Genomic DNA, 60,948 nt, shown 5'->3' with positions numbered 1-60,948 from the left:
TGGGGGATGCTCCTAGTATACATGCACTCATGCACGGTGGCTCGCACGAGCTCGCGTGTGTCGATCGTGATCCACCCATTCACTGTTTCATGGTGTCTACTAGCACGTTGGGATTATCATTAAGTGGAAATGGTCATTTAACAACAGTTTATGCAAAGAAATAAATCCACTGCCAAGGAGGGTCTTGAGACTTGAATGCAGACATCTGCAGACACCCTTTGGTTCGAGGCCACTAAATGAGTGATGAACAAGCGAAAGTGGCAACAATCTTGGGAGTCGGGAGATCGCCAACTTTCGTCAATCGATGCTCGTCAAATATCCAGTGAGCATTGCCAGCAGTTCGCTTTCACGCGGATATAACACCGTAGCGCGAACTAGCTGACGATGTGTAATAATCTTCATGGCGTAACTTCAACCAATTGTTCTCACTAGAATTGCATTACTCAGATCATCAGTATAGGCAGTATAGTGTGCTACGAGCCTATGGGACTGACTCTGTTTCCACTTAGTGGGAACCAGTGTGTAGAAAGTTGGTGGGAGTAACTGAATTGGACTGTGGTATGCTTTTTGCGGTTATGAACTACCAGATCTATTCTAGAGGCCATGCTGCGAGACTGATGTGAATTGTTCTTGCCTGAATTTGTTTGAGTTAATGCTTTTAAAGAAATGCCTACTTGTAATTTGAAATATATTTCCCCCCTCTATGCCCAAAGCAGCATACCACACAGTGTTGCCCAATATTGACTGCAGCAAGGAATTTTTATAGCCATAATAGTAAGTTATTGGACTGCATTGCAATGTCAGAAGGGTCCAATATAAGTGTGAGTGTGCATATTGCTGGGTTTTTTCAAACACAGTCCCAACAATTCACAATTCAAACCAAAGCTTGAACGACTCCAGATTAATTTTGGTTGCCTGGGATTTTTTTAATGTGCACAAGTGGTTTTGCATGTCACTCGTCTTGAAAGGTGGTCGCTGCAGGCAGGAATCGAACCAGTGACCATGTGCTCTGCAGCAGAGTGCTGCAGCCACTAAGCCACCACTGTAATAGCTGCAATGGATACTACAAAATGCAGGAGATAACTATATTTACTGGTGCAGTACATCTATTTTAACGAGCAGCTGTGCACTTTAGGGTCTCCACTTCTTTGTGGTGTCAACATATTTTCCATCAGGTGGTTCATAATTCTCAATTGGAGGAGTAGAAACTATGGCCTTGAACTGAGCAGGAAACAATCCATTGTCAGTCTATAAAGAGAGGGAGACAGAGAAAATTTTGCGCAGATGAATGCATGATCAACACAATGAAAACACTGCTTAACAAACTGCAGTCGCAGATAAATGCACAGCTTCGTCGTACTCACTCAGTTGCGACCACACGTGCTAGGCGACTCAACACAAAAGAGAATGTGTGACTAACACTAATAAAGACAGCTACTATATTTACTTGCATAATGAACGTGCTTGTGTAATGAATGCAGCACCCACTTTTCAAATCAAGAAGTGCGTTTTTTCTTTTTCTCGCATAGTGATCGCACCCTGAACTTGCTGCTGTGAAGTAGGAGACGCACGGTATGATTCCGCGTCTGATATGGCGTCCGGCGGGTGTTCGTGTCGGACACCGAATCGTACCACGTCTTCCTACATTCATTGCGATAGCATTTATATGGACGCTCCGGGTGCATTTTTGCCGTCATCGTCGGTCATCACCGCTGCGCGTCACACGTAGGTGTGAGTGAAAGTGCCCGAGGGGCGCCGACGATCGCAGCTCAATCTCCCACGTACAAGGAAGGAAAGCGGGAAGGAAACGCGCCGTCTTCTGTCACGCACACGTTGGCGGGGGCGCGGCGTTTTAATCCAATAGCAACTGTGCATTGTGCAACCGCGGCGCGCCCTATCTTCAATGCAATCCATTGGCGATCTGCGTCAGGGCCTGAGTCTATAGCGGCTCATACATTTGTGCATGGTGCGTTCTCGCCACTCAGTTTACGTTCAGTGAATGTTTGCAAGTTTATACGGCTGATAAAACTACTACCCTTTTTTCGTGTAGCTGTCTACACATTTGCTATCGCAATCAATGGTTCGCATTTAGAGTGAAACTGAATTTGTTAGAGGTGGCCCCGGAAAAAAAAAAATTGCTCATAATTTTACCCCACATAATGAATGCATTCCCCAACTTTGCCCATACCTTTCGGGAAAAAAAGTGCATTCATTATGCAAGCAAACAATGTACATCGCTTTTGTTGTTAAAAAGGTATAGCACATGGTAGATTATACAATAGCCATTGGCAGGTAGGGTCACGGCTCCCAGTTTGCTGGAATGCTAATAAAGCATTCCCTTTCGTACTGAGCTGTGCTGTGTGAATCTCACAGAGGTCAACTTTACTAAAAACAGCTCCAACATGCTCGGAGCTCGGAGTTTACTTTAAAAAAAGCAAATATGAAGACAATGTTTAGAATCCTGAATCTTGAAACAGCAACAACATGCAACATATTTCTAATGTACTTTTGATGTAGCATAAATGGACATGCCTATGCGGGCAATGCTACACCAAAAATGCACCAGAAATGTGTTCTTTGTCTTCATGTAACTTCTTGAATAGTGTTTGAAACCACGTGCTTACACGTTCATACACGTTCTGCATGTAAAGCAAAACTAGTTAATAAATACTGCACATGATCTCCGGAGGTAGAAATAAACAACTGTCCAACACATTTGCAGAGCGTGGAACATGTCAACACACCATACATAAGTGCATAGTGGATGCACTAAAAAAAAAAAAAAAAAACCGTACCAAGGTCGAGTAGTTCAATTTAATGTATGTTCATTGCAGTGGGGAAATGCTGAGCGAAGAATTTTGCTTGAATTTATTCCCCGTGTAATGAGAATAACCCGAAATGTGGCACCGATCTTTTTTGGCAGTACAAAGTGGATCTATTATGTGAGTAAATAGTATACATGGCGCAGGCTATGCTACAGAGGCCAGTGTTAGAATAAGAAAAGCGAATGAAGGGCCCACACTTGTACGTCACAGAAACAAAGTAACCGATTACAATTACAATAGCTTTATTAAAAAATGTAACTGATTACAATGACCAGTTAATGCCCTATGAATAATTGAGACATTACTAAAATGTAATCAATTACCTTTAGTACTTTCCTCGAATGCTTTATCAACATTGCACATATCCCCGTAATACAGTGCTTTCCTGGCTCTTTCAATGCATCCTCTGCAGCTCTTCACACATTATCTTTACTAATACAGTGAAACCTCGTTATAACGAACAGTTAAAAAGTCGGAAATTAGTTCGCTATATCCATAATTCGTAATATAAAAATTCGTAAAAAATACATGCAAGAGGAGCAAAATTCAATCAGAGAAGGCACAGCAACTCGAACGATGCTTACTTGGGTCACGTTCATTTATTTACGCACAAAGAACTGCGTTACCGCGGCTTGCTTCTTGGTGTTGATCGCATTCCGTATCACGCCCTGTTCCACAGTTTGCAAACACTCAACAAGGGCAAACCCACTGCCCTCAATAGCACGCAATAGCACGCAGGGGGCCGAAGACGCTGTGCACTTGTCCGCATGGTCTCGTGTGCTTGCGCCTTGATGACAGCTTTGTTCTTCACAATGGTACTCAAAGTGCTCCTTGGGATGCCAAATAAGTCCGCAAGAATGCACTTCTTTTCGCCGTTCTCGACACGTTCAATTATCTCGAGCTTGGTCTTTAACGTCAGTGTCACCCTTTTTATCACATTCATCGCCATCACAGCACTACGCACACCCGCGCACCGCACTCGACACGACCATCGAAAGAGCCTCCGCACAACGCTACGACGGCCACGCCACTGCTTGTAGTGCAACACATTTGTAGTGCAACGAAGCCTGCCGCCTGCTATTAAAGTGAGGTAGGGCTTGGCGTCGCGAAGTTCGTTATATCCGTTTTATGCCAAACCGCGTTCGCTATAGGAAGTTAAAAATATATGTGTTTGACAAAAATATTTCGGAAGAGTTCGATATATTCAATAATTCGTTATATGCGTGTTCGTTATATCGAGGTTTGACTGTAATCCTTTTGAAAATTTGCATCGGTCGGATTCCCAACAATGACACTGAAAATTTTCTTTACGTGTGTGCTGGGAGGTGGTGGGGTGTTACAAGGTACGAATTGCAAGTAGTTAATTACATGTGGTTTGTTACGTGCAGATCTGGAAAGGACACAACCTGACAGAGGCACACACTGTTCTTATTTGATCATGAATTGTCAACTTGCCCAAGCTTCAGCCTTGGGCAGCATCTGCACCAGCGACTGACACAAGTTCTATGAGAAACTGGCAGCCAAAGAGCAGCTCAAATGATGTTAAAACCGGTAATCATGACTTGCATGCACCACAGCGAAATGACTTGTAATTGGTGCCGTTCACATCTGCTTGCATCACCATCTTCATGTAAATTAAGCATCAGCATATACCAACATCCTGTTCCTGTGCCACTGGTTCATTCAGCAGCTTTGCAACCTAAGTGGCAAAGCTGAAAAATGAAACAGTGAGCCACTGATCCAAAACAGTTGCCTTTCAATCAAAGCGACCAACTTGATCATGTGACCTTTGCATCGCAACAGTGTGAATGATGCCTTAATGAGACAGGTGGCTCACCTGCACAGCCGCATTGTACAACTCTTCAGAGGCTTCCTTCAGCATCTCCAAAGCCTTCTCCTGTGTGGCCACGATGCGTTCCAGCATGGCAGATTCGTTCTGATGCTTCCGCATGCAGTATATGCTCCAGGCCCGCTGCATCGCCTCTCGCAGCTGACATGTCTCATGCTCCAGGACAGGTGGCGCCCTGTGCCTTAATCTGCAGCGTCGGCATAGAAATGTGCTACTGTCATAGATACTAGAATACAGTCATTACTGTGTCTGTTACTGGCACCATCATGTTTCAGCACTTAGAGAAGCTGTCTGGAAAGAAAGCTATGTGTCCTCACCCACAATTCAAGCTCCAGCTTGCAGTGTGTGAAGTCTCATGCAGTCCTCGCACTCCGTTCGGAGTTGTCATTGTAGGGCCAGCTGCCACCATTTCGGGTGGCACTTAACACTTTTTTGAACACAGTTAAAATGTTTGCACTTTTGTAGACAAAGCTGCCATAAACATGCAAGCCAAACATTGCTGCACTGTATGCACAGCAGGGAGTTAAGTTTCCTGTGAAATAACCCTCTCTCTCTCACAGTTTTCGAGCACCATCTGTTATGCTGTGTCTATGACAGCCCATGACACCAGCTGCTGAGCCATTGTCTATGACCAGGAGTTACTCCCGAGTGAAAGCAGGAAATTGAATGACAAGTGAGAACTGGTGAACACTGAAACTCAAAACACGGAGGAACAGATATATGCAGCAGTGCACAATGGATTAAACAGCAATCGAACTGTGGCGACAGTGATCACATTCCACAGGCCTGAGTGCATCATTAAAAAAGACAAGGCAGTAGTGTGGAGTGGAGCAAACAATATTTGAGAAATGCTGTAGCGAAATTAAAATTTTAAAATTAAGTAAGATCAATAAAGCTGTACATAAAAGCTTTTGCACACATTTGGCAAATATGCAATTAGCTTGTTCTTGACTCTTTAGCTCTAATTCATGGGTCATATTTAGTTTCCAGAGGTTTGTGTTTCTCCTCCCATTTGTTACCTCCAATATCTGTAACAGTTCACTACCACCACAGCACCTACATTAACTGCAACTTCGCAGAATCTGCCGCGAGTCGCAGAAAAGTTATCACCAAGGTGTTCAGACAGTCACTGACATAAACATCGCTTACGAAGGTTGAACGCCAAGAGGAACTGGATGAAGGCACAAGGGTTTGCCCCACACACATTCATGGACAACCTTTGATACCTTGCACAGTTACTTCAATATTGCAAGTGTACAGGGATGTACAAGGTATACAAGACTGCATGGAAATTGAAGAATAGTTGTGTATTTAAAAAGAGCTTGTTATTATCAAATATTTGACTCAAGTGCCAGATGAAAATTACCAGTTTCATTTTATATGATGAATGGCTACAACAGCTTCAAAAGAAGTGCATGACAATTTAGCTAACCATCAGGCAGTAATAACAATCTTTACTGAGTAGGTTTTTGGCTTCCTATCCAACTTCGAATAAGGTTTTGTGTGAGAGTAGCTTTTTGTATCATCAGCAGTCCTGTAACAAGCGTTGTCGAATGATAAATTTAGCCGGATCATACGTTCATTTTCTATAGTCCTCTAAAAAAACATGTCAGTGGGGTTCTACAGTGGGTTGGATACTTTAGGAATTGACGTGATCGGTGCATTTACCATCATAGCGGGCACGTCAAATAAGCTGCACGTTACATGGTCTCTATGTTGCCCATATAATTCCTAGAACTTTGCAGCACTACAGTATAGACGTTTTATAGATAGACAGATCCCTGCAGTTATATTTACTCGGAAAGCTACAAGGCTCGTCACATGAGGAACCTGTCGACATCACTACTCCGTTTCTTCAGTTACCCGCCTGCCGCCAAAATGCCGATGCAGTCAACCATTCAACACTCACCCTAGCTCTTTTTGCAGTTTTGGGGCGACCTCCGACTCTTCGATTGGCTTGTACTTCTTGGCATGCCTCTTGAGTTGGCGGATACCCCTTTCGATCCTTCGCTTCTTGCGTTCTTCCCTCATACGAAGAATGGCCGGGTCAAGTCGTTTCTTCTTCTTAAGCGGTTCCGCACTGCGACAATACGTTTCCGACAATACTGGCATTAAGCACTGCAACTTCGCGCAAAGCAACATCGCGGCTTACTTAAGCTGGGCCGTAGTGTGCAGATCCCTAAACGCAACGGCAGTTGACGGCAGTAATCGCTGTGGGGCCGCCGCTAACCTGCAAAAGGAGGAAAAGAAAGAAAAAAAAGAGAGAGAATCTAGACAAGAAGCCTTGAAATTCGCTTCGGGATCACGACGAATTTTTCTTCAACTACAAGCCTTTCTTTTCGAATAATCCGTGGATGCCAATTCTTCCCTTTTATGCAAGAAGCCTTCGACGATGTCGACGAGCTCCACGTCCAGTCCGCACTGCTCTCTCACCTTAAACTGGACAGCCTTGCAGTCAACGCGAAAAGTTGCATCCTCGCTCAGATGCAGAAGAGGCGCCTCTACAAATATACTTGTCTGTGTTAGCTCAGTCTTTTACGTTCGTGAACTTTATAGACTAGCCGTGCTCGTCGCTGCTCGCACGACCCGCAACATGTGCGCCATGTCTGCTTCCGAGAGGGCGATTACCCCTTTCCCAAAGCAAGGCGGAATTTTGGAAATGCTCCTCATTCGTGTATTCATTTGCGCTTGTATTTGTTATTTTATTTATATCGTACAGTTAATATAACGAAAGAGCTCCCCATAACGTCCATGCGTTGAAATCGGATATGATGATGATGATCACCTACATGGTCTTTCCCACGGGCACCGTGTGTAGCGTCATTACCATAGCATCATCTCATCGTGCCGTCACACGAATCAGCTATCGGTTTCGGTATCTCGTTTGTCGTTATTTAAGATTATTGATGAAATATGATGATATATTGATGAATTTGTGCATGTAAATGTAACCATAAAACAGTGTATTACTGCGCACAAGCTTTCGATTTTGTTTTCTTCTTTTTTGTAATTGTATTACGACAGCGATATCCGGTCAACCCCTTTCCCGTGGCATTCGGGGATTCTTCTTCATTCTAAAATGGCGTCCGCAGGCGATGGAAGTGCGACCGTGAAGAGGAAAATTAGCGAACTCAAAGTTGTCCAGCTAAGAGCCGAACTTGAAGGACGCGAGTTGGACAAAAGCGGCAGTAAAACTGCACTGATTGAGCGTCTTTCAAAGGTAACCACTTACGAGCTTCCTCTAAACGCTGCTACTTCCGAGTAGGCACTAGGCCTACTTCGCTTGGCGTCCTGTGCTGCCGTCCTAACTTGTGCCATGCTTGTGCATGTTTTGCTGCTGTATGTATACGTACAGTACGTAACATTCACGTCCTTGAGCTTTATTCAGAAGGTAGTCTTTGTTCGGGGAGAGGATTATTTAACGGTAGCCTATATTGACTTAAATATGTAATTGCTGCCGAGCTAGATTTTTTTCTTTCTCTCTCTCTTTCTCTCTCGTTTGAGTGGCTGCAGCTGGATTGCTTTCCACGCGAGCATTTCGTCACTTTTGCTTTCGTTAGATTAAAGCGCGCGCTCACGAACACACCGGCATATGAGAAAGAAAATGCCACGTCTTGGGTTTCGTTAGCGCCTACTCGGAATGCATGCGCAGAACGGAGTTCTTCGGCAAGTGTGACGATCTGGCTTTACTAGCGCATCATCGGGGATTTCGGTTTAAGAGCATATATTTATTTGAACGCGACTTGCAGATATTGCAAGAGTTGTTTGCCCAGATTTATATGGTGACGATAATTTTGAAGCAGAGCTGCAGTAATTACATGCAATTTGCGGATTTTATTACGATTTGTCATATCTTTTGTATATGGATTGTTGGTAAGTGTGGGTGAACGATGGTGAATGAGTACCGCCGTGGCAGTTCTGAGGAAACAAACTCTTGTAATTTTCTGTTGTCTGCGTAAGGAGCAGACACCTCGAAGAAAAATCGGTTACAAATTCACAAACTGCGATAATGAAAACTTAGTAAAAATATCAATTAAAAAATTATGCCCGAGCATCCTCTCGGGCAGTTACAACAAAACAGCTTAAATTCAAGAGTTCTGCACCTGTACCTTTTGGTGACTGTACTGCTATCATGATTTCTTAGGTTATTTCTCACATTGCTGATCTTAAGGCTTGCAGCCGTTCTTGTGTGTGATTGAATCGGGAGACTCGCAGGCCAACAGTGCAAAAAATATTTGTATATATAAGTGGCGACACTTTGATTTCTCCCGTAACTTACATAAAACTTCTTTAGTATGGATGGAACACAAGTAGGTACTATGAAGCACTATTCACTAGTTTAATGAGTCCTTTTGCAACACTAATTCAACATGCGTGCTAGTATTGGGAGGACAAGAAGGTGTAATTCCCCTCCTTTCTTAACATATGTTGCGACAGAATTTGCATACTTTGTGCATTTAAGTTCTGGAGATTTGTAAATCAGGCACAGGGAAAGACTGTGTGCCTTATTTTTAAACTTTCATGTTCCATTGTAGAAGGTTAAGTTGCCAAACGCCTACTGTATGTAGAGCTCAGTGCTGTGTACGAGCGAGTGTGTGGCATACCTATCTCTTTCTGCTGCACACATAAAGTCGCAGGAGTTAAATTTCCTTCTAAGGGAAGGGGCACTTGGGAGACATTTTAAGATGGCTGCCAATGAAAAGTGACCCTGACAACAATCAATATGCAAACCGTCTCTAGTGAAGCTAGTTTAGCAGGACTCTGAGGAACTATCAGGCATTGTTTGGGATATCATTGGCTTTAGTGAGGTTAGAAGAACTGGTGAGGCTTATGTCCATGTAATAAAGGCCATGTCCTTTGCTGTAGAGGACTCCCAGATAAGCAATATGGAGTAGGTTTCCTAATCCATAAGAACATAGTGGGAAAGTGACGAATTCTACAGCATTAATGAGAGGGTAGCAGTAGTCGTAATGAAACTTGATAACAGGTTTTGAATAAAGGTAGTACAAGCCTACGCTCCAACCTCCAGTCATGAAGATGATGTAGATCAGCTTTATGAAAACGTAGAATTGGCGATGACAAAAGGCTACAGTATACTGTAGTCATGAGTGACTTCAATGCAAAAGTGGGAAAAATGCAGGCTGGTGAACAAGCAATTGGCAACCACAGCATCCATTCTAGGAACACTAGAGGAGCGATGTTGGTAGAATTCGCAGAAAGGAATAAGCCGTGTATAATGAATATTTTCTTCAGGAAGCATGGCAACAGAAAGTGGACTTGAAAAAAGCCCTAATGGTGAAACAAGAAATGAAATAAACTTCATACTTTCTGCCAATCCCAGCATAGTGCAGGATGTGGAAGTGTTAGGTAGGATAAAGCGCAGTGATCATAGGTTAGTGAGGTCTATGGTTCACCTCAATGTTAGGAGAGAAAGGGTAAAATTTGTCAAGAAGAAACAGGCCAACCTAGAGACAGTATGGGTAAAAGCAGACCAATTCAGGCTGGCACTTGCAAACAAATATGCAGCCTTACAACAGAGCGATGATGATGACATAGTGGTACTGAATCGTAACTAGCCAGCATCAAAAGCAGCAATTGAAGTGGGAGGTAAGGCACCAAGGTAGCCAGTACGTAAGCTCACGCAAGTAATGAAGGACCTAATAAATGACAAAAAATGAAAGTGTTCAACTCAAAAGATCAGATAGAATTTGCAGAACTGTCAAAACTGATCAACAAGTAAGAAAGTAAGGGATATTCAAAATTGTAACTTGAGAAAGACTGAGGAAACAGTAAAAATGGATGCAGCATGAAATCAATGAGAGAAATTGGCATAGGACAAACGAAGATGTATGTACTGAAAGTGGGGTGCTATCATCAGCAATTTCGAAGGTTTAGTAAAACCAGCAGGAGAATTCTATACTGACCTGTACAATATCTAGAGCAGCCACAGTACCTCCATTCGAAGTAGTAATGAACAGGTTACAGAAGCCGCGTTTACATGAATGCGACAACATCGCATCGCATTTATAGCGCATCACATTCATGTAAACAGCAGTAATGCGCTAGGAAGGCGCATCGCATTAGTGCGCCAGGCGAGGGTAGATTTACGGGCGCGAGTCGACTCTCGCGGAGCATGTAAACGCAGGATCGTCGCATTAGGAATGATGGGAAGGAATTGGCCACCAACATGGCGGCGGTCCCGGCTGCCCGCTTCGAATTGAATTTGGTGTTGCTTTTGTAAAATGCACTTCGTTCGCAGCAAATGATTGGCTTTCGCTTAGTCTCAGGCTGCTTCGACGACAGAGTATTATGGCTAACCTTGTAGTGTTTTCGAGATCGCTGCTCGTTTCGAACGGGTCGAAGCCTAACGAAAGAAACATTCGAGATGTCAGCGCTACCTATCTCTAGAGTCGGGAAATAGCCACAACGACGGCATATGGCCTCTGAGATCCGAAGATCTCGCTGGTCAACTAAAACTGTAAAAAACGTGCACTGCTTAGCGTACGCTACACTATAGTGTATAGTGTACACTATAGCGTATAGTGTACGCTATAAGTTGCGTACGCTAAACCAAAGCTGTCTATTTCTCGGCACTCAGCCACCAACGTGCACTCCGCCCACTACCGGACACCAGTTAGACCGGAAGTCGGCTGCACTTCCCTTATGCGACACCTTGTGGCTTCGCGTTCTCGCGAGAGTTAGGGCGCTACATGTAAACGGCGTCGCATCGCCTTTCCCAAATGCGCTGGGAAATGCGATGCGCCACTGCCGCATTCATGTAAACGGGGCTAGAGGCTCCTTCTTTAACTAGCGATGAGGTTAGCAGGGCTTTGCAAGAGATGAAACAGGAAAAAAGCGGCAGGAAAAGTTCGAATAAAAGTCGATTCAATCAAAGATGGAATAGATACCATGCTTGAAAAGCTTGCGGCCCTTTATTCAAAATGGCGCACAACTTCACTTCAAGGGTCCCAGAGAACTGGAAGAATGCCAACATTATACTGATTTACAAAAGGGAGACATTAAAAATGGAAAAATAGGCCCATTAGCACACTTCCAGTATTATGTAAAATATCCACCAAGATAATTTCCAATGGAATAAGGGCTACACTGGACTTCAGTCATCCCAAGAGAACAGGCTGGCTTCTGTAAGGGACGCTCTACAGTGGGTCATATCCATCTCGTCATCAGGTAATAGAGAAATCTGCGGAAATTAGCCTCTTGTCGTATATGGAAGAAGAGAGGTCGCGTTTGGACAATAAAGAAAGGAACATGATGTACATGCAGTGATTGTATCGTTCTTCTTTCTTCTCCTAAATACAATATATTGGTGACAAGTCAACGACGATGACTGTAGCTCACAGGGCAGCAAAAAATAATTTGTGATGTCAAGGGACGCAAGCATAGCATTTACGCGTCAGCCTGTATGGAAGATCAGGCTGGTTTCTGGTTGATATGGGATCGTCTGTCACTATTTTAGCAGAACTCATTGCTATTTTTTTCCAAGTACTTGCCCTTTGAAGACTACCTCAACACAGCTTTTCGACTACTTCAAGCCTAAATTGGAGCTCAGGGATGCTTTTTGCATCAGCTATGTTTCGCGACATAAGTGCTTGCATTCTTCTGTAGTGCCTGAGGGCACCACTGTTTTGGGCCTAGATGCCATTGCGGCACTACCAATAAAGATTGAAGGTACATTGCTTCAGTGCGTTGACCCGTAGCACTCCTGTATTTGCCATCTGAGCTACATTGAGAGTAAAACATTGGTTTGACAAACAGCTTGGATTTGCCAATGGATTCAAACATAGAGTTAAGGTTCACGAGCCCGTTTCACCCGTTTCCAGCAAGCTCCGAAGCTTGCCCTTTACTGTTCGCGAGCAGGTGAATTACAGAAACTTGAAGCACAAGGCATTATTGAGCTTGTCGATACCTCTCGGTGGGTATCTCGTATAGTGGTGGTTCGGAAAAAGGATGGATCAATAAGAATGTGCCTTGATCCGCGAGAACCCAATAAAGCTATAATTGTTGATAGTTTTCCACTTCCACATATAGGAGAGCTGCTTGCTGCATAGCTTAGCTGGCGCCCAGCGATTTTCGAAGCTGGATTTAGTGTCTGCATGCCACCAAGTGGAACTCGACCCTGAGAGTCGTGATGTGACAACGTTTATTACGAATGATGGGCTCTTTCGCTTTTAGAGTGTGTGCTTTGGCTTGACTTCAGCTCCATCAGCATTTGAGAATATGCATTGATGCATATCAGCATATTGGCAGCCTTTGCAATTACTAATGCCAATCTTTGCTATTTTTCTTTTTTTGTGTGTGTGTGTGTGAAGCTTGTGAAGGACTGTTTGATGGAAGTGTTCTCTTGCTGTCTTCTTTTTAGGCTTTAGAAGAGGAAGGACTCGATCCAGAGACTCACGAGTTTGAAATTTCTGTTGATTCGTCTTCAGCGAAGAAAATGAGTAAGATATATTTGTGCCCATTATGGGGTTAAGGGTGGATGTGTGGGTGGGTGTTGTAGTTGATGTAAAGTGACCATGGTCAACATACTACAGCTTATTTTAACAGAACTGGGATGTGCCCATCCTTCACACCGAGCGTATTTTGTGGCAATTTCGGGCATAATTTAGCAGCACAGTGTAGCAGAAAGTGTCAATGCTTGAGGGAACACTGTTTTAAATTTGTCAACTTGGAAGCCTGGGTAGAATGACCCTCTACGCATAGCAAGCTGCTCAAGATGTAAAAATAAGGTATAAACGGCAGCTGATATTGGTTAGGACTATAAATCTGTTGGGCTTCTTTTGTTACGGTGGCGTAATGAAAATTAACATGTTCCCTTCATTCACATTTTATCTGTTCAACACCAGCACTGGTTATCAGCATGTATGTTGCCCATAATTGTCACATCTGTGAAAATCTACTTTCAGTACCAAATACAAAAAAAAAAGAAAGAAATAACTTTTTTTTTTTTTAATAGACTAGGCACATTCATGTGTAAATATGTGGAGTAATTTATCGTACTTGCTCTGGTACGTGAAAACTTAGTCTGGAGGTAGTTTCATTGCGAGGAAGCTTGATTCCAGCAGTATGAATGAAACGCAGATTTGTTACAAAAATTTTCATATTTTTGATATTTCTTTAGGTTTTGATAGGACTACAGGTCCTGAGGCTTCAGATGTATCTTATGAATACATATGGTAGCAATTTATGCATTTTGCAGATTGAGATGCATTAGATTAAGTTGTAATGAACACATGTATTTCACACACACGCACACTTTTCGTTTGTTTCCGGTAACGAGGATACTGATTTAGATAATGTGCTCCGTTTCATTTTTGTTTTACCAATGAACACAGTTAGCAAACATACACAAACATATCTTTGTTTTGTTCATTTCATGTAACGAGGTTACAAACTTAGGTAGGGTGCTCAGTTTCATTTTTGATTGTTTTCCCAATGAACACAGTTAGCAAACATACACGAACATCTTTTTTTGTTTGCTTCAGGTAACGAGGATACAAACTTAGGTGGGGTGCTCAGTTTCATTTTTGATTGTTTTAGTAATGAATACAGCAAATATACACGAACACATTATCTGTCTTTGCTTTTTTTGTTTGTTTTTCAGGTAACGAGGATACTGACATAGGTGGGGCGCCCAGCTTGATTTTTGATTGTTTTACTAATGAACACAGTTAGCAAATATACACGAACACATCCTTTTTTGTTTGTTTCAGGTAACGAGGATACTGACATAGGTGGGGTGTCTCATTCTGTTTTTTAGTTTCTTTCAGTGCATATAAATGTCTGTGTGCTCTTGTGTTGCAATGCAGTACAGTGAAACCTCGTTAAACCATAGTTGGCCGGAGCTCGGAAAAAGTACGTACTAAACGGTAGTACTGTTTAACTGAAATAGCGTGAGATCGCCCACTTACCTGTCGAAAACGGAACTCAGAGAAAGTGCGATGAAAGGGGAAAAAACATGAAATATTTATTCACTTCGCGTGACAAAAGTGTCGTTTTCGTTTGATGCCGCCGCAGCCTAGCACGACGACAGTGGCCTCAAACTTACTGAAGCTGCGTGCCAGCTTCTCAGCCAGCCCCCTCCTCTCGGCAAACACTCGCATGGCAGATTCCTCGTTGGCGTTACGTATTCTCCGTGCACGCGCACAGTAGTGCTGCAGAAGTCCCGGGGCGCCTTTTCATTGCCGAGTGCTGGAGTTCGGAATACTGTATGTTTGGAATAGTTACGTTATCGCGCCCCTGTTTTCGTCGCGACGATTGCATTCTTGAGGCTGACGTAACGCGCAGCTTCTGCCACTGTCGGGCCTGAATCGCCCGTGCTGTCGCTTTTCGTGTCGTCCTCATCACTGTCGCTAGTCGACACTTTGGCAACAACAGAGGCAACGATGGCGAAAAGTCGAACCTCGTGGCCGACATCTCTTCGCAATCGCAGCGGCGCTGCCGAGCAATCCAAATCTTCGCATTCCAAATGCCACACACTGTAGTCAACAGCAGATCCATGTCGCCGGCCAGCGCAGACTTCTTCGTGTCACGTTCGACAGCACGGACAATGTCTAATTTTTCTTCTATGCTGAGCACCCGGCGTCTTTTTTTATCCGCGCTTCGGCATGACGCGAGTCTTTGCTTTCATGACGCCACAACGCTCTCTGGCACTGTGTCAAAATGATGTTGATGTTGGTATGGCTTCACGTGCAAACGCACAAGGCGCTTGGAGGCCGTTGTACCGATCTCTGAGGCTTGTTGTTCTGCCGGGCCGCCCGATGGAGACGACGCACCGCCGTGTCACGACGAAAAGTGGAAATGCTACGTTTTAACCGATGTGTACGCAGTAAGCTGGTACGGTTTATGCGAATACAAAATACATTATGTTCAATGGCCACTGAGTCCGGGAATTGACTTTATTACTTTTAGACCGAAACTACTGTTTAAGTGGGTACGGTTTAACGAGGTTTTACTGTACCAATAAGTTGTCAAGGGGCTTGGGGAGGGCTTGCTGTTCATTTTTATCTGTCCCTCTCAGTAATGTGTGCACAGCGTGCATCTGGAGCAATGACCTGCGCCTTTCGTATGTTTTGTGGTGGTATAGGTTGTGCATAATTTCAGTGGCAACATGGTCAATTATGCAAATGCACATTTTACAGCAGATAATATCTATGGTCAGAAAATATATTTTTTTTTCAACATTTCTTTTGCTCTAGGCTATTTCTACACCACTGTCTGTTATCACTCCGTGAAAATTTGTTTTATTAGGAAATTTGTGTTAGCTTTCACTTATAGAGCACTGCTTTTAGAAATTGATTGATAGACTGTATCACAGTCGAGAAACTACCAAAGCGGAAAAATTGTCAAGTGACGTAATCTAAACTGCTGATAGTACACTGGTAATTACTGAATGTTCAAGGCTGTAATTCGCCTACTTGTGTGCTTTTAGGCATCTATATTTTGACAATTGGGCAAAGGCTGCTTCATTATTAGGTCTGAACATCAAGTTGCATTTTAAGGGGGGATGAGGGTCTTGAAAACTTTTTTTTTATTTCGTAACATATCTTCCTGAAAATTGGCATGCAGATATATCTTTTAATGCTGATCCCAAATATATATTCAGATTTTATATATCTCATCTATAAATGAAGATATTGCAAAATAATTCATCCCACATAGGTCTTTTCTTACGGGCCATTATGATAATTTCTTAATTAAAAAAACTAGTTTCAAAGAATGGCTGTCATTTCCAAGGGCCCACTGCACATCCTAAAGCTAAAGAAATTTTTAAAAAGTGATCATATAGGTCATGAATGAATAACAAAGTAGGAAGAAAAAAACAATGTGGGAGTAATTAGCTTACATCTGACCTAATTGCTAGTCTAATGGGTTTAATGAAAAATGGAAAGCTTTAGGATGTAGTTGAGCTTTTACTGAAAAAAATGATACCTAATTCAATAAAATCAGTTGATGCAAACATTATGAAAAGTTCTGTAAGGCAAAGGCATTTGATCGAAAAAGCAAAGCTGAGAAAATTGCATTCAAAGTTTTGCTTACTCTGCCACTTTTGTTTACCTATCACATGGAAAAATTTAATGCTTTAGCATGCAGCCCAGTCATTACTGAACACAATAACACCAAACTCAAAGAAATCTGTTCATGTAAAGATTGTGAAAACCTCTGTATTGCATTGGTACTTGCCAAAAAAAAAGAAAAAAAAGCTCAGAAAGTCGTCTTTACTTGCTGCGCCGACGTTCATTAGCTCGAACTTGCGGGAAGTCGCGGACTTCTTCGCCAATGAAGTTTTAATGTTGTCTGCGTACTTTTCACGCCCCGCGCACTCCGCGCAAAACACCGCGTCGAAGCGTTGAGCACGCGAGCTCGGTTCAGCCGCGTCCGTCGGCACCGAAGCGGCGTACGGAAACGCCGAAGTCGACGTTAGGCTTAGGTCAGCCGGCTCGGCCGCTTCCGACGACACGGAATCCGAAGCGACTTGCAGCGTTTCAAAAGTTAGCATTTTCGACGGGCTTAGTCCAGGCGCATCCACCGGCACTGCAGAGACTTGCGGTAACACCGAAGTTGACACCGATCGGGACTGTCCAGCCGCGTCCACCGGCGAAGCTGTTGTTGGCGAGCTCACTCCAGCCGCATCCACCAAGGCCACAGCCATATCTATATGCCACAGCAGCTTGCGGCATCACCGAAGCTGTAGTTCTCGACGATGTAGCGCTCTTATTCCATGCGCGCCTCTTTTTGCTGACTGCTTTTCGCGTGCTTGCTTTCAAGCGCGCGTCTCGCGCCATCGTGACACGCGGAACAAAGACACCAGGCACGCAAAAGCAAGAAATTCGTGGTTAAAAGAGGCGACTCAATAGCCAAAATATCTACAAGAACGATAAAGAAAAAGGCAGAACGAAAAATACAAGAGGAATGCGAAAAATGACGTGCGCGCCGGCGAAAGCAGACGACGCGAAGGAGTCGAACAACGCGGCCGCGGGGCCGCGGCAGGCGAAGCATGCGTCACGGCCAATCAGAGGGCTGCGCCTCGTGGAGGCGCCCGCTTCACCCAATCAGCGGCTGTCTCGCGACGATTTCGCTCTTGAGAACGGGTGCTTGGGGTGCCGATCGCTCCGCTGCACGAAGGTCTACAGCGTGCCCAGGGGCGCCAGAATGGAGAGCGGGAAACCAGCTTTCAAACGAGACCAAGATGGCGCCGATCGGTTCGCGTCGCGCGGAGCTACGGCAGCTTGAAAATGAGGCAAATCTTCGCGCTTGGCGTTCAATTTCGGCTCACCGACGTTTCTAAATTGCCGTTTTTTTTATACTTCGAGTAGGAATTGAGCCATAATATTTTGTAGAGGCATAGTTGGGACATTAAAGACTTCAAAAACGCAATTTTTGAAAATTGCCATTTTTGACCATTTTTCGCGATTTCAAGACCCGCGTCCCCCCTTAAGTAGGTGCTTAAATTTTTTTGTGCAGCTTAGTTGGTTTGTTTATAGACAGAGCCACATTGTGCACAACTGTGTATGCACCTTTCCTCCAAAATTTATACAAGTGAACTATTGCATAAAATTAGTGTATTTAAACCTTTACAATGCATAGATAGTAAGAATATTCATGGATTTTGTAAAGTGACCAAATAGGGTATAGTTCCACATACGTATGAAGTATAACTGTGAGCAAAAATATGCAGGCCAGGGTTGTGCGATAAAGCGGATTTTTTTTCCCTCTGCCTGTGTATGCAACTTGAAATAGAGGACTGCAGTCCAAACTTGGCATTGTGAACTTTCCATTGTACTTGTAAATTTCAGTTTATGCATGTTAATTACAAAGAAATTTTGTTTTTTTTGCTGACCCTGTAGTTCGTATACTTTTGCTCATGGTTGTACATATAAGTTAAAAGGACTTCATGGCACTCCCGAGAAAGCTTGTTGGCCATCCTGATATAGCGATTTCATGCAACAGATGTGCTGATGTGGGGCACCGTGACCATTAGTTTAAAATGTAATGTGCAATTTATGTTTGCATGATATTGCAAGTGCTGTGAAAGAAAAAAATACAGAATTAGTTTACAGCCATTTTAACTGCCACCTAGTTATCACGCAGCCACGAGCAAAATATTGCAACCATGGCAATGAGTACCGTATTTACTCGCGTAATGAACCCACCCCCCACTTTTGTCGTCGAAAATTGAATTTTTTTTTTTTACGTCGCGTAAATAACGCGCACCCGCCCGCAGGGTCGGTGTTCAGCATGTTCGCGTTATCTCGGCTCAATTGGCCGGCGCTGTCGACTCGACGATCATAAAATTGTCTGATCGCGCAGTGATAAAATAAACATCATTTGAAGCCAACGATGCTGAACACCGGCGACGCGAACGCGGGTGACGCGGGCGTCGACTGCACGCTTTCGTTGATCGTTCATTGACCTTGCATGATTCGTTGGTGGATGCGCAAAGGGCTTTACTGGGGCGTCCTCTTTGAAATGGGGTGACGGCAGTTTCCACCACGCTCGGCTATTTTCTTTGTATTTCTCGAACCAATTTGTCAAACTTCTCTAGATTCTTTTTTTTTTACAATGATGATGATGATGATGCAGGTTGCCGAGTGCCATCTATTAAATGCAAAGCAAACCTCTGCTTATAGCGCCATGCATGCGCGGCGGCGGCAGAACGAAGTAAAGACAACGCACTTGGACAGCGTCGGTCGCCATTTTGCCAGTCCTATTTTGTTGCTGTTTAAGTGCTTCGCTACGACCTTTGCATTATTTCGTGCGTGCTGTGCATTTTCTGCGCGTTGTGCGATGGGGCGTAACGCTAGCTACACGGCCGGTTTTAAGCTCAAAGTCGTGGAGCATGCTTTGGAGCATGGCAATCGCGTGGCTGGACGGCATTTTAGTGTAGACCCCGTGCGTGTGCGCTACTGGAGGAATCAACAAGAGGAACTCAGAGCGACGAAGAAAGATCGCCGGGCCTTTCGCGGGCCGAAGCAGGGCAAGTTTCCTCGCGTCGAGGAAGAAGTTCTGAGCTATGTGAAGAGGCTCCGCAACGAAGGATGTGCCGTATCCCACGAGCTGATACAGAATCACGCGCGGGCCACTGCAAGAAGTCACGGCATTGCCGCGAGTGAATTTAAGGCGAGCAGTGGTTGGACGACTCGTTTCATGCGCCGGAACGTGTTGTGCCTCAGAAGGCGTACTACGTTATGCCAGCGGCTGCCGGCAGACTGTGGGGACAAAGTGCGTGATTTCCACCGCTTTGTCATTCGGATCCGTGAGGACAAAAAGTTCCTGCTGTCGCAAATCGGGAACGCGGGCCAGACGCCTATAAACTTTGACATGCCAAGAAACAGCACTGTCGATATGAAAGGTGCGAAAAGTGTGCAGGTTAAGACGACGGGCGCCGAGAAGCAGCGGTGCACCGTGATGTTAGCTGTAACAGCGGACGGCAGGAAGCTGCCGCCGTTCGTCGTCTTCAAAAGAAAGACTCTGCCAAAGGGAACTCTTCCTGCCGGTATCCACATTCGCGCCCAGGAGAAAGGGTGGATGTCGGCCGAGCTGGTGTCCGACTGGCTGAAAACAGTCTGGGGACGGCGGCCCGGGGCTCTTCTCCTGCCATCGCTGCTTGTTATGGACAGCTTCCGCGGCCATCTGGAAAAAAATGTCCGCTGCCGAATGAGCGAGTTACGCACGGACCTCGCTATCATCCCAGGTGGCTTGACATCAGTGCTGCAGCCCCTTGATGTTTCCATTAATAAGCCCTTTAAGGACAACGTGCGCCGGCTCTATACAGAGTGGATGGCCGCGGGAAACCACGACCTGACTCCCGCAGGTAAGATTAGAAGGCCCACCATCGACATGCTCTGTCGATGGATTCTAGAAGCATGGAGTGTGATTCCCAGCGAGATGGTCGTCCGCAGCTTCAAAAAGACTGGCATCTCCAACAGCCTCGACGGCAGTGAAGACGACGCGCTGTGGGAAGACGACGACGCCGACGAAGTCGCAAGCGATATGAGTGGAAGCGTGGATTCAGATAGCGAGCCCGAGTGAGACAGACCATAAGCAGCCAGCAGCATGAAAATAAAAATGAATTTTTAATTCACATTCATCGCGTACATGTTTTTACTATAAAGGTAAGGTTGGGATTGCGATTTTCCTATCTTCATTGTGACATGAAATTTCGACCTAAAAAATATCTAAATTTTTTTTCCCCGCGTAATGAACCCTCCCCCCAAATTTATGTCAACTTATCTGGAAAAAAGGTGGGTTCATTACGCGAGTAAATACGGTAAATGGCGCATCAATGTTGCAAGCACATGGCACACCTACAGCTGTTTTGTAGAAGCGGAAGCCTTTGTATATATAGAAGTGATGTCATAGCCATGAGGCTTGGCAACCACGGTGACGAACTTTCTTTACGTAGTGTAGACACTATGTGGTTATCGGGTGCTGCTGCTGATGATGATAGCCATGCGAAAGATATTGCGACCATGGCAGTCAGGCAATGACGCGTCAATGTTGCAAACACATGGTGCGCCTATGGCAGTTTTCTAGAAGCGGAAGCTGTTGTATATATAGAAGTGATGTCATAGCCCCGTAGCCATCAGGCTTGACAACCATGGCGACCAACTTTCTTTACATAGTGTAGACGCTCTTTGGCTATCCGGCGCTGCTGCTGATGATGAATACCTTCATTTTGCTTGGTATTTTGAGGTTTCTGCAACTGGTAACTTGGTTGTGTCAGTATCACAGTTCCCTTTGTTCTTTGATATGCTAATCAAAGGTAGAGCAAAAAAATGGGCCTGAAGTGTTGCAGAGGCCTCTTCAAATTGGCCACTCATTTCACAAATGCTGAGGCCCCGTCATGCATTGCATGAAGATGTGTAGATGAGCTAATATTCAGTTCTAATTGACACTCTTGTTTCACACACGCATACCATATTCTTTCTTTCTTGCAGGTAATGAGAAAACAGATGTAGGTAGGGTGTCATTTCTTTCTCTTTATTACACTTTGAAGGCACAGCTTTAACCCTTCAAGTGCCGTGCGCGAATCTTCTTTTCTTTTCTTTCTTTCTTTTTTTTTGAATTAGTGCCAAGAATGAGTCTGTCTCGTCCATATGTTTGGGTGCTCCGAGGGTCAGTAGTGGGCTGGTCCGCTGCCTTTTGATGTTCTGGCGAGTTTCCTCTTGGGAACTAGGGAGCATACGGACTTGGTTTGCCCAGTAGAGATTTTATTTAAATGGTGGCTGCGAGTCATATGTTGCCGCACCCATCGCGTAAGCGCAGCTTTCATTTGATTGTGTCAAGCTCCATAGATGGTTTGCTTCTGCATGAAAGCATTGACAGTGATCGCAATGTTTTCTGTGTTACAAACACACAGTGAATATGATTTCGTCGTCAACTATGGTGTGCATTAAGAAAATTAATATCTGAACGCGTTAGGCAGTTTTTTTTCCGGCACTTAAAGGGTTAATAAAGTTAGCTGTTATAGGTGTACCAAAGGTTTGCCCATATCAGATGTTGGTAGAGTGCTAATATCCGCTGCAGCAATGGTTTTAGTAGATAGCGAGGAATTTTACATGAATTCCTCAGCTTGCTATTTTATGTGCATCCTGCTTGCATGACTAAAGCATGTCCATTAATTTTATGTGCTCTTTTGAATGCTTCAGACATGCAGAGCCTACCTTGCCTGCTTTTTGCATTGATTGTAGATGTCAGTGGCACACTGTTCATAGAATAATCCAGAAATAAATTTCAGCAAGATGTAGTTAATTATTAATGACGCCTGCGAGTACAGTGTTGCAGGTTGAGGCACATCTAGCATGTAAAGCAGGGAAGCTGTGGGGAAGCAGGGAAGCCACTGCTGTTTTAGTGATAATGAACTGTAGTTTTGCTCTTAAAGGTAAAAACACACTGCATTGAGTGGCATGTTGAAAGCTTTTCGGTAATGACCAGCAAAGTATAATTTGTGTATGTGAAGTCTATGCATACACAGTGCCTCGGAAGTAAAAAAAAATATTTGCATTTAATAAGCTGCGTTTGGACTGCCTAATGTTTTCTAATGTTTGTGTTCTTCCAAATAATAGTTGACTTTTTGATCAGAACTGTTGATAAAAAGATAGATCCAGTGGGGTTAGAAAAGTTGTCATCAGTAATGCTTGCAAAAGAACTGCACACAGTATGTGCATGCGAAGTGTGGCTGTGTGCATTTGCTCAAACATGTTCACTTTGTTCACACAGAAAAGGCACCTGAAGTTGAATCTGAGCCTCAGACAGTTGATGAAGCAGAAGAAGCAGAAGGTGAAAAGGTATGTGTAACCATGCTGTGGACGTTATTAGTAGTTGGTTCTACTGCATGAGAATATTAGTTTTAAGGCTACTTAATGGTTGTGGTAGTTCGCTGCCTGCTACCATGTAGAGTTGCATAATGACGCGTGTTGCCAATTTGAAATGCATGAATATGTACTTTATGCAGGAGTTACAACTGCATGCCGATGATTTTTTGTACGAGATTGATATTTGTTTGCTACATTATGAAACACGCCACTGCCAAATAATTTCATTTTTCATGTCTGTTACTAGTATCATGATATATCATCAGATTTCTCTACTACTTTTCCCCGTTAAATGAAGACTAAAGCCCTCTAAGCCCTAGTGAAAATATTAGCAAATTTCAGAGCACTCAAAGTTTACTGGCCGTTCATAAATTTTGTTGTTAGCCTTTAACACAATGGCAGTAGAGTAAGGATACCTGAATTTCGCGAGGCGCTTGCACTTGTCACCAAGCATTTGGGTGCTGATAGGCCCTTTGATGGGAAAGTTTAGCAGTGCCAAAAAATATTCAGTAATGTAAAATGTCTGTGTGTGATTAGGTGGCAAAACAAATAGATTGGAAATTATTTCTTGGTTTTGCTGCTAACTTCAGAATCAACATTGTGAATGAATGTCTTGTGACAAATTGGATGCTGCTTGTGTTTCTTACGCCTACTATAAATGAGTTAACTTGAAGTAGATATACATTGTGCATCATAGCCATTGAAATATGTTCTGTTTAAAATATCTTAAGGTTAGGTTCGTTGAAGTTTTGTTTTCTTATTTTAGGAGGGCAGTTCCGAGGCAATGGACGCTGATGCTCTGCAGCTGTCCATTGAAGATGAAGAGAAGCTGCTAAATGAAGAGGTGTGTGCTATGGATTACATGTTTCTTTGCATGTGTCTAGTTATTGTTGCCAAGTCCCCTTTAAGGTGATAAGATAGCATATACAGTTTGATTTGTGAATTTTTTAATGACAAATTTTGGTTTGTTTCAGGACGAGAACTTTGACAAATCAAAAGGTAAGGCATCATCCTTCATAGGGGTATGCTTGTTTTCTCTTTTGTTTTGAAGCATTGTCCAAAATGCCAAGTCACTCGCCAGCCAAGCCCATTCTACCAGCCAGCAGCACCAACCTTCATCAGACCTGGGTGTGGCAGCAGGCGTTCATCTTGCATTTGTCCTGGAAGAAGCACTTCACCATAGAGGCTCTCAACGAGGCATCGAAGTAGTACCCTCTGGCATTGGTCAACTGTGCACCTGGTGGAGGGTAGCACTGTTTCTTTGAAGAGTGGCGTCGCACTTTGTTTTTGAAGGTTTAGCTACCAAGGAGGCCAGCTCTGCAGGCAGTCTTGGGCCTGTGCACCTACATGGCTACCTTTGGTGCGCACTCACTGGAGACATGTTGCACTGCAGTCCCTTCGCACAGCTACGCGTCACCGGCTGGGAGCTGAGAAAACTGCATGTAGCGTCGAGAGTACCAGGCTGTAGCAAGACCATTGCTGTTATTTCTTAATTTTTGTCAAAAAAAAATGAAATTAGAAAACAAATGGGGGAACTTGGTGGAAGGAATTTGGTTGGGTGCCAGCATGAAGTAACATGGCCGAGGTGGATGTGCAGGTTCAGCTGTTACGCTTCTTCCCTGCCACTTTGTGTGCACGGCCCTTTTGTTATGGATGGGGGAGAGGAAAGGCAGGCACTATGCTACAAAGGGGGGAGGGGGGCGGCTTCCGCTTGATGCCACTGATGTTGTGACGCTGTAGCGTGTGTGTCTTCGGTCGAGCAGTCTTCAAGAACGGCCCTGCCTCGAGCTGGCGGCGCAGTTGGTAGCGTATGCCTGGCTAGCTGACCATGGGCCACCAGCCGTCTTGCGGCGTGCAAGAGGCGGCAGGCAAGGCTGTTGCTGCTGCTGCATCCCTTTTCCTCCCTTGCCTTCCTTCCTGCAGATGAAGCCTCCCAACAGGAAGACGACAACGGCAGCGGCTCTGCAGCGGCCGCCTCGCCGGCAGAGGCGGCCAGCACCACCACTGGCACCACGAAGAAGAAGGGCGCCAAGGCAACCCCTGCAAAGGAGCAGGACAAGGCCTCCTCAGCCGTCACCGACTCTCCACCAAAGGAGGACCAAGAAGGAGGGCAAGGGGGAGACAGCGGCACAGAGAAGCGCAAGAAAGAAGATGCCACCACCACGCCACCGACTGCCAACGGCACTGGAACCGCACCGTCATCAGCTACTAGCAACAGCAGCACCACCCCTGCTAAGGCTGCCACTGCAAAGAGGTTGGTCTTGACGTGCGTGCGTATAACACTCCTTAAAAGAAAAAAAAAAGGTATGCTTTTACCATCTGGGGAAGGCACACTGCTGGTGGGACTCATAGACGTGGACTGCGTTGCACCTTCTGTTATGGTCACAGCCACTGCCCTAGTCATCAGGTCCGCGAGCCATAGGGCGAAATAAACAAAAGGGTACGGGCAAGGCACTGGAACCTGGCGGTGAATGGCATTTGCACTGCGCGATTGTCCCGGATGGAGCATTTTGCTGTCGTCGTAATGCCAACAGGCGTTCCGTCTGGTCGGGTCCCTACAGGGCAGCGTGAACTCTGTTTTAATTTAAGGCTTACCAGAAGATGAAATGCAGTGTCCTCGGCATGTGGTCTGTACAGTCCACAGCATTTTTTTGTCTCGCCCTCACCAGCTTCTGTCTGAGCATTCTGCTCACTTCCCAACGGGTTTCTGCAGCGCAGGGAGTAAGCTCGCTACGCCTTCTGTTCACTTCCACGCGGTGCTCTGCGAGCAAAATCAAGATGCATCCTGTTCTAGTGGTGGCCATTCATCAAGAAGAGCAGCATCAGTCAAGATTGCGTCCTTTATGCCAGCATTCAAGCAAGCCAGGGTCATTGACTGCCAAAGGGTTCTTGCCATGGTGGGAAGACTGCTGCAGTATTTTCAATTGCAAATTGTACCTCTATGCTATCAGTTTGGGATTGCTACGTCATTATTAGCTCTAATCGTTGTCAGCTAAATGTGAGGTTTGTAGACCAGTGCGTGTTTAACATTAAAATAGCGGAAACAATTCTGCAGCAAGTAACCTTAATTGGAGGATCTGGGGACGTTAATTTGCCTTATTTTACTGGTGTTTAGTCGAGAACTCGGAAGTTTCCAGCCACTGCTAGCCAAAGATATCGTGCTGTGAAGATCCTGTTCTGGAAAAAGACTGCACATCGGCAAACTTTTATGGACCTCTGCAAGCTTTCCTCGGACAACTTCAAGAAGCCAAGCTTTGCCCTGCGTCCCTTGAAAACTACCTCTGGATCCTGCAGCATGAGACCAGACAGCAACACTAATTGGAAGATCTTGTTGGAGAACAATCGCTACTAGGTTCCTTGCTGCCTGATCTGCCCAGAAACAGATTCTAACATTTTTCATGTTTCAGTGATGTGTTTTACTTAACTTTGAGTGCTGAAATGGCTTTCAAATGCATTCATCTTCTTTGTTTCTGAATTCCCATTAGTGCTGTGGGGAAGGCCACCTCAAAGACTGCTAAGACTGCCAAGGGTAAGCGTCTCTAGGCACTTGCCCATGCACTCAAGCTGCTGTACAGTGCATTGAATGAGCTTGCCTGCATACCTGCTGCTTCTAGGAGATGCAAAGAAGGTGGTTGCGCCTGCCTCGAGTGGACGAAATGTCTGGGTGAGCAACTTGTCATCGACAACACGAGCGGCCGATCTCAAAGCAATCTTCAGCAAACATGGCAAGGCAAGGAAGCACCTAATTTTTTACGTTATGGTAACCTATGATTAGACTGCTGTGGTTACAAAAATAAGTGAAATGCTATCACATTGAAAAATGGTGTTCACTATTTTGCAGCTAAAATTGTTATAAGGGGCTCTGCAAAACGGTTTGCCCTTTCCTGCATCGCAGTTCTTTTTGATTGCTTCCTTATTGTCGTGATGAAGCATTAAATGTGATGACTGGTTAGTATTGGTGGATTTGTTTGAACGGTTGAATGGAACCTTTTCACTGGCTGGTCAGCAAAAAATACAAGGCCTTGCACATCTGCTGGTCGAGTTATGAGCGCTTCACTTGCTGTGTTGGGTCTGGAATAATGTATTTGAGGTGGCAAGGAGACATACAGCATGGGGGTGGTAGCGAAGCAAGCTAACTTGATGATATTTAGAACCTCACAAAGCTGATAAGTTGGCAGGCATTCATAGTAGGAAAAGCTAAGTATTCAAGACGATGACATAAGAGTAAAAAGAGGATACCATATTTACTTGCATAATGATTGCACTAGCGTAATGATAGCACCCCTGAATTTGGTCATCAAAATTAGATTTTTTTTCTTTCCCGCATAATGATTGCACCCTGAACTTGCCACAGTGGTATGTTGTGTGCCAAGTCTAGCTAATGATGATCACGCTTACCATCTATCGAATGCTGTCAAATGCTACGTGAACGACTCTTCCAAGACATACCAAACAGTCTGCACGCACCAAACAGATTCTGTCATGAGCTCTTTGTTACATAAGTCATCCAGGCCACCTAGTTTTGTTTCATATCAAACGGGCAAGAAGTGCATTGCAGAAACTGTCAGGGCGTGCGTTGGTGTTGAAAAAAAAAAAATTCGAGCTGCAGGTTGTTTAAACAATCAAAGTGCTTCTGGTTGGGCGAGTAATCCTTTTAGTATCTACAGTGCAGTCCACTTATAACAATACCACATATAACGATATATTGGTTATAGCTATGAGTCGACTTCAGTGGTTCAACTTATGCATTAGGGCTATGAGAAAAAAATATTTATAAAACAATATGTTATTCACCGCATATCGGATATAATAATCTAAATTCTTCCTCTTGGGCAGCGTTTTCTATGCAGAACAATCGTCAAATTTGTGTTGCTAAGTTCCTCTTCACCGAGGCGGGGCAAAAAGTTGGCCTGTGCAAGTTTGCATTTGCCGCCACTACCCAGCAGTGCGTCCTGCCGGTGCGCCAATTGTGAAAGCCATGGAGAGCATCGCAAGTTGGTGCAGCGTCCCACAAGATGGGGCCAGCTGCTTTGCGTCCGCGTTGCTGGCGAGCGTCCAGAGACAAAAAAAAACTGCACTCGCTTTCTACAATCTCCCTTGGCAAGCGCGGAAATGCGCTGTGGAAGCAGTGGTTGGTGCGCCGACAGAGCAGAAAGCTGTGTCGCTTGGGGCAAAGCTGCAAATTTCGCAAGACTCAAAGTACGAGCTCGTGCAATGGACGATATTGACGATTCTGAAAATCATGAGCGCCGCCACGATCATGAAGGCTAGAAGCAGGGATCATGCCGATAAACGGAAACGGCGGACTTTGTGTGCCAGGGCGAACCCCCCCCCCCCCACATGAAACTAACTCTGGGATCACGTCGCTACGCACGATAAAAATAGGCGGTGCTTCGATGAAGGAGTTTCTGAGTGCAGATAGCGCTGCCTTGTTCTGTGAAGAATCTCCGACGAGGTGATCGTTGCAACGTAGACGGCGGCGTTATGCGACGGAGGCGATGACAGCAGCAGCAGTGACGACGAGGTTGACAGTGGTTCGCCTTTGACACCGACCCCAACGTTCACGCAAAGTGCACTGTCGTCGATAGTCACTCGCCGATTTCATGCACATTAATTATAGCCGCCAGTGTTCACGCAGCCGCTGGACACGATGCACACTGCGGTCATGAACCTGAAACTTCTGCGAAAGCAAGTGCAGATTTCTATTTCAGCGTGCCTAACGTTTGACACGCTGGTTAGAGGTATAAATTAACATTTCATTTTTCACAGCCTACTTTCTACAACGGCAATTTTTCATTGTAAGTGGCAAATCAGGTGTCGGAGCTATGAAAATATGTTCCGCAGCCGTTTTTTTTTTTTTTTTTAATGGCAGTTCAGATGCAGCAATGATCAGTTATAACGATTGGATTTTTCATTCTTGCTATCGTTATAAGTGGGCTGAACTGTACACTGCTCACTATACTACATGAGAGGAATAATTAAGCAGAGCAAGTATGGATAGCATTGTACAATGGTTTGATTCTAACTTTCCTAATGGCAGGTGGTGGCAGCAAAAATTGTTACCAATGCGAGGACTCCAGGTGCACGTTGCTACGGGTTCATCACCATGGGTACCGTGGATGAAGCAACCAAGTGTGTCCAACACTTGCACAGCACGGAGCTTCATGGCAAGACCATTTCTGTGGAAAAAGTATGTCATATTGCTTAAAGCTAGACCATTTTAGAAGCCTTCATGAGGCCACACACATGCCTCTCGCTTATTATTATTTGTTTCAGATTATTTAATCGTCATTCTTCCTTTTTTTAAGCACATTCTTAGTTTACAAATGGGAGAGAGTAGCAAAGATTGTTTGTTAGCTTAGCACTTTACTGTGCCAACGTCAACCATTCATGTGAATAATATGTAACATAGGAGTGTATGACATGGTGCAGATACAAATTGTGAAGTCATCATGGTTGGGATTGAGAAGCCAGTCAAACAAAAGAGAGAGTGCAATGGTGTGTGCAAAGCAGTGTCAAAAGGTGATCAACATAATAAACAATGAAAAGTGTTGGAAAAATCTGGCCTCGTGATAGCTATAGCCTGGTAGCGTAAAAAGCAAAACATGACAGAGCACAGTAGAAACAAAGCAAAATTGGCTGGCTGAGAAACGGGGTCTGATAGCAGCTGTTATCAGTTGGTTACAAACCTTGTCATTCTGACTCGGAACCAAGAAGAAAATTGCAGGCAGTGATATAATCGTTGACAGCCTAAGCATTCACTTTAAGCTCTGGAGGTGCATAAAACCACCTTACACCTGCCCTTTGTACGTCTTTGCTCTGAAACATAATTCCCAAGAGACTGAAATAAGCTCGCCTCTGTTGCGATGCCACAAAAATGAGTGAATACAATTGGCTGAAGCATCTGTGCAAATTCTTTGAATTGGACAATGGTACATTTGCGACTGCATTCTTTTGTTGTCACCAACTATAGCTGCATTTCGAGGAGTGGGCATGGCAGAGGTGGCACTTTATGCTACTTGGCAAAAGCAATCCAGTGACCTTATTTAGAACAGTGATGACCCGCTAGGCTCCCAATTTATGGGTGTATGCATCTTTGCCTTAGACCAAGTATGAGCCTGGTGGTGCATTGAAGAGGTCGGAAGCCAAAAACAACCAGGCCAAGGCACGTGCTGCTGCTGCTGCCGCTGCTCGCAAAGATGGCAAGCCTGCCGAAACCTCAACTGCAGCTGGAAGTGCAGCGAGTCAGGCCAAGACCAAAGCTCCTGTGAAGAAAACTGTGGTCACAAAGAAGGTTGTAAAGCCCAAAGCATCAGCTGAGAAACCCAAAGGTTTGTGTTCTGGCTGTGTTTTAGTTGCACTATCATTTCCACATTCAGGAGTATTCTATAGTTGGGCCACATGCGCATCTGTTGACAGCAAGACAAAAGCGCAGAGTTCATTGTCTGTAAAAACCAACTATATTCATAGTGTGAAAGGCATCAATACAGTCGAATCTCGTTAATTCAGACACGCTTAATTCAAACATCTGGTTTATTCGAACTAATGCCGTGGTCCCGTCAAAGTTATGTGTATTCCAATGGGCGAAAACGCCCGGTAATTCAAACAGGCAAGCATTTGTGACTGTTTATTCGAACATCCGCGCTCCAACTATGTTCTCAGCAGCGCGCCAAATCATGCGGCGGCGCCTCCAACCAGCATTGCTCTGACCCTGCCGTAGAGGAAAGGCTTAGGAGAGACCCTTCAATGCCACTTGCAGGAAAAATGTCACCCTCTCTCAAAAAGCAAGGTTGCTGTTTCTGCGTCGTGCCGCAGTGCCCCAGCCACACTAGTGGCAAAATGCACGCCATGGGAGGGATTAGTCCTGGGCCGATTTTTCATGGCTCGCAGTGGCAGCAAGTGAGCCGTGAGCGGAGGCGACCAATAAGAGTGGCCCCTACAGTGACGTACGCACAGGAAACTGGTATCATGTGGACCCGCTCGACCACTCTATTCATAGTCGTGTCTTGTTCAGTCAGACTGCTTGTTTCGCACTATCGTCTGCTTGTGTCAGCTCTCTTTTGCGCTGTTTCTTTTTCTTTTTTTCAATGTTGCATCCAAACTGACATTCCAATGAAAAGGTTGTTGGAGACAGTGCGCCATATCCGATTCTGTACGACAAGACAGACCTTGAATACAAGGATGCAAGGCGACACCCAGTACCTCATCCTCCTCGTCTTTAGAATGCGGCGATGCCGTAACAGAAGGGGAGCACACCAACATGATTATGATCAGTGACAATGACTTCATTATCTGGATTAGGCACGACTCGCGTTGAGAACGTGGATTGAAGAACATAAACACAGCGCCGATCTGTCATCAGACAACGGAAAAATCACGCGAGCATGCAGAGGGAAGCAGTAGTGGAGGCCCAATCCGGCCTCAGCAACTCCGCTGCCTCAGTAGAAGTAGGTGGCAGAGGTAATTAGCACCATCCAGCAAGCTGGCAGGAAAGCAAATCTGCCTCCCTCCCGCACTTCCTCGCAACTACCGTATCTACACGATTGTAAGTCGACTCAAATGTAAGTCGACTCCCCCCCCCCCATATCGCGTGACAGGGAAAAAGAGAGCATACCCGAGGGCACATTCGATAACAAAAATTTATTAGTAGCTGACATGGTCACCGGACTACTCGTCTTCACTAGTGCTGCCATCGTCATTGCTACGGTCCCACGGTGCATCATCATCCCGCAAAATTTCGCATTTGGCAAACGACCACACCACGACATCTTGTGGAACAGCAGCCCACGCCGAATGCACCCAACTACACGCAGCCGTCAGGAACGCTCTTTTGACAGGTCCGGTGGGCGTAATTTCGCAGTCTTCTGCCACCAGCCACTTGTACTCACGGCGAAGCCGGCCCTCAAAAGGCAAAGATCCGGGTTCGTTTTATGACCATGTCGCGCTGCACTGGCAGGGACTGATCGCGCATTTGAGCGACGTACGCCACAAGCTTAGCCTACAGCTCCGAAAAACGTCTAGACTTCGGCACGTAGGAAATTCCTCACTTGCCGTCACAGGTGAAAATTTTGCTTCGCTGCAGTCGCCATTTTCGCACAACCTATTCGGAAACATCGAACTTGCGGCCCGCCGCGCAGTGATTTGTTTCTTTGGTGTAAAGGATGGCAGCCCTCTTGAACGCTGCTGTGAACGAGTGCCGAATGATTAGTGCGTCTGGAGCACTCATGATGACTGCGGAAGCATACAAGTAGCATGTAGCCGGCAGTCAAGTGGAACGTGTCAAACCAATGCCTTTTGTCAAACTATAAAGATAAGTGCAACAGGCAAAAAGAAACTCACAAGTGGTATCTGCTCTTCCATGAACTACCGATACTCCCCGCAAGCGCCGCCGTTCTGAGGGTGCCACCACGAATGGAACGGCGGCGCTTCCATCAACTATCGACACCCCCTCATGAGTGTTGTGTGCACTGTAAAACTCTCAAAAATGTTGAAATTTCAACTGTTTCCAAAAGCCAACAAACACGTGGGATAGCGAAAAGCTACGGGGAGGGCCATAGAGCAAGCATAAAATTGTAACTCCCGTTGGTCTCACTTTTTTGGCAATGCCATGTTTTGGTTTCGATTGTAAGTCGACCCCCCACTTCAGATTTTCAAATAAAAAAAAAGTGGTCGACTTACAATCATATAAATACGGTACACTCCCCTTGCCCTCCCTCTCAATTCTCTCGGTTACTCCCTCACCTTCGACGGTCTCAGTGAGCACCCGCCTCCATGATGGTCCGGCACCAGTCCTGCCATCCTGGCGCCAGCTTGCTCCTTGAAGTTCCATTTCCTGCCGTTACCGGGAAGCGAGTGTTGGCCAGGGTGCCCTTGCTCGCTGTGTGCCTGCACGCCGCAATATTTCACGGCATGCACCATTAGGGCATCACGCCAGAGGCAAAAAATCGCAAAAAGAATAAATTTCCTTGAAAACAAAATTTTCGATATCTACAGCTACTGTTCCTTTAATTCACCAAGTTTCACATCTCACAGAAGAGTATATTGCCCGCAATATCGATTTATAACATCACTGGGAGCTGAATTCCGCGCAAAAACCTCTTTATCACGGTGCATAGCTCTTTCCCTACGTGCGCGATTGCAGCTATCTTGATCTCGTTGGAAAGAGGAGTCTTCTTCAATTTGCCGGCAAAAGTGACTCCGCTGGCTCACTGATCACGTTAAAATCCAGGAAGAATAAACTCCAAACACGCGATCTCATTCATCGACTAGTGCGTGTGACCTGAAACGCGTGCTGTGGTTGTCTATGCAAAGTTCCTGTCTGCTCCATTCCGCAGGAGACGTGACGGCGCGTCTCATAGACTTGTGACACAATGTCTGATCCACCGGGGAAGTTCACCACGAGGCACAACTTCGGCAAAAAGAAGCGATCAGCTTAAATCTTTCAAAAGAATTTCATGCCTTCTGAGAACATAGATAATAGTCTGCCGCCAAACGCAGTGCTGCCAAAGCCACGAATGATGCTGAAGTAGGCCTAGCCAGCTCACCAACGCGTGAGAGCGTTCCAGACAGCGGCTGCATTTGGCGTTACACTGTAATGTTGCAGCGTGCAGATTTGCTGTAGAGGGAGATGAATGCTGAAAAAAACTTCGTCCTTGCTTCAACGCCAGCAACAAAGTGGAAGTGAAGTTGAATTTCTTCACTCGCGCCGATGCCATTGTGGCCACACCATTTGACACCGAGACAGGCTTCGCTATTGTCAGTAGAGCTCTGAATGCACTGATGTCATTTGTCAAGTGCGAGATGTGCAGCAGTAGCGTTGCAGCAGGCAAAAGTGAACAGGAATACGGCCTCGCCATAAAGATCATTATCATGTGCGCGTGCTCCGGCGATGTCGTGTTTGTGTGGAGCTTGCCCCGCGAGAACAGCAACGTTGCCGCGTGCGCGCGATGCAATCCGCCAAGAATTGGCGAACGGCACTAAACTATGTTTTTTTCCCTGGTTGCCTTCACCTGGAATGTGATTTAGCCATGCCTGGGATCAAGTAAGGACACACTAAAACTGACACACTAGACATGGGTTGTGTGGCCCGGAGATTAATGTGCAGTTCTTGCAGTCCATATAATCGTCGACAGCACCTGTAGTTATCAGCTGGTGCAGATACCATCATACATTCTTTAAAGTTGTTCCTCATACAATTAAGTCATTGCGACTATAGAAGAGGTTTGTGTATTCAAACTTTTTGCTGGGGTGTAAGCACATGTGCCACTGTCATGTCAGCATACGGAATTTGGCACAATAGGTGCTCCCCTGTACAACATTTCAGTTGTATCAATGAATGGTAGCACATTGTAGATTCTGCGCATTTATCCTCTTCATGGTAGAGCGACAAACTTGTGCAGATGGGAAGTAGCTGAGTTTATTTTCTTTCTGTTCTTTTGCCACCAGCTTCACCAAGCACAAAAGACTCTGCGGCCAAAAGCGGAGATGAAAAGGATGATGTCATGGTGATTGACGACAATGAAGGAAAGGAAGGTGCGTGTTGTAATCTTTCCAGCTATTTAATGCGTAATCCAATGGAACGAGTACATTGTGCATTCCTTATGCACACACGCAGGCTGTGATTTAGATTTTACGGCCATAATTCTGCGCATAGTTGTGTGTCTAGACTTTGGATGGCTGGAAGGCTTGTTGTGTTGACACAGTGCAGTGAAATCCAGGAACCTTTTTCAGACTCCAAGGACAAGCACCGCGAGAGGCGTAGCTCTGTCCGTGACCGCCACTCGGGACGCAGCCGCTCGCGAGAACGGCTTCCTCCACGCCACTCGTACTCATCCATTCGCCGACCTTACGAGCGTAACATGGGCTTCTACCGGAGGCCAAGCTTCTACCAGCGGCCCTTCTACAATCGCGGCATGGGCATGGGGCCTGGCTTTAGGGGGCCCTCATCGTTTGGCCCAAACCGACCTGGCAGCAGCCATGATATGATGGCACTGAGAAGGATGCGGGTGAGCACGGCACATGCGACTGCACTAGCTGGCTTCATCCACCCCTTAAGTGTGAATAAATATAGGTTCTTGCAAATGTTTGGGATCGTGCTACATTTTATAGTTAGAAAATTGGATGTGCATTGAATTTCGCATGTACAGTCGAACACACTTTTAATGATACTGGTTTACAACAATGAGAAGCTGCTGCACCGTCAACTTTTGTATATTTTCCATGGTGAAATAACCTGCTTACTACAATGCCTCGATGCTGCATTATCGGTTATAACGATGAAGTCTGGCTGCTGGGTGTCCGAACTGAAAGGTAGTGAAATGCAAAATCCTTGAAAAGAAAAAAGAAAACGAGAAATTCAAGTTGCTGCATGATAGGCCGCTGCTCAAGTTTACCACCACCACCAACAGCTGCCGCGGGCTCATTTTCCAGCCGTCTCCACGCGCCTCTTCCCATCGCCCTTCCACCCCTCATCGATCATTGCAAACGTGCTTGTGTCAGACAGAAAGGGCGATGATGGCAGCGATGACGCGATAGGGCAGGCTGCCTCAACGTTGCCCTCACAGGAGGGCCGGCAGATGATTTGGTCCCTTCAAGGCTTCGTTTTCACGAGGAACCTTCCGCGGCGCTACATGGAGCACCTGGGTGCCTGGGAGAAAAATGTTGGCAAGCTTCGCGTAAAGCATGCATGGCTGATGGACATAGGCTTTTCTCGTGCAAGCCAGTGAGAAGTACGTGGCGAGATGCTTGTGACGATCTCGCCTCGGCGTTTCTTCTGGATTTCTCTAGCTGACAGGCTGCCGCAGCAGCCTTCTCACAATTTTTTAAGGCCTTATTGGGGCTACCAAAGCGATGCCTTGGTGGTGCTCACATATCCCTTGCCACTGGTGACCCCTCTTTGCAGTTGTTATAGCAGTGCCATTCTTTAACGCTGATAGCCATGGCTTGTTACATGCGATCGGAGTGCCCAGGAAGCAGTTAAATGAGTGAACACAATCAGCAGCCGGATGGAGGAAGGTGGTGGGGAGGGGCACTGACCTACCTGCCATTAGTTTTTTCACAACAGCTCTGTCATCCCCCTATCTCGATTTTTTTCATGCAACCCGATTATAACAATTATCGGTTATAACAATGGAATTTTCGTGGCACTTGAGTATCGTATTTACTCGCATAATAGGCACACTTTTCAGAAAATCCGGCTCAAAGTTTGGGGTGCGCCTATCACGTGAGGTAAAATTTACAAAATTTTTTAAATTCGCATTCTCGCGCTTTAAATTTGAGTGTATGTCAGGAATATGGCTACTCTCACATAATTTACCAATAAATCCAATATAAAAGGAAAATTAAAAGCTAACTACTTACCTTTTAATGAACAGGGAAGAGACGTTGACTGCACACACACGTAAAATTTATTAAGACATTTATTAAGTCTGCACTATTTCGAGAGGCACTGCACAACTGTTCCGTCGAAGGCCCCGTATGTGTTGAACGAGTTGCTTCTCCACTTGCGGATACTTTCCGAACTTTGCACCGTGGAAGGCCCGTCGCGACTTCTTGGTGGCCTGAAGTTTTTCCTGCTGACCTCGCCAGTGAAACCAGCGCCAGAGAAACCAGCGAATGCTGGTTTCTCCAACACTGCAATGTCTGCTTGCAGCACGGTTCCCCTGCTAGAGTACATACTGCACAGCTTTCAGTTTGAATGCAGCCATGTAGCTCTCGTACTTCCCCATTGTGGAAAACGCAACCACACAAACTGCACACTGCTTGCGAAATGTGGCATTTTTTTTCTTTGCTGTGTGGAGCATTGATGGTGATTGCATTGTCGCTTGTGTCGAGTCACCCAGCTTTTCGAGCTGCCTCAGCAAAGGTAACGAAAAGCATACATCCGCACGGCGGTTTGGAAGGGGGGGTGTTATCGACAGTTGATGGAAGAACTATTTTTCGCTCATTGATGCATTTTCTTTTTTCTCTTTGTTTCTACGGCCGGTTAGGTTGTCGTGCTCGCTGGCTTTGCGGCGGTTCAGGGAGGGGGTATCGGTACTTAACGATGGTTAACAGAACTACTGGTTTTCGCAATGTTGTACATGCCGTGGGTCCTCAGCAGCTGCGACGGCAGCAACACTAATGAGGACTAGTAGTCAGTTCAGCAAATACGTTAATAAGCTTGCATTGTGGAATGTGCGTGCGTTTTTCTTTTTTTCACGTGAGATGGAGAGGGAGGAGGACATTAGCTTGGAATCATGTAAATACGGTACTGATCACAGTGCCACGTTCGTGGTGCGCCTATTATGCGCGGAAATACAAAAAATCTGGTTTTCCGCGACCAAACTGTGGGTGTGCTTATTATGCGAGTTTGCCTATTATGCAAATAAATGCGGTATTGCTATAAGTGGGTTCGGCTGTATTAGAGTTAAGTAAATGTGGCGATCATACTTTGTGTAAATGGGGCATAACACAGTAACAAGAAATGCCTAGTTGCAAATATATAATAGGGAAGACTACATTTTTTCCTGTGCCAATGCAGGAGGAACGCATGCGCGTGCGAGAACGCATTGATCTGCGTGAAGAGGAGCGGCGCAACTATCATGATACCTTGCGACAGCGGGAGCTGGAGCGCAAGCGGAGGGAAGAGGCTTACCGGCTGGAACGTGAGCGAGAGCGTCTAAGGTAGGTGGCCCTCATCTCAGAGTATACATATTTTTAAAATTTTGTGTAGTATGACATAGTATGGATGTGAGTGGAGCCAATAACTTATCTTTTGTGTGGTGCCTTCTATCAGGATTGAGCGGGAAAAGCTGGAGCGCGAGAAGCTGGAGCTCATCTGTCTTGAGCGCGAGAAACAACGTCAGGAGAGGGAACGCATTCAGAAGGAGAGGGAAGAGCTTCGCCAGAGACAGCTGTATGTTGGGTAAGCTTTGTGCTTACTCTTGTCAATTTACTTCTATCATATAGTGCAGATGTTGCTCTGATATAACAGCATCTGTGTTTGACATCACGTCATCGACATAGTGGGAAAACCACTAGATGGCACATTGTATGTTATGAGAACCAAGATTCATGGGAGTCCTCTTTTTATGTCTTCCGGTTACCTTTCTATTTTAGCCGGGTAGAAGAAACACGGCGTGCTGTCAAGCGACCACTCGTGCCTGACCGGAGGGAGGAAGAGACATATTATGCAGAACGGAGACGATCCCATCCGTCTAGGTGAGAGAACCAGTTGGCAGCAACCTTCTTCAGCACACCCAAGCTCACCTAGGTGACTCGAGGCACACCATAAGCACACTTGGTTATTTCTTTCAAGTGCAGTTTAAAATTCATTTCAGGTATGATGACTGACAACTACATTCGCACCTTTCATGAGCTGGTTTAGCCAGCAGAGGTTCGCCAGAGGCAGCTGTACGTTGGGTTGTCATTCCCTTGGTGCTAAATTGCACCTAGGGAACAGACTGATAGTCCTGGACATGCTTCTTTTTATCGTTGCCCAGTCTCAAAGTTACATGTTGCAATACAAACATTGATAAGATAAAGAAGAGGAATTTCATTTTTTTTTTTACCTTAAATAGAGAACAGCAGAAGAGGAATTTCATTTTTTTTTTTACCTTAAATAGAGAACAGCAGCAGTGATTTTGCATCCTAATCTGGTGAGAAGAATGGGGATGGAGGCTTGATGTGGACAGCACCAACACTGTTATGATGCTTACACAGGATGAAAATCTGAGAGCAAAATGTTGAAATACTAATACAGTCTACTCTTGTTGCAACAGATCCTGATAATCCAGACAAAAAATGTCTGTTTCGTCCGAAGTCCGTAATATCCAAAATGCCTCATTTCCGAGACTTTGGTCATGATGTCTAACAACTTTATTGCAAAAGTGAGTGAAGAACGTCCAGAGTAAAAGACAAACATAAAAGGTCACAGTTTCGCCCGAAATGCAAAGCATCGGTTGCGATAGCAAATTAGACAAGATAAGCTCGGCAGCAGCAGCGACTGAATTGGCATTCGTGCTGTCTCTCGCTTCAACGTAGAAAGCACAGCACATACAAAGCCACCGGCAGTGTGCGCACTTTGTTCACATCGCAGATCGCTTTCAATAAAGGCAGTTATGCTGTATGCAGCAGCCGCCGAAGTAGAACCCCGTCTGTGCCTCTCGCGCAAAAGAAGGCAGCGGTGTGTTTCCGCCCCGCCTTGCTACCTCGCATGCGCGATATTGAGCCGCGATCCATGTCTGACCTTCACAAGTCAGTTGTCAGCTCGTGTTGACACGGCAAAAGTATGTTTTACGCGCCCGATTTTGAAAAAAGCTGCTGCTAATTTCGGCCGCTGTATCCGATAGTCCATTGTAGCGCGGTCTGTTAAAAGCGAGCTTCGTCGCGTTAATAAAATAAGTAGAACTAAGGCTGAAATATGGTCTGTTATATCCAAAAGTCTGTTTACGCGGGTCTGTTCTAACAAGCGTGGACTGGAGATTTCGTTTTTAAAGGCCACAAACACTCTTTTCTAGTGTATAGCTACCAACTAATAAATGAACTGTTCCAGCTCCAAGTATAAAATCTTCAATTAGAAGTTGCAGAGCACTAGCAGAAATGCCCATTCAGAAAATCTTGTGCAGGCTCCTTCTGTCCTAAAAATATTTCTGTGCACTGAGCAGAGTATGCGGCTTTGGGAGAAAGAGACACTGTCATTAATTAAATGCTTGGCACACTAGTGTAAATTTGTAAACTCAGTCATGCATGATGCCTTGAGCAAGATGTGTACCAGTGAGGTGTCAATGCTATTAAGCAGTTGTATGCTATGCCCGCCCCGTTAGAATTTTGTTCTCTAGAATGCATAGCCCTCAATTTATTGAAATCTTGCACCTTTAGCATTGAGTTCTCTCCCTTAGGTCCAGAGACCAAACGTTCACAAGTTATTCATTTGGCTGCCAGTAGCAGCTGTGCTGGCTTTGTTCTCTTAGGACGTGTCATTCTTCAGAAGCGCACAAAAAAGTAGTGTGTTCTATAAATCAATCCTAAATGGAATGCACTTCTATCTTAAGGCTTGCAATGAGTTCTGTCTCCTAAACCTAAACCACGCTGCTTTGCACCAGTGGTACTAATACCCTGCTCACAAACACCAGGCCCGAGTATGAAAGCAGTGCCTCGAGCAGCAGCAAGCCAGTGAGCCAGCGTTCAGACCGAGATGAGCGCTTTGGGGGAGGCGGCAGCAGCAGCAGTCGCCACAGTCATCACAGCAGCAGCAGCCACCACCACCACAGCAGCAGTGGCGGTCACAGCAGCAGCCATGGGAGCACACATGGCAGCACACACGGCAGCACTCACAGCAGCCACCACATGCCTTCCTCATCCCTGGGGAGCCAGAGTTTCTCGAGCAACCGGAACTCTGACTATCGACACAATGGAGCACGCAGCTCATTGGCCGCACCTCCACCACCACCAGCCTCGTCGTCCTCATCGCGAAGGCCCTCAATGCGAGATGAGTGGCGCTCTGAAGGCACGAGTCGCAGGGAGCATTCGTCGTCCTATGATGGGGCTAGCACAGGCCGCAGCAGTGGTGCATTTGCCGTCCCGTCCTGGACCAAAGCTGGCGGCAGCAGCAGCGCTGGCTTTGCCACCTCAAGTAGTGGATCACAGCAGTGGGTTTCTTCCTCGTCCTCATCGCGCAAGCCAGAAAGCTCTTCCTCATGGAACGGTGGCAGTGGAGACCATCATCATCATCGCTGGAGCAGCGCCGTTGGCAGTAGCACAACCAGTCGAGGCGCCAGCAGTACCAGCACCGTTGCTGTGGGCAGCGGAGGCTACACAAACAGCCTCTCCAATGGCGGGGTGGGAAGTAGCTTTAGCACAGGGGACCGCTACTCGTCGGGGGGTAGCATGCGCAGGTATTGAGCCTTTTGGACACCCTGTGCGCCATCTAAGCAACAGTAGCTGCAAGGGGGGGGGGGGGGGGGGCTGCATCACTGCTGCAAGATTGCAGTCATGCAGTCAAAAGAGAAGGTAGCAAGGTGCAAGCCTATTTCACTGTGTTGACACGGACCATGCCTATTTATGTTGATTTCTTGTTTCTTTTCCCACAATGGTAGTGGGAGGTCAGGGTTGTTCTCATTTTGTTAAATAACCTGGCATTTGCAGACTTTTTTTTTTTAAACATTTTGTATCAAATACACATTTTGTCTAGTGCACTGCAAGCACCAACAGAGTTAGGCTACTGTTGTAGCAACTATAGGCATTATGCATTCCTCTTTTGCTGACTGTTTGTTTTTGTTTACACTGAACTGTACATTGGCAAATGGAAAGACAATAAATGCATACATCATGTCAGCTTGCCTTCACAAGTGAAAGTGATTTGTTCTTAGTGATGTTAGGAGTGGTGTACTCCTATTCAGGCAAATGTCGGCTGGCTTGCAGCTCATGTCACTGGAGTCTGTAAGTGAAAGAGGTGCCATTTTTTCATGCCTGTGCATGCCAAGGAATGGTGAATGTTAAACTGGAAGCATCATTTCCCAGTGTTCTCCTGAGCAACTTATTAGTGTCAACCACCCTCCTGGGTGCCCTGAAAGCAGTAGTTTTGCTGTGCAATGTTTGTGGCGAATCTAGCCGTTGTTGTTTACCACTGCTTTCAAGGCAGTTGCTTCTCACAGTGGATATTGTAATGTGACCAACAGTGTCAAAGCTTCAAGGTCTTTTTGGTTGATAAATATGAATGCGGATAAATATGTTGTTTTGGAGCCAAAGTACATTAGCCAATTAGTCCATACTTTTCCTGATAAGCTCAAGAAACACACGTTCTTTCAAGGTATGCCATTTGTACGGTTGCTTACAATGTGCTAGGTGCCGTGCTACAGCTTCTGGCGATTAGGCAGTAAAGGTCTTTGTTGCGAGTCGCTTGCGAATGACCTGGTAGTAGAAGAGTGTTTCCTATGTCATTAATGTGCACTGAAAACTCGCGATAAATTAATCCAGTGACTGCAGAATTCTCACAACGAAATATTTTCGTATCCCCAGTGAACGTGCGTAGGATTCAATGCATTTCGTACCTCTCGACAGTGAAACGTTGCTGTACTACAATCCCGCATCAACAAAATTTGCCGGAACGTAGCCCCGCATATTACCTACTTGCGCAAGGTTAGCAGACTCCAAAAGGGGTTCAAATACAAATGCTTTGCACTAAAATTGTGTAAAATACCACCACATTACACTTGCGTGGGTGCTGCCACTTTTGCTTGCAAAAATGGCCAAGCGCCAGAAGCGATCGTGCCGGGAACATGTCACGGCCACCATCTTGTTCTTTGATCGGCCGTTTGAAGCAGCAGCATATTGAGACTGACATGTGTGACGACGGTTTTTGCACACCTGGTGCAGTGCATAATGTGCGCCTGGGCGAGAAAAATGTAGCATAAACAATGAAATTCACGTCCCACTGACGGAGAATTATTTATGGTGCTTAAGGTGGCGGTCGCAGCAAGGAGTTCCACGCATCGAGCCGTGATTGAGCGATCATCCAGGAATACGCATTCCTTGCTTCAAGAACGCCTGTTCTGGTATCACCTGACGGGCATCGCATGCAGATTCGGCGCAGGTTGTAGATTTACATGAAGGGGCCATAATCTCGATCAACTGCCCTTTTTGCACGGTTTTTGCACGGCCATAATCTCGATCAACTGCCCTTTTTGCGACGGTTTTTGCACACCTGGTGCAGTGCATAATGTGCGCCTTGGCGAGAAAAATGTAGCATAAACAATGAAATTCACGTCCCACTGACGGAGAATTATTTATGGTGCTTAAGGTAGCGGTCGCAGCAAGGAGTTCCCTGCATCGAGCCGTGATTGAGCGATCATCCAGGAATACGCATTCCTTGCTTCAAGAACGCCTGTTCTGGTATCACCTGACGGGCATCGCGTGCAGATTCGGCGCAGGATGTAGATTTACATGAAGGGGCCATAATTTCGATCAACTGCCCTTTTTGCACGGTTTTTGCACGGCCATAATCTCGATCAACTGCCCTTTTTGCGACGGTTTTTGGACACCTGGTGCAGTGCATAATGTGCGCCTTGGCGAGAAAAATGTAGCATAAACAATGAAATTCACGTCCCACTGACGGAGAATTATTTATGGTGCTTAAGGTAGCGGTCGCAGCAAGGGTTCCCTGCATCGAGCCGTGATTGAGCGATCATCCAGGAATACGCATTCCTTGCTTCAAGAACGCCTGTTCTGGTATCACCTGACGGGCATCGCGTGCAGATTCGGCGCAGGATGTAGATTTACATGAAGGGGCCATAATCTCGATCAACTGCCCTTGGCTATACGAGATACGATCACTTTCGTTCTTGGCACCAGACGCGCCAGCACCTACGGGTGGAAGTTTGACAGTAAAGTTTCTGCGACGCATTACCTATCTGTGCTGTTTGATTTCGCAACAATGAAATTCCTGCAAAAGGAAATTTTTTGTGTTCCCCGTCGATTTTGTTTAGAGGTTCAACTGTAAATCAAACAAGACTGGACTCTGGACAAAAACCTGCTGTACGCTGGATTTTGTATGCGAAAGTGAAGAGTACCTGTTGACTCAGACCGATTGGCTTTGGCTAATTAAATAATCACCTATTTTATAATCTTGCTGTTCATTTTAAAATTTGTAAGCTTCATTAATAAGTCGGTGCTCAGAACCTTGTTAAATGCTTTTGCAAAATTTGAATAGAGCATCTATTTTTAATGCACTGTGAACAACCCCTTGGGGATCACTTACCGATTCCAACAGTTGCCTTTCATAGGAACAACCACAAGGAAAACCATGCCGATTGCTAGGAAATAAATTTGTATTCTGTTAAAAATTTCAGGACAGTGGAAGATGTGATGTGATCTAGTAGTTTACAACATATTCTTGTTAGTGAAATGGGCCTGTAGTTTGAGGCTAAGGAGAGATCACCAGATTTGAAAATGGGAATCGCGCGCGTCCTCCAGCCGTCGGGCACACATCCTGTATCAACCGACTGTTGGAAGATAGCGACCCAGAATCTGTGATATAGCTGGTTTTGTTAGCTTTAGCAATTTTGTGGAGACGTCTGGTCTGTAACAGTAACAGGTCTGTAACATCTATAACAGTTTCTTCACTCTTGCGCATAATAATGAGCTCATTCATTGAAGTGTTTAAAATGAACAAGTTCTGATCTGGTGGTACTGGTTCCTGTGATGTGAAAGCCAAACAAAAGTTTGTCAGCAATATCGTAATTGTAAAAGTCGTAGCTGTAAAACTTTTCCTTCTCCGTTTCTGCTTTGCACAGTCTTGAATGTTCGCAGTAGCATTCCCAGTCGGCAGAAATCAAACGTTTTGTTTTTGAGTATGCTTTTTTTCTTACTGATGCACCGCTTTACGTATGTTGTAAACCACTTTTGTTTCAATATCTGATAGTAATCTTCCGAATATATCTTTCCTTTAGTTCAGTGAATGTCCTTTGAAAGATTTGCCAATATTCATTTGTATCACGATAGGAAAATGTTGTTAATAACTGTGTAGAAAACAATAAGTAAGTCATTTAGTGTGCGTGCTTTCCCTCTACTGTAATGTTGTTTTCTTTAGATTACAAGGTTTTTCACATTTTATGATACACTCGAAGTCAGGGGGTCTGAACGAAATGTGTTTCGTTCTGGGGTGCGATCTTGTACGCATTCCAAAATAAAACGGAGGCGGTCCGTTTCACCGAGCCGCACACGATTCGTCAATTTGAACCGTGACGAACGCCATGACGTCAGTTGTGACGTGATATCTCCTGTCAATCAGTCCGTGTCATGTGCTATCGGATGAACGCTACGGAACGGACCGCCTATTTCGTGAAGTAAAGAACGGACCGCTTCCGTTCGATTTTGGAACGTGTACAAGATCGCACCCCTGGTTTGTTTCGTTCCACTGAAAAAAGTTCCGTTCCTGTTCTGCTCCGTAATGGAAAAAACTGGCTGTGGCTTAGCTAAGGTTAAGCCCAGGATGCGAAGCATACTAGCCTTTATTTTAATGTGACAGCGGTTAGGAGCTCGTGTCGCAGAAAAGCCGGTGTCGTCGGCGTCAGCTCAGGCGTGCGGCGCTTGCTCAGGTGCACATTTCGTTGTCACGCCGAACGCTGCGTTGCTCGACGCTCACCGTGTCCGATGCGGGGTGCGTAGTCGCTGCGCCGTAGCAAACCACCTAGAAACAGTCTCTGTAGCACGCCGCAACCTTCGCTTCTCATTCCAACGAGCAGCTCTGTCTCCAGGAGGCATCTCGCCTCGTGAGTGTCTAGCAGAAGCAAGCGCAGCTGGTTATCTACCGCCGCGACGCCGCGAGCGACGGCACGAGTTGGAGCCCTGTTTCTCCTCTGTCGTGACGTCACGGTGTCACGTGGTATTGAAGGCGACACCACCGTGCCTGAGGAGCTGGGTTGAGCTCTAGTAATATGCTTCGCATAAAAAAAATCCATAACGGTTCATAACGGTTTTGGATTGCATGTAACACTTTTCGAAGAAAATTAACGATAAAAGCATAGTATTTACTTTTCTCAATAAGTATATGTGAATTCTGATATGCTCAGTGCCTCGAGTCAAAAGGCTATGAGCATGATCTTTGAAGCAGTATGTCATCAAGTGTACTCGGCGAAATCGAGGACGTTGTTCCGAGAAAGTGAACATGAACGAATTATCAAACTTTGGTAAGAAAGTGTTGTGCCTGTAGAAAACGAAACTATAAGCTGTTCAGCATGTAAGCCCTGAGGTATGCCACGATGCTGATCTGCTAGTGCACCGAACGGCAGGCTTGGATTAGTGAAGCACCCGACCGGCTATTGCTCGCACTATCCCTGCCTGAGATAAGCACTTATGCGGACCCTTGAGATGCACCCTAATGCTGACGTTGTCCGATGCCATTTGTTTCGGATTGCAGTCTTTCCCCTTGAACTGAAAACCGACAAAAGTATTTCACTCTGAAACAAAATAATAAGTAACGTTTCAGTCATGTTTTCGTTCCGGTCAAAAAAAAATTTTTTCCGTTTCATTTTGACACACTGCTCACAGTGGATAACATTGTGGTCATTCATGCAGTTAAGGACAAGTACAAAATACTATGAGTTTGCAGTCAATACAAGATCTACTAGTGAAACGCCATGTGTGGGACATGGTACCATTTGATGCAAGATCGGCTGCAAAATCTGTTTAACGTTCGCTGCTGAGGCTTATAGTTGACTTGAAGCCACTGCAATGCCTGCCAGCATCACCTGCACTGGATATTGCAATGATGGCTCCCGTGATGCAAGATGCAAGTCCAGGACAAGGGCAGCAGACGCTGTGCTTGATGGGTGGCATTCGGCCGATGCGCAATTGGCCAAATTGTAGCAACGACTGACTGGCTTTTCACCGGGTCACACGCAGGTTTCCTACAGTGAGTGAAAGTAACAGCTTTAGCGCTGTGAAACTGGCTAAAATATCGTTTCCGGTATTTCGCACATTTCGGCAGTCCTTGATTATCGGTCGGCAATAGTACTATGTACATGCCGGGCAATATATTTTAATGAAAACGGTCTTTCAAAAATTTATTTGCCAATGTGAGGATGCTGTCCTCACTATTTTTTCCTTGATGGTGACAAACACCAGACTGGTACACATTAGAGAAGAAAGTAAACGATTGCAATTAAAGTTTTCACAAATGCAATATGAAATACCAATTGATTGAAAGTGACCAGTTTAACTTTCCTTCCTACTTTTATTAACATTGTGCAAATAGAGTAAACAGAACAATCTGGGCTGGCCCTTTCAATGTATCCTCTGCAGTCCTTCACACTTTTACCTTCACTAAGACTTGCTTTCCAAAATTTTATTCAGTAATCTTGATTTCTTGTGAATATCGGAATTGCAGAGTACGGCTCTCCACTCTGGTAAGTGGAGATCCCTGTTATTTCACTTTAAACTTCTCGAAATAGCGAGAGGGACTATTCCCACTACTAGTGGCTGGACTGTTCCATTCCATTCATCCCATTACAGCAAATGAACATTTTTAAACATCTTTTGCTACTTCCGCTTGCCTGTCTGTAGTAATCAAAGCCAATCGTTGAAGTATTAAGAACGTGAAAAACAATGTCGCGTAGAATATCACACAACAAGCATGCTTTTCGGCCTATTGCATCTGTAGCATGCTGTTGGCTGTACTCTTTGCAATGTCTACTGTTTCAAAAGATGCTTTTAAAAGACCCCATTTGACAGTTTTGGTTTCGCTAAAAATCTCGTATCTGCGCCGAAAGAAAACGCCTAGAACATTACATGTTGGTGGAAACAAGACTGTCATAGTGACAATGACGCGAGAAGTACCAATTCCAACTTTAAATTGGAACAGGATGTCGCAAAAATGATGTGGCATGAACTGGTGGTGAAACTGTGGTACTGAGATACAGGCAATAAGATTAATGTACATAAGGTGGCAATGGCGCGAACTGGTGGTGTGAATCCTTGGTGCCGCAGATTATAGTAAGATTACATAAGACAACTGTTTTCAATTGCTGCATACTCTTTGCTTAATATTGCAGTGTTGGTATTGCGTATCTGCTTGTGCTTTATTCTGTGTGTATTACGAACTAAAAAAGTTAATGCAAACAAGAGGTGCTGCCTTCGCGGGAACAAGCGGAGCGGCAGAGCCGTTGCATCCCTCATTGCATGGTGGAGCACGTATGAGTGCTGTGCGCAGGCACATTTGCAAACGAGTTCCCAGAGTTCCGTGGATTCCCTGCAAGATAAAGTCCCATTGACTTAATTGGGCCATAGATGGGTGCCAGTGCTACGATAGTTCCGATTCAGAAAAGGTGCAGGCGATGCCAGTTGTGGTGCACTGTGCTGCACCCACTCACTGCACCTTGCCTTGCTCCCCATGCAATCGAGGACAAGTGTCCAGGGTGCACCGCTGTACTTTGGGCAATCGAGTATTTAGGCGCAGAAGGTGCAAAGAAACACAGCTTGATTCGGCTTTAAAAAGCACAAATATACGTTGACTTAAGTGCTTGGACAAGAAACCATGACAACACGTAGCTGTTATTGAAACAGTAATTGAACACTTCTGAAAACATGAGCTGCGGTAGCATTGACTTGATAAACAAAATACAATCAAATTGCAGAGAGCGTTACAGAGTGAACAAGATAATATGTACAAAATTACGAAGAAACGTAATTAATTACAATTATGTGTAATTCCTTGTGTATAAGTCTGATGGACACTAGAAGGTTGATTAGCCATTGCAGTGTAATTGCTAATTAACTGAAATTTCTTGGCTTTTAAACATCAGTTTTCATGCCCCATGTTACAATGGCACTATTGCAGCAGGAGGCTGGATCAAATTACATTATTTCAAAGATGCCATACTTTGATATTCTTTGACAAAAACTATCTTTCTCTTTAAGATTCCTCCCCCTCCCCCCCCCACAAAAAAAATAGGTAGTGCTGGAAGAGTTGCCGCCATTTTCTCAATGGTGTTGTCATAGAGCATCTATCTCACTGCAGTGACCTTATGGTGCATCCGATCTGTCGTTTGTGCCACAAGCTACGGTAGGTCGGAGAGACGCAAGAGAAACGCGTTCACAGAAACCAAATGAGGCGGGATCGTATATACACGTGGGCAGTGCTACTGGTGCTCTTCATGCACCGTTTCGGTATCGAAGTGGGACAAGGTGAATTATTATTTTAACAGATGGCCCTTTCAACATAACATAAATTACTTTTGCGGGCTGCGGCGTCCATCTTCAATACTGCTAACATTGTTGTTAAATTCACTATAGTCTAAAATTTCCTGCAGAAACCATCAACGATGATTGTTGGTGTAAACGAATAGCCAGATGCTTTAAAGTATTCGTTTTATTAAACGAACGATTCACGCTTGAAGGCATAAATTTATTGTAGTAAGGATATTTAGGAAGCATTTGTCATTTGAGTGTATGATTCCGTAGAGAGGAAGGCTTTTAACCAGCACATCTCTAGTGGTGGTATATAGGTGGACATCACGTGCCTCTTAATCTCAAAGGTTGCCATTTGGCAGCAGATGCTTCCCCGCAACTCTGTTGAAAGAGCGCACGGGCGCTTTGCGTTGGCGTCTCGCTGTCGGTGGGGAAAGCCCAACGTCTACCCACCGCCAAAGAAAGTTGCTGCAGATTTTGAAATAACTTTAGTTCCCAGGCATAACCGATGTGCTATTCTCGATACAGTCAAGTTCCATCATGATCGCAGTTGGAAAGTAGCGCTGTCTCTGTGTAACGCGTTTCTTTCTACGTCCTTGTTCAGTTGTGCTTATGCATTCTATCACGCATTTTGAGACAGTTTGATAAATCTCTTGTGCGCCAACCAGAGCAAGCAATCTCAAGGTGGCGGAATCGACAGTATTGGAATTGACAGCCCTCAGTAGGGCATATAACGTCATACTAACGTTTTTGTGCAGTATGACACCCCCTTCCCAGTAGTGTAGCATAGCCTCAATGCGGGAAGCATGTGGACAGTTCTGGAGCTGCTAGGTTTGTTGCTGTAACCGTAAAGCTTGTGAAAACTGGCTAGAACAGCTTCACCTCGATGTGGATGGCATTCACTAATGCCAGAACCGGCGCACTGGGCCTCTGTGGCTGTGAGTGAATAGCATAAAAAATTTCGGCATGTAACGACACTGTATTGCCGCTGCCAAAACACGTCTTGTACGAAGCCTGTGCTGCAGCCGGGCTCCTTTCACGCTTCCGTCCAGACACACTGTGCCGCCTGTTTGAATACATATTCAGACAATATTGTTGGAGGTGATGTTCTGGCGAAGAGAAAGAGAAAAGGTGGTCAAGATGGACCCTTGTAAATAAATGAGTATTTTAACCTGTACTTTATATATGGCACAGCCGACCACATGGCTTGAAGTAACGTTGGTAAGAAGAGCAGATAGGCAGGTGACTGCAGACCTACCAGCTTGATGGCGAAGACCCAATGCTTTTTCAGGAATCCATGACTTCGGAACTGCGTCGCATCATCTCTGTGGAGAGTCAACTGATTGAAGCAGCCCTTATCGAGAAAGGTGCAGTACGCATCTATGCTTGTATGTCTGAATTTGAGACTGTTTCCGGGACACTCGGAGATAGAAGAACTAGATTGAGCACACGAATAATGGCTTGCTGCAACCGCTGTTGCAGCAGCAGAACATGCAGTACGAGCTGCAACAGCGGATTCTCAAAGCAGTTTGCGAGTCGGTAAAAGCTCAGAAACCACAGAGAGAAGAGATTAAGCCTGATCGCTTCAACGGGGCGTCCAATACAGTTAACTTGTGGTTCAGATATTGTGAATATGCATGTGCGCAAAACCAGTGGACTTCATCGGAGGAGAAAGTGTGTAACATGCGCCTTTTTTTATCTGGCAGTGCCAGAAAATGTACATTCGAATCGCAAGTTACTGCTGTGAACCATGGCATGAACGGAAAGATGGCTTTCTTTCCCGTTTTGAGTGAAATTTGAGAATGCGCGCCAGCACACGCCGGTTTCCCCCATCATTCCTGCGTGGAAGCTAGCGCTTTGAGAAGCTCATAAGGGCAGTGTTTGCGTAGCGCACGAAAGTAGGTAAGGAATGACGGAGACGAGTAAAGAGCGCTGCCCTATAGCACTTCGAGAAGCTGCGACAGTGACAATAAATCATGCGCCCGGGCCTCGGCGCTGCTTAATTACACGACAAAAAAACGAAATGTAGCCTTTTCGCTGCTGTGCGGTCACACAATTACAATCCGATGCCTTCCCGTGTATACGGAAGCTAGCATCGTACGCGCGCTGTCGCACGTAGTAGAGGAAATTGCAAAACGCGTGCTGCAGAGTCCCAGGCGCATGGCATGATTCATTGCTAGGACTTTCTGCACGACCGGTGACATGTGCGCAGTGTCGAGCAAAGGCGACATACAAGTCGACTTCATTGAAGCGTACTCGCTCGACTTTGTTTGACCCTAGACAAGTGGCGTGAAGTCTGGTCCGGGGTACATTTTTCGCAGGCGTCTCTACGGACGATCTGGTTGAGCCCAGTAATGGGGGCGAGCTCCAGCACTGGAAAAGCTGGCGCCACCGTCGACGTGACGTGGCATGAGGGATCACGGTAGTGGCTGCCTTTGGAGGCGTGTAGCATGGTAGGCTACTGCTCGGTGCCGCAGTGCCGGACGTACGCAACGGAGTCCGGTGTCAGCCTTATTCACACGTAGCCGCAGGACAAGCTCCGTGAAGCTTAGCTCGCGAAACTTAGATCCCGCAAACAGCCATCGGCTACAACTCTGGTATGCAGCAAGCACAGACGCGAGGAATACTTCTGCTACGGCGTCGGAACTGCGATGTTCGGTGAGTAGCAGAAAACGCGCACTGACGTTCGCCGCACTCTCTGCCTGGGTAATGTCACGATGGTTTGGTCTAAGAACTAGTAGATGCTAGACACTGCCAAGTTCACTGGAACGGAAAGGGAGTGGTAAGAAGCAGATTAAATAAAGGCATGGCATGGCATGGCATATGGCCATGTTTGTGTTATGAATTAACGCACTTGATTACGAAAAAGAAGCAGTGCGAAATCGCCCTCTGACTGCACACAGTTCGGCGCAACTTTAGAAATAATATTGAAATGTCCAAGAATTTGGAAGAAAAGAAAAAAACATTGAATCGTCGCGACGGCACATTTCTGTCGCCGTAGGCGTCGAAGTGCCTCGTTAAAACGAAATGGTGTTTGAACAGTTCTGATAACGTCCACGCAACAATAGTTGCTTGCGGACTGTTAAATGCTCATATGCTGCGGCCTGAATAAAGCTCACAGCACGGTGCGAAAACGTTCTCCGTGAAAGCGAAACATTGTGCGCGGACATGCATGCATACGCGCAGTCGATCGCCGCAAACCCATGTGATGGGTGCATGCATTGAGGCTTCGTTCTGTTATGCGTCATTTGGTTTTACAGACCGCCCACTGTAAGAACGTATTTGACACAGTTTGCGCTCAGCAATTGCCGACATTTCAGGCAAGAAGCCGGTTCGGGAGACTCCATCGCGGCTACCGTGCGCAGTGGCTTTCATTACGTATTCGGTAAAGAGATAGCGTCTGTAAACGGTTCTGTGCTTTCAGTCTGCCCAAGATTTTTATTTGGACACTATTTCCCTCGTTTTAGAGTACTTACAGAAATGTACAGGAGGGCTGCCGCGTGGTGTTTTTATTAAGCGCCGTAAGCCAAACCTGTGAGGAGCGCGCCGCGTGATTCCTCATAAGGGAGGCGCTTCCGACAGATGGCGACTCCGTAAGTCCTCGCCCCCAAAACTATTGCGCAGACTTGCATGAACGAAGTAAGCAATATATCTTTAGTTGAGGACTCCCATAAAGCCGACAACCCTGTGCCCGGGCGACGCTGGTTTTTGGCCCTCGTTGCGAGGGGTTGTGAGCCGGTTATACATGCCTCGCCGCGTGTTTCTACGTTTCCGTTTTTCCTGTGTTGCTCACTTAAATTCTACATGCGACATACAGCTGCCGTACAAGTGTGTACAGTTCGGTCGTAAGGTGTATGTGAGTAGGGCGAAAATTCAACACACTCGACTCTTGTTAATTTCACTCTGGCGGGACCGCAGCATATATGGTCGAATTATCTGAAAGGTCGAGTTAATGAACGGCGGCAAAATGAACGAATTCAAATTAATCTTTTTCTTTGCTTGAGCTAGTTTTGTCGTCGTCGACAGACTACTTCAATTCAGTATTACAATAACTGTAATCGCCGATCAGTGACAGTCCACACTCGGTGCTGACACAATCCTCGAAGAGATATCGCCCAGGGCGCAGTGCAAGGCGTCGTCGTCATTGCAGGACAGTTTGTTGCGGTCGCCGTCGTCGCTTAGGGAAGTGGTTGCGCTGTCTCAAGGATTTCCTGACCATATACGCGCATGAGAGGCCGCCAGTGGCGGTCGAATCAGTCGAAGCCGCATATATGCTTTGTCGTCTGAACTGAGTTTTTCTTCCATAGCAATATCTGATTTCTCGCGGGGACCTCCCAGGGTGTCCGAATCAAGTGAAAAGTCGAATTAACGGGAGTCGACTGCACAACGTTCATTGCATCGACTCCACTGGACTGAGGGTTCCTCCCACACTGCTCTCGCCATTCAAATATTATTAATAAAGATGTTTTACTCTCTCCCTCCACCTGTGAACTCGGCCGTTTCGTAGCCGTGCCTACCGTAAAATTGTAAGTCAAGCGCAGCAGCATTGATTCGCCAGTCACGCAGTATGCATAACTCTGTTATGCCCAACGTATCGTAAGCAAAGTTGACATTGAGGCCCCAAATTGCTGATTTAGGCGCGGGAAGCTTAACGCAAAAGTCATAGTTTCCTTTTTTATATACTAGAATGAAGCTCCAGCTGATATAGCTCGACAATGCAATAATAAATTAAGTAATATACTAATTAGGTTATACCTCAAATTACATTTCATTCTTTTTTACGGAAATGTATACTTGCCATAACCAGAAGTAACGGAGAACCAGTCCCAATTTTTCTTGATGTAGAATTGTGTTTGGGCATTGCAGGGTTAAAGGAATGTGTACAGCAGACAGTTGACTATAGCTATCCATTTTCCACACACGTAATCTACAGCTCAGTCGTAACGCTCGAGCTGCGCCATTCGTCCAAAGCTGCATAGGTGACAGCAGTCACATTTGTCGATTCAAGGATGACATGTCGGGAAACGGTGGCTACGACAAGCTGACGTGAACGCGTGTGGCCGATTACACTTTAAACCTTGTTTCAGTACTTGCTCGTAGCAGAGCCAATGCTATGTGACCTGCGAGCGCAGATTCTTAGACTCGCGCAGCGAGATGTAATGCTATAGTTCGGAACCCATTGCTTGACTGAATGGCCTTGACAAGTGATCTTGTCAGCGGGTGTTCGTTTGGAAGCTTCTCTGCAGGTCGCAGCTCCGTTTTTCATGTGCGATTTTGCTTCGATTTCTAATACAAATATTTATTGAGCGTGCAAAACGTGCAAAAAACAAGAAATCACGTAACGCAGCCGTATATGCATTAATTTGCATTTAAGAAGTACAAACAACTAATTGATGTGAACAGCGGCTAAATTTACACGTGTAGTCGGCACAGCTACAACACCATGGAATACTCCGGCTGGGTATCGCTACAGTGAACTAGAATATATAGTATCGCTTCGTCCTTCGCAAAAAGTGGTTTCCACAGACTCGCCTCTGTGGTATCGTTTCGAGCTGCTCTTTTACGCCAAAAGAACGAACATGTCGGCGTTGAACACGCTTGGAACAGTGCGGAAGGAGTGCGGTAAAGGTGGAAGAAGACGGCTGCACTTGCCAATGTCAGCAAACGCTTCGTATGTTACAAGAGAAATAAAGAGATGGCGCCACCATTCCGTGCGATGCGCTGGCCGAGTGCAGTTTCTTGAGTCCTCCGCGTCCGCCGTCTCCGCAACCATTCCTTCTTCTCTGTCTTGAAGATGCATTACTTTTTTGGTGTCAGAGCTATTATGGAGCGAATTGTCTACCGCTGCTATCATAACAGCTGATCTCGCTGCGCAGTTACACACTGTTTGTAGATTACGCTGCCGCCGCCTGCAGGCTGCGAGCATGAAATGCGATCTGCTTGCCCTCCAGATAGGCCGAATAAGCCTGTAGTTTCCACAGTGCTGCGAGGAACTACTGAAATAGAGTATAGACCTTTTACAGCGAGCAGTCGGGACAGCGCCCACCAGGGGCCGCCTCAGGCCCGCCGCCATTGAGCGCCTTATATATAAAAGGGGGATGAGCAGAGGGAACACGTGCTCTGTTGTAAAGTAAGAGAACTGCAACAGAGAGGTGTGGGATGATCGAGCTTCATCCGCCTCAGCTGCAGCTAAAGAAGTGCCAGCAGCGACCGTTCGTCACGCACACTTTTCCACAAGGCGAGCGCATCAAGCGCTGTCGCCAGTGCTGGATAAGCTAAACTGCCCGCAATGACTGAAAGACCCTGCCAAGACCACGTGCAGCAATAACTAAGCGTTAGCGCCACCGCTGGCACAAGGTACCATAGAGTGTTGAACTTCGATAATCTCGTAAGTCTGCACATACGTCCTCCTGCGTAAGCGCGACTGACATACTTGACAGCTACTTCACTTTCTATATATATAGCAGCGAAGCCATGCGCGGGATAGCAGGCGGCAATCGCGAGCTTCCTTTCTGCGCCGGGAATCGAACAGCAGGCGAGCGAACACTGGTGCACAGTCGTAACAGCCCTACAAACCTACCATGTAAGGACTTTAATATAAAGGCTGAAAACAAACAATTTGATAAATGAAAAGGTATACTTATACTGCCTCTGCAGCTTTGGCCGGATTCTAGTGTGGTCTTCCGACTCGCTGCTCACAGTGGTGGCCGAAATAGAGGCTGTCTGAGCCGTTCCTGCGGCCGTGCTGGCTATGGTTAACAAGCGAGCAGACGTCGATCAGAAGGCGCCCAATGGCGGCCGCTGTCACGTGAACAAATATGGCAGCGCCTATGAGTATGGTGCTGTAAAAGGTCTATCGGAAACCCTTTTGCATTATCTCTTTTGTAGATAGAGGGCAAGTCGAGTGCTACGAATACACCACTACATATATGTAGGTCTGGAGAGTAGGAAGTCTACATGCGAGCTCAGAGCGTCTTTGGCGTATTTTTTTTAGCATATGAGTCATTCCAGACACATACCCAGGGGGAGGTCCCCCCCCCCCCCCTGAATTTAAGCGGCATAACCCCCCTCCCTGCCCCACGCCACCACTTCTTACTCAAATTCCTAAAGCTCCGCCAAATCATTATTGAGGCTTCGCAGCTATTTGGCGGTCAACGTTTTGCCGCCATTTTGACTCCTTTTGGATGGCGGTATAGTTATCGACATCTCCTGCGGTGTGAAGGCCAGTTCTCTCATAGGTTCGGTGCCCGCGCGATTAACTCGAGATGCGCTCAGTTGTCACCACCTCTTCAATGGTCACGCGCATTGCTCTTGCTTCGTTAGTTCAACCTTCTTTGTTTAGACTGATCCAGGGACCAGGAAAGGGATTCGGTTCGTAGTCAGCTGGTCTCTGTGCACGAGAAACGAGTTGTGGCCGGACAAAACGCCAGTTGCGTTTAACTTGTCCTTTTGCTTCATTATTTCCTCGAGTGACGGCTCGTGGCTACGGTGGCAGATCCTCGGAACCATATACCCGCGATAAGGGTTAGGTAAGGTGGAAAATAAAATAATGAGAAACAGCGTCCATCATCAAACCCTGCAATAACCCTTAAGAGGAAGCTTTAGCTCGGGCAACTCCGACGCGGCCTATTCAAATACCTGTAAAACGCAAAAACGCTTTTTTTTAGATAACCCCTGGACCGATTTTAATGAAATTTCTTGCATTCGAGAGTTAAAATTAAATTATAGTGACTGTTGGAAGCGGAATATCTTTTTATGGCTTGAATTTTGTGAAATAGATATTCAATAATTCCGAAGTTCGAAAAAGAAATAGACGCACCAAGTTTGAAAGGTAATAGCTCTGCATGAAAAACAGATACCGCAATTCTGTAAACGGCATCCATTAGATCATTCAAAGCGGACAAATTCGATACGTCAATTTATATCTTACGTGAATTTGTTGCGTTGTGTACAAGGGTTCAACAAAAGCTGTATTTCCATATTACTGAATATTTGTTTAGATTCATGTGTAACATATAAATGTTGCCCCCTTTAGATGTAACATCAGATGCAATTCACAGAATCGTGATATTATTTTTCTTTGCTGAATTAGAGAGTTGTAAACTTGATATTTTCGTTTCCTGAAAATTTTTGATCTTTTGCCAATTTTTAATAAAGAATTGTCTATCTAAATTAAAAATTTCTAAACAGCAATCACAAGATTTCAAGTTTCTCTATTATATGCAAAAAACCTCGTCAAATTTGCCGAGAAAAACGAATTATCCTTTTACATGCGTTTAGGTAAGAGCACCCGAGCTAAAGCTTCCTCTTAAACCCATAAGCAATATGACTGTCACCCGTTACCTCGTCTGGTTTTTCCCTAATTGTACAGCACTTTTCATGCAAAATTGGCAACTGGAAACAATAGTGACAAGGAGCTGAGAAATTTAGCGATCTACTAAGGGAGAGAGCCTAGGCAATAGTCAAACAGGAAGAAAAAGCGAATATTAACAAATTTAACCGTTGTGTATGAAAATGTTTATGGATCAACGTCTTTTTTTTTTAAAGGAAGTAAAGAAAACGCCGCTGGAAGAAAAATTCTTGCACATACGTGTGTGTGTGTGGGTGTGCGTGCGCGCAAACAGCCGTATTGCATCTGTGATAATTTTCGTTCCATTAGGTTTACAGTTTTTCTGTTTTGAATGACAATTATTGTCAAAGATTGTGTCGCACAACTCATAATATGTTTCTCCTTTGTGGGCTACAAGTGGAATAGTTGCGAAAGTGTCAAAATATTATTTTTGGGAGGAAAAAGCGAATGTTTTGTTCTCTGGGCAGAAAAATCAGAAATATGTGCACGTCCGACAGACATGTTGCAATCTCCGTGAAGCGCAGCTGTAGTCTGGTGTTTAATGAAACTGTAGACAACTTCATAAGATTGTAAATTTCAGGGTGGATAAAGAAAACTTGTTACGGAAGATGTGTTTGCTATATAAGAACAATATAACTGGGCTTTCTTTTTAAAACTACCGACAAAGAAAGAGGCACACAAGTGCTGCCTTACTGGCTAAAAATTATGCGCAAAGTACTTACTCTGGAGAACAACGTTGTGAATGACGCTTCTACAGTTATCAGTCGAGCCGCCTGACGTAGCCACTTCTCTGCTGTGCTTATGTATGGGTGTTTTTCTAACCTTCCGCGGTGGGCGCAGTACGTCTATAACCGCAGCGTCCTGCACGCTACACGGTTATACGGGACTGGCGGCCACGCATCGTTACGCAACTTCCCAAATAACAATACGAGTCGGTTGTGGCACTTAACTTGGTAAAGCAGTAAACGAGGGATCCAAAAGAAGTGTGACTGCTGCGCAAATGTATATTCCTCTATAATTCTTCCAGAGCTAATTCAGAAAACGCTGCTGCTGTAGTCGGGCACAACTCAAGTCTACAGTGGAACCCCGCACACGCCCTCAGAACCGGCAGCCACTGTTCCTCCGCGAGGCTGCAAATAATTCGTATTTCAAACCTTTCCTGTTACGCAAATCAGGCGGTAACCATAAAATAAAATTATTAGTGCGTAAATTTATACGTTTTCACTCGCCTATTACAGTGGAATGGCGAATGCCTAATTCTTTATTGAACTGAAACAAAATGTGTTGCTTGCATCCTGCATAGTTGCTTCGCTGCAACTATGCAACTATGCAACTTCGCTGCAACTGTGCAGGATATTTTTAAGTTGCACTTCAGTTGGCAGTGAAGTTTCATGAGTAAAACGGGATCAGCAGTGAAACGAACTGTACCAAAGATTTAATTATGGACTTTTACTTGCCGAAACCATGAGGCATGCCATAGTGGGGGACTCCGGACAACCTGGGGTTCTTTAACGTGCACCTAAATCTAAGTACATGGGTGTTTTCGCATTTCGCCTCAATCGAAAATGCAGCCGCCGTGACCGGGATTCAATCCCGCGACCTCGTGCTTCGTAGCCCAACATCATAGCCACTAAGCAACTATGGCAGGTAGAAGAAGGTTTGAAGAGTTAAATGCTCAGACTCCATACATTTTGTCCATGTCTGTTGCACACCTCATTGCTTCCGTCGATGAAGACTCTTCAGGAACAGCAGACGCTCCGGAGGTATCATGTACGGCGCCATTTTGAAAAAAACCACATGACGACGATTACCCCCCTCCCTCCCTCCCTCCCATTTGCATAGAAAGGTTACCCTGGGTGCCCCCCCCCCCCCCCCCAACGAAAAAAAATCCTGGGTACGTGCCTGAGTCATTGCATGCGAAACGTGTTCTTTGCCGATTTTCCTGAAAAAAGATTGTGCTACTTGGCGATAGCGTGATTGAAATCTCCCCAAAATATCTTTCTCGGAAAAAAAAAAAAAGCTTTCGTGACCTAGCGCTATTTAAGTTTGCGCAAAGAGCAAAAGTCGGTTGGAAGTATCTTTTTTTTTTAATGAAGCGTGAAACTAGGTACAATTATAAATCTTGTTTCAAAACATTCCATGACATTATTCTTTTACGTGACGGTGTAAGTGAACACATGTAAGATTTTTTTTCTCGTTTTATTGGCTTAGAATGAACCAAAAAGCATTTTCAGACATTTTTTTTTTGCATGGACATCATTGATGTTTCCGCCATATTAAATTTTTGCCTATCTTGTTTCTTTCTTTCTTTCTTTCTTTCTTTCTTTCTTTCTTTCTTTCTTTCTTTCTTTCTTTCTTTCTTTCTTTCTTTCTTTCTTTCTTTCTTTCTTTCTGGGCAGCTTTTCTATTTCTTTTTTGAAATCCACAACTCTCACCGGTAGGTACTATGTAAGTATAAGCAAGCACTATCTCTGGCCGAGCTGCCAATTTTCACCAGTGCACAGGTGAAGGCCATGCTTCGTACATATGAGAGGCTGACAGAAGAAAAGTTGTTGGCTTGCTATGTTAAAGCAAAACCCGAAATGTGTGTTAGTCTCTGAACAGCAAGATCATGCATGCATGGTTGCTGTGCCCGAAAACAAGATTTGCTTTGCGTACTGTTGTGGAGATATACATCCCTTCTTCGGGTAGGGCATTTATCTCCCCTTTCCTCCTACCTCGCAGAGCAGCATGTAGGTGAATGCTTCTTCGAAGGCGAACCTCTTTTCGTTTAAATAAAGGGCTTTCTCTCTCTTTCTCAAAACGCTCTCCAACTTTCCTTTTCGCGTCTACTTATTCGTGGTGCGCTTGATAGCAATGATCCACAGCTTTGAGTAATTTTATCCGCACTCTGCACTATCGTGCAGTCACTCAGAAGACGCTTTATTAAGGAAATATTTTCTTTTTTCCAGGGAGCATCTGTTAATGCCATGCCCCGAACTAAAGCCGGCCAGACGCTACTAGCTGCCCGCAACAAGAAACGATCATCGTTAGGTCGCTGCAGTCGATGATAAAATAAATTTATATTGCTAAATTGATACAAAAGATCACAACAAAAAAGAAGTTTTACCGCCACGGAAACAGACATTTTCTCTGAAAAGCCACGCTGCATGCAGTCAAGTACGCTTCGATAACACACACAAGAAAATATCTCATTGCATTTATTACAATGGGCAAATGACACATCCAAACAAACGTAAACAGACAAGGAGCTATAGTGGTTCTCTGCTGCATGTGAACAACGACAAAAACACATACGAAGGTCATCACAATAGTCGCTGCACTTCAGTGACAACTGCTGCTCGGGCAACGCATAGTATTGAGTAAAAGAGTACTGAGGTTAAATAGCCTACCAAATGTTGGACACTCGTCGGGGCAAAGCTTACTCTTGCCCCGGTGTATGAAAAATAACTAAACCACACGACGATGCGGCCAAATGCCGGACCTTCTACGTACCTTGAAACAACGACAGGTGGCGCCACGACAAGAAGTCCCGCCTCTTGTAAAAGTTGATAGGAGGTTCGGCGGCAGAAAAGCAGGGAGGACACAAACAATGGAGGCGTACAAAAACAAAGTTCCCAGTAGTGATTTAGAAAGGTTGACCCTAGAAAGGTTGACCCTAGAAGCAGCAACTTAAGGAGTTCTATGAGACGGAAATCACACGACCCGTTATTCAGTGGGACAAATGCGTAAATGCTCATGGAGACTACTTTTAAATAAAGTGCCCCGTTTGTAATATATTCGTATTAGCTCTCTTTCATTTGATTCGCCCTCGTATATTTTGCAGAACTCCTGCTTTTTATATGTGCACTCTGTTGCAATTAGCACGATGCACGACAGGTGACAGCTGCTCTATGCGCAATACATTCAACAAAGGACAGCGTC

At 45.4% G+C, this 60,948-nt stretch overlaps 2 protein-coding genes across 10 annotated transcripts; one reads left to right on the top strand and one right to left on the bottom strand.

The window, feature by feature from the left end:
* Positions 1–881: 881 nt before the first annotated feature.
* mRpL40 (mitochondrial ribosomal protein L40) lies at positions 882–7,364 on the bottom strand. The gene is made up of 5 exons (XM_065454026.2): positions 7,108–7,364; positions 6,827–6,904; positions 6,584–6,754; positions 4,663–4,861; positions 882–1,248 (listed from the first exon to the last, which is right to left on the bottom strand). Exons 1-5 carry the CDS (start codon positions 7,146–7,148, stop codon positions 1,132–1,134), a joined length of 606 nt encoding a protein of 201 aa, XP_065310098.1. The 5' UTR covers positions 7,149–7,364; the 3' UTR covers positions 882–1,131.
* Positions 7,365–7,728: 364 nt separating this feature from the next.
* LOC135919986 (SAFB-like transcription modulator) lies at positions 7,729–41,324 on the top strand. Of its 9 annotated transcripts, none has more exons than XM_065454015.2 (20): positions 7,729–7,894; positions 13,055–13,133; positions 14,178–14,198; positions 14,297–14,317; positions 14,406–14,426; positions 21,633–21,653; positions 22,915–22,982; positions 23,776–23,853; positions 23,984–24,008; positions 24,933–25,263; positions 26,495–26,538; positions 26,624–26,739; positions 29,050–29,199; positions 30,115–30,340; positions 34,455–34,541; positions 34,740–35,014; positions 37,531–37,673; positions 37,786–37,905; positions 38,109–38,210; positions 40,124–41,324. In XM_065454015.2, exons 1-20 carry the CDS (start codon positions 7,754–7,756, stop codon positions 40,890–40,892), a joined length of 2,838 nt encoding a protein of 945 aa, XP_065310087.1. In that variant the 5' UTR covers positions 7,729–7,753; the 3' UTR covers positions 40,893–41,324. The 9 variants fall into 9 exon arrangements, with proteins under 9 accessions (XP_065310087.1, XP_065310091.1, XP_065310092.1 ...); XM_065454025.2 differs by having other exon boundaries at positions 7,734–7,894; positions 37,786–37,914; XM_065454019.2 differs by lacking the exon at positions 14,406–14,426 and having other exon boundaries at positions 7,730–7,894; positions 37,786–37,914.
* The last annotated feature ends 19,624 nt before the right edge of the window (positions 41,325–60,948 follow it).

The sequence above is a fragment of the Dermacentor albipictus genome, chromosome 4 (genome assembly GCF_038994185.2).
Source record: "Dermacentor albipictus isolate Rhodes 1998 colony chromosome 4, USDA_Dalb.pri_finalv2, whole genome shotgun sequence".
Lineage (NCBI taxonomy): Eukaryota > Metazoa > Arthropoda > Arachnida > Ixodida > Ixodidae > Dermacentor > Dermacentor albipictus.
This window is presented reverse-complemented; position numbering and strand designations above follow the sequence as displayed.

Coding starts and splice junctions, on each gene's coding strand:
- mRpL40 (XM_065454026.2), bottom strand. CDS start 7,148: ATGCAACTTTTCGCGTTGACTGCAAGGCTGTCCAGTTTAAG. Junction 6,905..7,107: donor GCAAGGCTGTCCAGTTTAAG/GTGAGAGAGCAG, acceptor CTCCTTTTGCAG/GTTAGCGGCGGCCCCACAGC. Junction 4,862..6,583: donor AAACTGCAAAAAGAGCTAGG/GTGAGTGTTGAA, acceptor CCGACGCTGCAG/ATTAAGGCACAGGGCGCCAC.
- LOC135919986 (XM_065454025.2), top strand. CDS start 7,754: ATGGCGTCCGCAGGCGATGGAAGTGCGACCGTGAAGAGGAAAATTAGC. Junction 34,542..34,739: donor CGACAATGAAGGAAAGGAAG/GTGCGTGTTGTA, acceptor AACCTTTTTCAG/ACTCCAAGGACAAGCACCGC. Junction 37,674..37,785: donor CGTGAGCGAGAGCGTCTAAG/GTAGGTGGCCCT, acceptor GCCTTCTATCAG/GATTGAGCGGGAAAAGCTGG.